We start from the raw sequence: 57,196 nt of genomic DNA on the forward strand, positions 1-57,196 counted from the left end.
GTGTGTGTGTGTGTGTGTGTGTGTGTGTGTGTGTGTGTGTGTGAATACAAAGAGATAAATCCCTGCCTTTAAGGAGCTTTACTGGGGAGGGAGCATTTCTAGCTTTCTAGCTATTTCCCAGTTTAGCTGTATTTCCAGTCTAGCTTTATGTTCGGTTTTCTAGCTAGATTTGAAGTTTCAAAGCCAGATTTTTACAGAGTCTCAGTTGGAAAGGAGCTCAGAAGCCATCTGTCCAACCCAAACCTGCATAAAAATTTCCTCTGCATCGTAAGTAATGAGTGGTCATCCAGCCTTTGCCTGAAGACCTCCAGTAAAAGGCATCCATTATTTCCCGAGGCTCCCACTCCACTTTCAGACAGCTCGGAGTGTTAGGAAGCTTTTCCTGATATCAAGCCAAAAGTTACTTTTTCCTGTTACTGTGTCTTGCTCTGTCCTCTGGGACCAAGCAGACAAATGGACTCCTTTTTTCCATATGGCAGCCCTTCAAATTCCCGAGGACCTCTATCAAACTCTACCTGCTATTTAAGGATTCTCCAGGCATGACCTTTGGCATAGGGCCTAGAGCACTGGGTCTGGAGTCACGAAGACCTGAGTTCACATCTAACCTCAGACATTGAGTGACCCTGGGCAAATCACTTAACCTTTGTCTTCCACAGTTTCCTCATCTGTAAAATGGGGATAATAATAGCACCTATCTCCCAAGGCTGTTGTGAAGCTCAGATGAGATAATATTTGTAAAAGATCACTTAGCACAGTGCCTGACACACAGTAGGTGCTGCATAAATGCTCACTCCCTTCTCTTCTCTGGGCTAAACACCAGTTCCTTCAGCCAATCCTTACACGACAAATACATTCTTACCAGCCCCCAGCCCTCATTAAGTATACTCCACTACTGGCCAAGAGCCAGTCATTCCTAATTTAAACTGAAGTCCAGAAGTCCAGTCAGTTCAATTCTCTGTGGTACCAAGAATGACAAAATACTGGGGATCCACTCCCATTGAGTATGGAGAGCAGGAGAACTTTGCAGTGACCTGTACAGGATACGCCTGTTTATATTCTGGTCACCGCCTAGAAGAGCCGCTGACATGGCCTGGAGCACGTCCTTCCAGTTCTCTCTTCCCTCCTTACTTTTTTTTTCTTGCTACATCACTCCGCAGGTCGTCAGGAAGAACGAAGTGTTCTTTTAAAAATGCACGAAGGTCTTTGCAGAGGTGGGGGGCTATGGGTGTGGAACACTGCACATACCACATTGGTTTTGCTGAACTCTGTCCCCCTTCCAACCATCCACACACATTTTTGTTCTTTAGGGGTGACTCCTTGGGAGGGAAGGAGGAAAGTTAGGAAACAAGCATTTATTAAACTCCTTCTGTATGCCAGGCCCTGTGCTTACCTTTTATAATTATTTTCTTATTTAATCTTCACAATAGCCCTGGGAGGTAAGTGCTGTTATTATACCCATTTTATAGGTGAGGAAACCGAAGCAGACAATCTAAGTGACTTAGAAGAAAAAAATGGCTTTTAGAAGCACCTTTTCACAGGAAACAAGAATCCATCAACAAACCACTATGGGTTGCTTTTAAAAATGGTAGGACTCAAAAAATTTCAGGTGTCCTGCTGTGATTGATTATAGGTTTCACACACCCCTTCTTGAGGTATCTGTTAGGCATCCCTTCCTACGATGGTTTGAGCCAATTCTTGGTTTTGGGTTTTTTTAGGCACTTGGGGTTAGGTGATTGAGCCAATTTTTTTTTTCAGTTAAACAGTATGTATAAAATGGATTTACTTTTTTTGTATAATTTTTTAATACAAGACAACTAAGTCTTAGATAAACAGTGAGTTGATCCTATAGGGAACAAAATATGGCACAGATTCCAGATACAATATCATATCTAACTTTCTTTTTTCGCATTCACATGCTTTCCACTCTATGCAATGATTACCGATTTGCCAAAAATAATTTAACAGTCAGGTAGAGACTGGAGAAAAACAGACTTGAGAAACACTTTTTATTTCTCTTAAAAGAAGTGAAAATAAGTAAATGATTCTTACAGTTCTCTTCACTTGTAAGATCTTTAAACTCTTAAAAAAAGCAGTTTCCTCAAAGCACACACCATCTTAAAAAAATCTCAGCAGTGCATATGTGCACTCAAACAAAAACATGCAGCTCCACTGTCTCTTGAAAAAATTTTGCATAAAAAATTCAAGACTTTTTGCAAAACTGCTCCCCTTGTGTCATTCCAGGACCCCAAACCACAGATAAGCAGATTAAGCCAATTCTTAAAGGTGTCTCCACCACTGCATCCCACCCAGACCCATCTAACTCTAGTGTTGTTTCACGGCTCCCTGTGTGACTCTTTCTTGAGTCTTTGCTCCTGTTTTTCTCACCTTCCTCCTCCTCCTCCTCTCCCTCTTTTTTCTTTTCCTCCTCCTCCTTCTCCACTTTTTCTTTCTCTCCCTCCTCCTCCTCCTCCTATCCTTCCTCCTCCTCCTATCCTCTCTCCTCCTCCTATCCTCTGTCTCCTCTTCCTCCTTCTCCACTTTTTCTTTCTCCTCTTTCTCTTCCTCCTCCCCCTCTATCCAAATCTATCTGTCCCATCTCCAGGACTCTCTCCTCCATGAAGCCCTCCCAGACTCCATCAGCCCACCCTGGATGGCTACCTCATGTTTAGAATGCACAGGAGGTTGCAGGGCTTGGATCATTGTCTCCTGTGCCGTAGTCTTCCCCATCCAACAAGACTGATGCTTCCTTGAGAGTGAGGTCTAAGGGCTAGTCTTGCATTTCACACTTGGCACAAATTCAGAAGCAAACCTTCAGACTGAACTCCATTCACCTCTTTCTTTAGCCTACTCTCTGGGACTGCAGAGTCAGCGTGGGAAGGATGGCTAAACATTCATACATGGAGAACTTGAAAAGAGTTCATCTAGTCCAATCCCCCCACTCTATGGATGAGGAAACTGAGGCCTCTAGAGATTACATGACATGCCCAAGGTGACTCAAGTAGTGTGGGGGAAGGGTTTGAACCCAGACCCTCTGCCTAAGAGCCAGCACCTTCTGCCCCTCACCAGAAACCTCTCATAGAAGGAGTCTTGGACTTTGTCTCCTGTTTTAGTTTTCTTTGTTTACTTCTAATCTCCTCTATTAAACTCTGAGCTCCCTCAGGGCAGAGGCCAACTCTTAGTCACCTTTCTGGGCCTCTTGTCAAAGAACCCTGCACAGAACAGAAGCTTAGGAAATATTTGCTGAATTGAACTGGTGCTAGCTGGGTTCCCATTCCAAGACCCATGGCTGACACTGATAGGGCCCTTTAAGGTTTGCAAAGTGCTTGACATACATTCTCTCATTTAATTCTCTCTCTTTTAAAATTTTTTTTAAAGGCAATTGGGGTTAAGTGACATGCCCAGGGTCACATAGCTAGTGTCAAGTGTTTGGTCTGAGGCCAGATTTGAACTCAGCTCCTCTTGACTTCAGGGCTGGTGCTCTATCCACTGCGCCACCTAGCTGCCCCATTCTCTCTCTTTTTTGTGTGAGGTAATCAGGGTTAAGTGACTTGCCCACTGTCACACAGCTAGTAAGTTCCATGTGTCTGAAGGTGGATTTGAACTGAGGTCCTCCTGACTCCAGGGCTGGGGCTCTCCACTCTGCCACCTAGCTGCCTCTCCCCATTTAATTCTCAAACAGCCTTGTGAGACAGGCAGTACAAGTATTATCATCTCCATTGTACAGATGGGGAAACTGAGGCTCAGAGATTGAATGTGTGTCTATGGACGCAGAACCAGTTAAGTGTTGGTGGGAAAATAGGAAAAGAAAAAAGTCTTTCCGATGCCAAGTCTAGATCTCTTTCCACTTCTGTATGCTTCCTTTCTACTCATCTCTAACTTTTGGGTGTTCAAATGGCGCAGGGCCAATACCTGACTTTGGGACCTCTAAGGACATTGAGTCCATCCCTGACCTCTGGGAGCTCTTTGGAAGGTCACAGTCTGTCCAGGGAGATCATGTTGGGAATATTTTGGGAAAGCTAAGTAACAAAAAATCAAAAGGATCAGGTGACCCTGAGATGAAACTCTCTCTCTCTCTCTCTCTCTCCCTTCCTTCCACCTTCTCCTCCATAAACTGCCCTTCAAGATGGAACAGAGCAGCTTTCATTACTACCAAACACAGCTGAATATTATAAAGAGAAAAATCAAGATGGAGCCCCAAATTTGCATAATACATGAATCCAGGTGAGTGGACAGAGATTTAATAATTAAACTTAGTTGTTTCTACACCACAGAGAGGGTGGCAGCACTTGTGTGACCCTGGACAAGTCACCTCCTCTCCTCTGAGCCTCAGTTTCCTCACCTGTAAAATCAAGGGACTGAATATGATGATCTTTGAAGTCTCTCCCAGCTCTGATTATTTTATGTTCTTGTAACCAGCATTTTAGTCCTGGCTTTGTCAATAAAAGGCCATGTGGTCCTAGGGCCTCAGTTTACCTTCTAACAGGATTCCTGGCGTTCAGTCTCTTCTATTGTTCATCCCTCATTTAGCTGCAGACAGAGTGGGTCCACTCTGGGTTTTAAAAGCATCCTGGGCTCCCTACTGTCTACCAAGGAGCCTTCAACATCCTGGTAACTGTCTACCTGGTGTGCGTACACTAGTTTGCAAAGTTCCCAAATAGCTTCTCTATACGTGGAGGCTGAACTACTCAATGCTTGCTATAAGAGCCTCCTCAGTTCGGACATCTTCGGCAATGTCATGGTGAACGACTGATTTCAGTTACCTTCTACCAGGCTACACTTTGGAGTGTGTGTCTATGCGGTCACATAGCAGAGGGCCAGGTTTTCAATGCAAGCCTTCAGAGTCCAAATCCGTTCCACTAGGCTGCTGTAAAGAGAGGGCCTTCACTGAAGTTGCTATCTACTCTGACTCAGTGAGATGGTGAAAAATGGACAAGGGTCCTCAATAGGAAAATCTCCCATGCTATTACAGAACTGAAAGCAGCCTCCCACCCCTGCTGATTCCCTAACTGGTGTCTCCACTAAACCCGCTCAGGCTCACCCCCATCTATCTCAAGAGGTCAGAGCAGCCAAATAACTTCCAAGCCAACCCAAGGGGGATGGAGGCATGTGGACTTTCACTTTTGCCTGGCCCTTAGTAGACACAAATACTTGGTGAATTGAATTGAACTGCACTGAGGACCTGTCAGAACCTGTACCATGCATGGCCTAGAGTAGTTCTGACCTTTCCATCCAGGGCCTCCATTGGAAGGCTGTGTGGCCACCAAACTGGGCTACGCCAGGGATGGAGATATGAGCACAGAACTAGTGGCTAGGCCTAGAATATAGAATTCCTTAGCCTGGCGTGGAAGCTTTCCTTGCTTGGTCCCAATGACCTGTGTCGAGCCTTATTTCACATGACAACCATGCTAGCCTATTTTCTACCACCTGGACATTCCATGTCCTATTTGGGCATTCACCCAAGCTGGCTCCCTTGTAATGTATCCCTTCCTTCCACCTACCCTTCAGAATTCTTCTGCTCCTTCAAGTGAGAGCTCAGGTGTAAGAATTCTCTGGGAAGCCTGAGAAGTGACTGTTTTCTTCATACTCAAATTTTCCAAAGTATTTTGTCTGTACCTACCCTATACCCCATCACACCTCACGTATATGATTTTACTCATCTGTGTTTAGGTCCTACATCCCTAGCAGGAGGTAAACCAGAAGGTAGTGATTGGGTCATTTTTTTGTCTTTTTTATTTGTACTTACCATAGTATCTTGTAGGTAATAATTCTTTAAGAGTCCGTCTTGCACTATTTTTTTCTCCCATAATTGGGAACCAGTTTAGAGATTTTTCTTAATGCCTCGGTTTCCTTACCACCACCACATCCCCCATTATAGTGCCTTACATACAGCAGGTGCTTAACAAATGCTCATTCATCCAAGTCTTTCCTTTCCTAGCTGCTTTTGGTCTCCTTGGGAAACAGAGGACGGAGTGCTATAGAATAGAGCTCACATCCTCTTCCTCTGCTGAATTATTGCTGGCTAGGGCTCTGGTCAGGTCACAAGCTGCTTCAAGGATATTGCAGGCTCTGGCTCAGAAGGACATCCTTTCCTTCTCTCGCCTGAGCTATCTTCAGCTTTCACCCTTCATTTTAGTCCCTCCTTTCAGATCTCTCTGGGATGGCCCTCCTGGTCATCAGGCTTCTACTAACCCACAGGCTGTGCTTGTGCTGCCATCTTGTGGCCATGAGCAGAACTGAGTGTTCTCTGGGGAAGGCTCGAGAATCCCTGGAAAGACTATTTCAGAGTGAAGACGTTCTCAGAGGACATCTGCTCCACCTCTGCCTGACCAAGAATCCTCTCTATAAGTGATTAGCCACTCTGTGACTGAAGACCTCTGGAGAGAGGGAACCCAGTATAACCCAAGGCAGGCATTCCACTTTTGGACAGCTCTGGTATGGATGGAGAGATAGGGGTGTGTGTGTGTGTGTGTGTGTGTGTGTGTGTGTGTGTGTGTGTGTGTGTGTGTGTGTGTGTGCACACACATATTTGCACATGCATGTATATGTATATGTGTGCATATGTATCTGTGGGTGGTAATAGCTAACGTTTATACAGCACTTGCTACGTGCTAGGTACTCATCAAGCCTAAGGAGCAGGTGCTGTCATTTTCCCTGTTTTACAGGTGAGGAAACGGGCAAAAAGAGGTTCCCAGAGTCACACAGCTAAGCAAGTGTCTGAGGCTAGATTTGAACTCCGGTCTTCCTAACTCCAGGCATTGTGCCACCTCAATGGCTCTGTTTTACTAACTTTTCCTGGATCTTTTCCACTTAGTCTTATGGCATCCCATATAAAAGTGACAATAAAGACAGAAGATATAAAGCGTTCTTTTGGATTGGATAGAGGATCCCAATGGACAATCACTTTTTTTTTCTCCTAAGGCAATCAGGGTTAAGTGACTTGCCCAGGGTCACCTAGTTAGTCTGAGATCACATTTGAACTCAGGTCCTCCTAACTCCAAGGCTGGAGCTCTATCCACCGCACCACCTAGCTGCTCCTTCCAAACACTTTAAAAAGAACATTTGAACCTCCTACCTGGACTGAGTGAGGACTGTTCATACCTGGCTTATGTCTGGTCTGTTTGGAGTTAGCCAAGGGAGGCATGGGTGATATGACAGACCTGCATCTCTGGTTTCTCTTGACTCAGAAAACCCCTCTGGAATATGGCTCTGACTTAATACAACCTATTCAAAATGCTGGCAGAGGCCTGCAGACAGTGAGATAGGGCTTGGTAGCTGAATACCACGGCAATCTATGCCTTCTTTGAGGACTTACAAGAAAATGGAGATCACACTCACAGTGACCAAAGGACCATTGAGCCTTTCAGGGGTATATCCAGAGGTGCTCAATTTCAGGGTCCCCCTGGTACCTAAAGAATGAAAGGTCTGAGAGGGCCTGAGAAAGACATTCAACAAAAGGGCACTACGTCTTAAGTTCAAAATGCTCTGGGCTGTTTTCTTGGGAAGACGATGCTTCTCAGCGTTTCCTGGATTCTCCTCAAATGTAGGTTCTAGCTTGGTTTAGATCATGTGACCTAAAACAATACTTTTTGCCAGACCAAATGGAGTACATTAACTCAAAGGAAAGATCTTTAATTTAATAGAACAGCAAAATATGAAGGCCAATCCCCCCATGCAACAGGGCACACCCTCCCAGCACTGGTGGGAGCTGGCTCCTGTTCTCATGGCAACACGCCTTCCCTCCCTCCACCTCCTAACCTCCCTGTCCCAACCTAGAACACCTGTCACATATCTGCTTCTGAAGATGCCACTGCTACCTCCCTGGAGACCTCCTTCCTCTGCTCTGTCTACTGACCAACACGACTTCAAGTACTCACTAAAATCTCTTCTTTTACTGGAAGCCTTCATCCCCTCTTAATTCCAGTGCCTTCCCTCTGTTAATTATTTCCTATTTATCTTGCATATAGCTTGCTTTGTATATATTTGTTTGCATGTTGTCTCCTCCATTAGACTGTTAAGTCCTGGAGGGCAGGCCTGTCTTTTGCCTCTTTCTGTATCCCCAGTGCTTAGCATAGTGCCTGGTACATAGTAGACACTTAATAAATATTTATTGGGGGTAGCTAGGTGGCACAGTGATAAGAGTGCTAGGCCCCGAGTCAGGAAGCCTCACCTACCTGAGCTCAAATCTGGCTTCAGACACTAGCTTTGTGACCCTGGGCAAACGGCCTCTGCCTCAGTTTCCTCACCTGTAAAATGAGCAGGAGAAGGAAATGGCAAACCACTCCAGCGGTTTCTGGAGTGGTTCTACCAAGAGAACCCCAAATGGGGTCACAGAGAGTTGGACATAACTGAATAACAACAAAAAAATATTTACTGACATCTGTTGGGATGCTTTCCCCCATTGCTTGACTGATTTCCCCCGCTCAGTTACCTGCTCTGCTTTGCTACTATCTGCTAATTCTTCTCTCCTAGTCATCTTGGCTGGGGGGGGTACCCAGGGCAGATTAACTCTTTGCTCTTCTATTTATGATTTTTCTTAATCATCTTTCTTGAAAATCTTACTTGGGCCCCACAGCATCTCATCGGTGGGTACTAATCCCAAGAAGATAAAAAGTCTTCTTCGCTGGCCAGGTCTGAAGAAGGATCAGCAGTTGAAGACATTTCTGGGGTTCAATGTGAAGAGTTGTGCTGAACCATCATTGCAGAGGACTCGTCAGCTGCCTCACACATATGCCAATGTTGGTTTTTGTCAACCTAAGTGTGACACTGTTGTGCACCACTAGTTCACTTGGCTATAGAGCCTACCTAGGACCTAGGATTTCCCAGTCACCTGATGAATCAAGACCAGCTTGATTTTCTACCTTGAATGCGCACTGATGAGGCGGGAGGCAGGATGGAAACAACTCTGTTTATTTTTAGCAAAGCACTTACTTACATAGTAAAATAACAGGAACTCTTTCTCCTTACAATGACGCATAGCCCATGCTGTGCTCAAGGATAGTGCATGCACGTCCTGTGCACTTATCTGACTCCAATCCCAGAATAGACTGCTAATGACCATACAATAACAAGGGCAGTTAAAGACTGTTAAAGATCCATACAATGGAGCACTGAACCAGGCGACCTTTGCTCAAAGATCAGCACCCGAGAGGGGCCTTCGCCAGTCAGTGAGACCTCATGAACAGCCCGTGGCCCTTTACATCCTTACAGATCCCCAACATGCCACTCATGCCAATATAGATAGGGTTTTTTTTGAGGGGGGAGGGTGCAATTTTCATGCCAGCAGAGGAATGACCTATATGTTTGCTAATAAGAATGCTCACCAGCAGTGGTCTTTATTACACTGTCTGCAAACTGGGGGTCTTGGTTTTGAAGTGAGCTGCAATTGATAAGTTCCCAGACAAGGCAGGTAGAGATCAATTCCAAGGATGGCTGGACAACAATCCCCTGTCCTATATCCTGACACCCTCTACCATGGACGTCACTAATCGGAGATGGATAACTGCTCTGGTCTACTATGAGTAGGGTGTATTACTCTCCGGGAGGACCAAGGTAGATGTATACGTCCTGTGTCATAGGCTCCTGTATCTGAAACTATGGCGATCTCCAGGAGTGGAAGAAGGGAACAGGGTGAGGCTGAGAGTCTTGCACAGTCTCCAGAGAGGGAGCTATCAGTAGAAGCCAAGGTTATTGCACTGGACCAATATTCCAAGGCCCAGTTATCCATGGGTAATTGACTATAAACTCTGGTGCATCATGCAAGTGTACAAGAAGTGATATAGGGCCATGGCCCTTGGGGGGATCAAGCCCAGCTTCTCTGAGGACTCTCTACTGTTGAGAGAGTAGCAGAAGTTGGAACTATGTCACAGAGGAGGGATCAGACTACAACTCATCCTAAAGGCAGTACCACCCAAAGGCATGTCTACAAAAACTCTCTGTGATGATTTCAGACATCTGAACTATGAGAAAACGGACCTGGTACAACATGGGTTCTTGCGGCCCTGGATGCCAGCAGATATATTCACAGGCAGGACCTGTGCTCAGTGTGATGAGAAGAAAGTGCCTCCGACTCAAACAGCTTACCTGGAGAGCAAAATGGAATAGCTGGGGCTGGTGTGACGGCACGTGTTGGCTCTGGAAAGGGATAGGAAAGATAATGGCCACACAATGACCAAGGGTACACACAACTCAGCAGGAAAGGGGATATGTGACTGCCCTTTACCCTTTCGGGTTAATTATAATACATATTTTAACTTGGGATCTACTTTGGTTTTCTGTTTTCTCATCTACAAAAAGGGGATGATAATCCTTGTGATACCTATTTCACAGCGAAACTCAAATGAGATAAAGCATGAAAAAGATTTTGTGAACTTTAAAATGCCACATAAATGCCCCTTATGATCATTATTGTTATTACATATGGCATCTAGGTGCTACCCATGCATAGAAACACAAATGTATATGCGCAAACATATATGTACACATGCACGCACACGCATTCCAATACAGATGTGAGTGTGTTTTCTCCCTAGTGATGGCTGCTTGGCCCGGTGGATTCTGTAGTGCTGGTTAGTTGGCCGGATGACTGGTGGATTCTAGAATCGTGGGGGTGGTCGGTTGGGCTGGGCTCTGCAGAGGGGGGAGGAGGCTGCTCGTTCTAGCAAGTCCTGTGAGCCAGAGTGGCGGGAGAAGGTTGTTATCCTAGGGGCACTGCAGACTACAGCTGGGGGGTTGTGGGCTTGGGTTTGCTCAGGGACTTTCACAGGCTGGAGCAGGGAGAAAAATGCCCTAAGTTGTAGCCTGTGAGGTGAAAAGGCGAGCTTGCTGTGCAGAGGAGAGGAGCATTGGAGGGGCAATGGACATGGACATTTAGGGCTAGATTTAGGATATAGGGAACCTTGGCTTAGGCCCAGCTCAGGGGCAGTTCCCAACCCTCAAGGCTTGGGGTTGGGAAGAGTTTGAGCTCATGCCAGACTCAGTGTCACAGGGCTCCACAGCTCTGGTTGGGTGAGGGCAAAGGGGATCACTTTAGTCAGGTCAGGCTCTGAGGTGGGGGACCAGAGATCTCTCAAGTTAGACTAGATGTACAGATGGGAGGAGGAGGTTCCTTGAAGGTTCAGGTCAGTCTGGGGGAGAGCAGATAAGAGCTCCCCCAGACTTTGGTTAGACATGGGTGAGGGGGGAAGAGTTCTCCCAAACTTGGTAGAAGACCAGCTAACAGCTCTGGTTGAGTCAGGGTAGGGGCAAGCAGCAGTGGCCTCAAGGTTGGGTTGGGATGCAAGGGGGTCAGAAGCATTCCTCCAAAGCTCTTGTTGGGCACTGGGCTGGGGGAACCAGGGATTTCCCATGGCTCTTCACAGCTGGGTAAAAAGACTTTGGTGACTCAAAGGCCTGGCAGGTTTGGCACATGTAGGAAAGGGGTGTGTGTGGGGGAATCCATAGGATGGCCTTGGGTCTCACATTTGGGAACTGAACATTGCAGTGGCTGCGCAGGCAGGAATAATTACTCTTCAGGGGGCTCAGGAACTGATGGCCAGTGTGAGGCGCAGCCACACAGGACAGGGGAAGACCACTGAGCAGCTCATGCCTACCTACAACTTAAATAAGCAGGGAGCTGGAGATGATGAACAGCCCTTCCTGGGTTACATCCTGCCAGGATGGGAGCAGAGGCAATATAGGCTCCAGGCCTGGAGCAGCCCTTATAGCAATCAACTGGTCCCTTCACCAGGTCAGCTTCAATTGTTTTCCTTCTCCTCTCTTTTTTTTTTTCCCTTGGAGTTCAGGGGAGAGTGGGATGTGAAGGGAGCACTTTCTCTACTGCTGAAGGGACTTGGAGAGTGTGTTTCAGAGGCAAAGTATCTGGCCTATAGCAATTAATACTTATTGACCAGCCCTCCCTTCCCCTCTTCCAGACACCAAGCCAAAAGGGACCGGATCTGTAATTGGATTGGTAGAACGCAGGGTGGCACCTTCTGTTTACCTTTTAAAGAGCTGCTGGGCTCAGTGCCTAGGACACTGAGAGATTAGGTCACCTGCTTGGGGTCACACAGCCAACACGTACCAGAGGCAAGACTTGAACTCAGGCCTTCCTGACTCCAAGCCAGTTCTTGATCCATGATGCCATGGCTACCTCAGAGACCTACTAGAAACTTAGAGGGCTGCTCACTCAGAAAAAGATGCATGAGAATGACCCGGAATGTAAGCATACCAGGAAGTGCCTGTGGAATTGACCTTTCAGGAACTTCCTAAGAAGGAACATGTCAAATTATTCAGTGTAATTCTATGTTAACGGGGCCCAGCAGCGGACAGCACACCAAGGCCTCAAGTCAGAAAGATGTGAGTTCAATTCCAGCCGCTGTGTGACCCTGGAGAAGTCATTTCACCTCTGCCTTGCCTCACTCAGTTTTCTCACCTGTAAAATGGGTAACACCTACTTCCAGGGTTGTGAGAATATATTGGGGAAGTTATGTAAATGGGAGGAGTTATGCAGTTAAGCCAATGGGATTTTTCTTTCCAACAGAGAAACACAGTCTTGGATTGCCAGATCCCTAGCAAGAAGCTTGGCTACTGAGATAAGCGGAAAGGCTGAATCAGAGCGCAGCATTTGGGCTGACTGCAGCTGGAGAGCATCCGGAAGTGGGCTCGTGCCCGCTGGGAAAGGGCTCATTGGCTCCCCTGCTTTTCCAAGCTCACCTTTGCACAGAATCTCAGGCTTGGAAGGGACCTCGGAGACTACCGAGTCCCACCGTCCTGGAACAAGAATCCCCTCCACCACAATCCCCAATTTGGCCTTGGCTTCAAAGACTTCCAAGGAAGAGGAAACCACTTTCTCTTGAGGCACTCCTTTCCGTTCTGGGACTGCCCTCCACGGAGCTCAAAGTGGTCATTCTGCAACCTCCACTCACTGCTCCTAATTTTGCCACCTCACCCCTCAACATCAAGCAGTCCCTCTCATTCCACCCACATGAGTCCTTCCAATACCCAAGACAGCTACCATGTTTCCAAGTCTTCTCTTTGCTGGGCGAAATATCCCCAGGTTCCTTCAAATGATCCTCTTATGGCACGGTCTCAAGGCCTCTCACCATAATAGTGACCCCTCCTACGTCACCCTCTAGCTTATCAATATCCTTCTTAAAATGTGGTGGCTATTTGCTGTTCACAATGATGTGGGCTGTGCCTTCACCTCCCTAGTTCTGGACACTGCCAGTATTATGCTTCCAGTCTTAGTTCACTTGGGGCTTTAGTGGTCATGTGGCATTTGCTTTCCTGACAATCTGAGCACCCTCTAACGCAGTTGATGGGACTTTGGCTTCTTCTTGTGGTCAATTGTCTCACTGGACTGGGAACTGCTTCCTGGTGCCCTGGCAGGTGAAGGAGCCAGGGCAGGGGGCTCTAGAAAAGGCTGGCTTCTCAAAGTTATTGTCACTCGGGCTCTGTTTCGTTGGCCGCGTCTCCCTCTTGTGTAGCACTTCTGGGCATATGAACTGAAGAAGGCGGTAGTGACAGACACAGAACCATAATGGTTCCTGAACATCTTGCTGTTTTCTTCCAAGTTCTCCCCAGAACAGATTGGAAAATGGGCAAATTGTCCCTGAGTTCATGAATTGGGCTTGTGGGCTTGGGAGGTGGAGCCATGATGGGTCTTCTCAGGCTGCCCTCCTTGGGACCTGCGGGGGACTGCTGACGTGATGGGGGGGTGGCAGACTGGGCGTGGCTCTAGGTCCAATTCCACTGTCTACTGAGTCATGTCTGGGGCAACAAGGATGGTGCTCAGTGTTTGGCTTTCCCGATTCCCCGGGTTTATTCACTGTAGCACTGCGCAGCTGGTGGGTTAGGTATGGGGAAGGGAATAACCTGGCCCAGCAGTTTTCCTATGCCCTATGAACCTCAGGGACAAGTGCGAGCTCAGCTTCTATTAACAACCCTCTCACTCAGCCTGACAACAAAATCCTCTGGAATCCTGTTGGTGACCAAGGCCTAAACAAACACTATTAATGGCTATTGCATCAAAGCAATCAGGGTGTTTTCCCACTCCCCTAGCTCCCTGAGCTCTAATGAGGAAAGCTCTGAACCTGAAGGTCCCTTTTATCCCTGTTGGGACCTTATCAAGCTCTTGAAGGCTTTCTGGTGCTATGCAAAACCCTCTAAGACCTGGCTGCAAAGGCTGCAGCCTTATAAGGGGAAGCTATGGCTGGGCGGTATCTGTGAACCCCACTAGAGCTACTTTTCAGTGCTTTGGGGAAATTCAGCCCCTATAACATCCTTGGAGTTCTGCTGGGAAAACTGTTATATTGGAAAGCAATCTTAGTTTTTCTGAGGGAACCAGTGATACTTAGCAAGAGCTACCAGGGAAAGAGCACTATGGCACAAAGTGGCTCTTGGAAGGAGTACCAGTGTGGAGAAGCAAACCGCAGATTTCCCCATTTGCTGGATTCCCACCCAGGGCAGTACTGTAAGTCACAGAAATTACTCAGATCTCTGGAGGGTGAGGTGCCTACTGGGGGTGTATTGACTCTCTTCAGGCTTGGGTGCAAGCTTTGTGCATGCCTTAATTGCAAATAAAACTGATATCTTGAGTCTTGTGAGCCTGAACACTTTTAAGTGGATCTGGGGGCTGAGGAAAAGTACTTAATTTAACCCTGATGTTCTCAGGCTATCTAGCTGAAAGCACTGAGTCAAAGTCAAAGGTTCTTGGTGTCTCAAAGTTACTGCCACATGGATTACATTATATTCACTTTTCTCTCAATTCCTTAGAATAGCTGTTTTTTAAAACTCTAACCTTGCCTCTATAGAGAATTAAAGAATATTTGGGAAACTGGATTTGGAGGGCCTAGGAATGCTCTGAGCTCCTTGGAGTCTGAAGACCAGATCCTAAATAGGCACCCAGAGGGAGACAGTGAAAGAAGAAAACGGGAGCTTTGGCATTTGAGGACCACCTGTACCAATCCAACCAAGCCACGTCTTTACAAGGTCTAAAAGGAGCCTAACACTAGGCATGGGGGCAGGAATGAGGGAATCAAGTTATTCTACTGAATGGTTAAATGAATGGATTCTATCACCACCACCACCACCACCTGATAGTTCTTTTCTTCCTTTGTTTAGTGAACTCATTCTCCAGACAAGGTTCAATGGAGGAATCCACCCTTCAGCTTACATGGGGCTACTGGACCTGCAACCACTTCCCTCAGACCCTCAGGATATGAAGGATGCACCTGCCAGTCCCATGCATGCAGGGAAAGTTTTTCAATCCCAACCCACAACTTCTAGGGTCTGTGTGTCTGCCATGAGAGGACTGCCTCTCATGGGACTGTCTGTGGGGCTGCTGCTCTGGGTGTCATGGAAATTCCCTCCAGCATCTATACAGGAGATATTAGAAAGAAACACAGACTCAATGACTATTTTGTATTTGTAGCCTCACTCCACTGCACACAATAGATGATTAATAAATGCTTATGGAACTGTTGAATGTAAGCGCTAAAATAACAGACACATGATTTTGGACAGTATAGCTTGAAAAATGCTCCAAATCACTAATAAAAGAAGAAATAGATAAAACTATGGGATTTCCACTACACACCTGTCCGACTGAAAAAGATGACAAAAGAGGAAAATGGCAACTGTTAGAGGGACAGTGGGAGGGCAGGCGGCACACTGATATGTTCTTGGTAAAGCTGTGAATTGGTCCAACAATCAGCAAAGAAATGGAGAACTATGCCCCCAAAGTCACTAGTGTGTGTATTCTTTGAATTCAACAATATCACTACTTGGTGTACACACCAGAGAGTTCAAAAACAGAGGAGAGGATCCCTATACACAAAAACATATCAGCACTTTATGCTGTGCCAAAGAGTTGGAAACAAGATTATTGCCTCTGAAATGGACTAAACAAACCGGTGTACAGGCAAACACAGTGGAATGTAATAATGACACAAGAAATGACAAACATGATAGATTCACTGAATGCAGGAACTGATCCATGGTGAAATAAGAAGAAACAGAACCATTTACACAATGACCACAACCATACAGAGGAAAACAACTTTAAGGACATAAGAGCTCTGGTCAATTCAGTGACTATGACTTGATTTTAGAACACTGATGATGAAACATGTCCTATGTCTTGGCAGAGAGAGACGATGAACTGCAGGTGAAGAACTGGGAGACACGGTCTTAGATAACGACCAATATGTCGATTTATTTTGCTTAACTAATTTGTCAAGTGGGAGAGGAAAGGATGAGGTAGTGGGTAGTGATACAGTAGGGGGAAAAAGCATCATTAAACATTAAAAACAAGAAAAATTCAGAAGGGGATACAAAGCAATTTTATTACAATCCTGTTTAACAACCTACACTTTAAAAATTGCACAAGATAAATTTTTTGATTCATATGTAATCCTCTTTTCTATTTTGAATACTGACACACTTGTGTTAATGATTTCTAAATTCATAATAAAAAAAGAAGAGTTAGTTTTAAAAGGGCCCAGATGAAAAGCAATGATATTCACTTCTATTTTGTGTTGATCAGACCACGTTTGCAGTGTTGTGTTCTTTTCTGGGCACATTTTAAGAGGAAATTTGGCAAGCTGGGGGATGACCATCACAGGGAGAGAAATAACCAAGTCATCACATAGGCACACTAATTCACTACTGGCAGAGCTGTGGATTGGTCCAACCATTCTAGCAATCAATCTGAAACCATGTGAAAAAAAAATTACTAAACTGATTATACCCCTTTATGTGGCAATTCCACTAGATTTCTATACATAGCAAAACATTCACAGTAGAACTTTTTGTAGCAGCAAAATAATGCATGCATGCAAAATAAGTACCCACTGAACAAGGAATGGCTGAATAAACTGTGATTTGTGTATGTAACAGTATTATTGTACCAGAAGAAATGAGTATGAGGAATTCAGAGAAACATGGGAAGACCTGCATGAACAGATGAAGTAAAGCAGAAAGAACAATACAGACAGCCAGTGCAACGATCTAGCAGAAGATACCACGAAAATAATCCAGAACAAATGAAATAATCAAGACTGTTTCCCAATGAGTGAAGTTGGAACCCATCTCTCTGCCTTTGGTGGGGCAGTGGCGGACTAGCATTAAACCATAAAGACTTGCAGATCTATTTCTCTAGCTCTGACCTCTCTCCTAACCCCAGTCTTGAATCCCCAGCTGTACTGGACATCTGAAACCTGATGTGTCCAAAACAGAACTCAGTATCTTTCCCCTCCAAACCTCCCCTTGTCCTAACTTTGGAGGCTGCCACCATTCTTTCAGTCATGCAGGTTCCCAAATCAGGTGTCCACCACAACTCCCCTCTCTCTCTCTCACATCCCACCTCCCATCTAATTAGCTGCCAAATCCTGCAAATTCTACCTTCCTAGCATTTTTCCTACACACCCCCTTTTCAATTTTTTGGTTCTTGCTTTCTCTTGTGGGTGGGTGACCCTCAAAGGTTACACAATATACACATACATTAAACTTATGTAATACCCTCATTTACATATACACACAATATCATACTTATATAATATATAAGATGCTGTGTGCGTGTGTAAAGTCTGGCACATGTTACCAAGACAGAAAGCCTTCTTGTATGGGCACAGCAAATGGACTCTGTGCCTGTTATCTGAGGACCTGCCTAGTTTGAAAAGGTTCATTACAACCCTCTTTGAATGCTGCAATATCCACACACATTTATTTATTTTGGTCATATCACGCCATGAGGGCCACCTGCTAAGTGTGAAGAGATTGTGCTCATCATCATGGAAGGGCTGATTACTTCTAATGAAAGGCATGGGCATTTTAACAAGATAGAGCTGGAACAAGCTCTATCTAAACACAATGGAGGTGTTCCGACCAGGGCTTGGACTCAATGAGCACAGGAACCCAAGGACAAAGGGAACGTCTAAAGAAAACGGTCAGTTTGTCCAAGTTATTCCCTCCACAGTCCCCTCTCCTACCCCTCCTGCCCTGAACATGGAAAGTTCACACCCTTTAGTGGATCAGCACTGGGTAAATAAATACTCTAGTATTTATTATGCGGCCTGACCAGATGATCTCTACAATGCCTTTGCGTTTGAACAGTCTGTAAGTTAGTCAGGCAGCATTTGTTAAGCACTTACAGCCCCTTCTACCACCCTCCAGCCCACCTTTGTGGCTCATGGACACTCTTCCTCCCCCAGGCTGTGTTGGTCCAGCCTGCAGGAGGACTCGTCTCCTCTTTCCTTTAGAATCTCCTTTGGGATCCGGCATTTCTTCCCTGCCTCTTCTCTAAAGCACCTGCAGAGGATCAGCCTTCCTCCAGGTCTAGATCTTGCTGATTCCACCTGACAATCACATCGTGCCTCGGTGTACTGGGCTAGGCACCAGGAATCCAAAGACCAGATAAATAGCCCCTGCCTTCAAACAGCTGAGAGGTTTTTCTTAGTGATGAAGAGATTCATTTCCTAAGACTTATCTCTGCCACACTAGGTACCCTCTGACATCATTTTGCCAAGTTCAGAATGACTTTATCCATGTGTCACTTCTAAAGTCCTTTTGGGGTATGAAACCTGGGTTCTCCCTCATAAGCCTGCATGAGGCAGCAGAATGGTATAGTTCCTAAACTGCAAGAGCCCCACATCCCTGAAGCAAAGATGGACTGTTTTACCAGCCACAAACAGAACCAAAGCCAGGGGTCAACGCACCTGAGGCAGCCTCAGAAGCCAGAGGCCACCCCTTCTTTCCTGGGATGCACGTGTCATCCCATCCAGCCCTTTCCCCAAAGGTCTCCCTTTATAATAAATCTCTCCTCTCCAACGGAAGGCTCATTTAGCCTCAAGGCTACCATAGTATATTCTGCAATCTTTGCTTCTCTCTTTAAAGCTTATTCCTCTTTATCTCACATCAGTAACTTTACTTCTTGCTAACCCTTTTCCAAACTGGCTTCTCTTACATCCTCCAGGCCAGCCCACTCCAGGCCCAGATAACCAGCAATGAGTCCCTGGAATACTGGTGCCACATTTCCTGCTATGAAAAGTTTGGGCACAGAATAGAACCATAATCCTCACAGCTTTCCTTAAGTGACTGGGTTTGTTACTGGACCTCACACCCTTGCACTCTAAGCCAACCTTCCAGCTCGGTTAACTCCCCATGGCTCCCAGAGTTCTATACCACAAACATCCCTGCCTGATATGCCCTAACATCACCCTTCCTCTTGCCCTGGACTTCACTGAAAATAGGGAGGTAATTTGCTTTCCTTCAACCTAGGGCTACAATTAGTTTGTGGTAAGAGCCTTCTCAATACTCCATTAAGAATGACCTTGGCCAACGAGTCAAATGTTACACTGAGTACCCCTTCAGCAAAGTAAATTTTATTTTGGTACTTTAAAAAAATACCAAAATATTAATAACAGCTAGTTGTAATAAAGGTATAAAAGAGATGTTTATTAGCAGACAAGGATATTTGTTCTGGAAACTGCTTCATTCCTACAAACAGCAATCCTGACTCCTCTGCCAGAGGTAACCTCATGTCTCTAACCCTCACTGCTCACAAGGCAACTCTCAATGGCGGGAACACCAAAGATGTGGCTTATGGTACAGAGAATATGTTTCAAAGGACCAGGAAACCTGAGCCTGACACACCACTGGTTCTACCTTGGAACTGTGGAAACGGCTCCTCATCGATCAGTCCTCCTGGGCAAAGTCAAAGGGTTGGAAATGCTTTCGGAACAAGCGAGCGAGAGCTTCTTCCTCTTCTCGGCTACGAGGGCACTGCCTCCAGTCAGACTTGTCGGGAATGTTGAGGATGGCCTCACTTGCCAAAACCTCCCTGTAAAGAACAAGGCATGTCAGAGCAGCCTCAGCTGAGAGGCCCAGGGGCCATTACTCCAATTACTCACCAATGTAAACTTTCTCCCTCCACCCACACTGGCTTCATGTTTGCCTACAATAACCATTTCATCAACACAAAGGACTATTTCTAAGGCCCTGGGCTGGGTTCCAAGGAGAGGGCAGAGACAAATCAGACCTGCTCCCTAGCCCTGAAAGGGGCTCCTGGTCTGCTACGGGAGATAAGAGATGTATAAAAATGACCACAGCAGAACACAGAATGTGATAAGTGCGTTCAAGAGGTATAAACAAGGTCCTGTGAGGATGCACAGAAGGGAGAAGTCACCTCCTGCTGAGGGGATAGATTTCATGGGGAACATTTGGGCTAGGCTGAAAGTGGAAGAAATGATAAGGCTGAATGAATAAGAAGAATGAGGAGAGTGGGATGTGATCTGATAGGAAAAACACAGGACTGAGAGTCAAGAGACCTATGTTCCAGTCCAGGCTCTGCTTGACCTTTTTGCACCTCACTTTTATTTATCTGTACAATGCAGGGGCTGGACTAGGTTACCTCTAGGGTCCCTTGCAGCTCAAATACTCTATGGCTTTGTTGGTGGCATTGGGAGGGTCTGGCAAATAAAGAGCAGGTTTGGGAGGAAAAAGAATGAATCCAGTTTTCCATAGTGATGGTGAGGTAAAGGCAAGAAAACCAGTTGAAAAAAGTGAAGAAGCCAGCTGGAAAATAGGGCCCGAGTTGAGGCCAGTGGAGCTATCTGGGGAAGATATCTGCAGAGGATTAAATGGAAGGGTAAAGAATCTAAACGCACTAGTAGAGGGGAGGGGGGCTGATGCTTTCTTGATCAAACATTCCCTAACTTCTAGCTAGAAATGGCAATTCTCTGATGTTTGGATAGCACTTAAAGATGCACCATCATCTACAGCCAGGGAAGGTATAATCCATCTTGTCAGGAGCAGAGAGCAATGAAAAAATACTGAGGTTAAGCCCGGGTAGCCTAGGTGTCTGATGCCCTGCATGAACGAATGGACTTAACAAGTTAAGGATCCGAGGGCCCACTGTAATCTGATCACTGTTTCCTCTTCATTCACTTCGTGTGTGCCACTGCATGTGGCTAGGCTGATCCTTCTGGAGAGACCAGCTTTCACTGAAGAGCCACAGCAAAAATCCAGGGCCTGATGGCCTTCTCAAGGAGAGCGGGGTTACTAACTGACATTTCGTCAAGTTCCCACGATTATACTTCTTCCTTCTTCACCTTTGCCCTTTATCTGAGTCAGGGCCAAGTTGTGCTGATTCTACCTCAGTAACTTCTCTCGCCCTGTCATCCCAGTGCCACTACCTTAGCTCTCCAGCACCCCCTCTCACCTGCTCCGCTCCAACAGCCTCCCAACTGGTATCTAGCTGTCAATCTCTCCTTCACAGACCTACTGAGATAACCCACCTCGGTACCCTAACACCCAGGCATGTCATTGCCTGCTCGAGGATCTCTCCTGCCTCACAGGAGAAAATACAATCTCCTCTGACTTTTAAACAAAGTCCTTCACAATCTGACTCTGACCACCTCTCCAGCACATATGTCCCCTTCCCCTATGCATCTGATGTTCCAGCTCCAGCGGCCACGTTGTGGTTCCTTGTACATGATGTCCAACTATGACTTTCAGGCACTGACACAAACTGTCTCTCATGCCTGAAATGCTCTCTCTTTATCTCTGCCTCTGGGGATCCCTAATTCCTCCAAAGCAAGGAGAGAACTCCAAGCCTAAAATCAAGAAGACCTGAGTTCAAATCCAGCCTCAGACAGTTGCTAGCGGTGTGACTCCAGGCAAGTTAACTTCACCTCTGTCTCAGTTTCCTCACCTGTAAAATGGGGACAATAACAGCACCTATGTCCCAAATTGTTGTGAGGATCAATGAGATAATCTTAGCATAGCCCCCTGGCATGCAGCAGGTACATAATAAATACTTATTCCTTTCTCTTTCCCCTTTTCTAATAAGAACACATCTTTGGTGTTCATGCTCTTTCTTTCCTTGCGCATTAACTCACCTGTTTATGTGCTATGTCCCCAGCCAAATGTAAGGGACTATTGTCCATCTTGCCTCTGTATGTCAGAGGCTTATTTAGCACAGGGCCTTACTCTTAATAAATGCTAAGGAATGGAAGTTAATGATTACTCTCCTTTGATGTCTGTAGAGCAGTATCATCATCATCATCACTAACATTTACATATGGTGCTTTAAAGGTTCTGCAAAGTGGCTCGTAGACTATATCATTTGACCCTCACAACCACCATGCACATTTCCTCCATTTTACAGATGAGTAAACTGAGGACAAGACATCTGACTCCTGGTCCTGTTCTCCATGCACTAGCCCATGCTGCCCGTCTTCTAGCAGAAATCTTCAAATCTTCAAACCTACAGTCTCTCTTTCTCTGAACACTTATTATATACTCACTGCCTCTACTGCACAATTTAGCATATTAGATAGGAGGACAAGTTATTTACATGCCCCAAATTGAAGTTATTCATTCTCTTTCCCTCCAGACTTCCTTACTGGGGTCAAGGGCACTCCCATCCACTCTGACATCAAGACCTACAACTTCAATGTCATCCTCAACTCCTCCGTCTCTCCTGAGCCACTGCCAAATCTTGTCATTTCTACTTTCAAAAAATCTCTCCTGTATGTCTTCTTTTCTCCACTCCTATGGCCACAGCCTCAGATCAGGCCCTCATTACCATTTATAAATATTCAGTTGTATTTCATTTTCAGTTCCAGATCCTGTCCTCCAGTCACCCTTGTTCCCTCATTTTCTCTCACCTGGACTACTGCAATAACCTCCTAATGGTCTCCCCTGCCATAAGTCTCTCCCTACCTGAACCCATTCTCCACTTGGCTGCCTGGCTGGTATTTCTGATGATCTTACCACAATCCGCTTCTGCTGTGGATTACAGCTACTGCCTTACATATGGTCTCTCCTACTGAAATGGAAACCACCTGAAGAAAGGGATTCTGCCCTGTTCATTTCTGTATCCCTGAAGTGAGTGCTTAACACATAAATGTGCCCAATGAAGTGGTGGTGAAAAATGAAAATAAATGAAAAAAAGACAAACCTTCCAAAATGTAAAGGAAAACTCTTCTTAATTCTGTGGAAAAGTTTCTCTCCTGTGTCCAACTCCACGTAAAAATATGGTGCTCCAGGCTGTGCAATCTATGACAAAGAGAGTTCTTGAAGTAAGTGCAACAACGGCAGAGACAAACCGGCCCAGAGCTCTTGGAAGCTGAATTCTGCTATTCAACAAGGACAATCATTCCCCTGGTTATTGCAAAGCAACACTGTAAGACTGGTGACAGAGCTGGGGTCCCCACTTCTCACATGCTCCCTCAGAGAGTCCAGTTCCAGCGTGAGGACCAGGCCTTTGCTCTGAACTCATCTCTTGCAACAGCCCCAATCTTCCTCCAGAAACACAGGCCTGCACTACCCATCTGCCCGTTGAACATATTTATACAGACGTCCTAGTGTCAGTTGGTCAGACAGTCAAAAAGCACTTATCAAGCACCTACTATGTGCTAAGCACCGGGGATACAAAAAAAAGGGACTAAACAGTCCCACCCCCAGGGAGCTTGTGGTCTAGTAAGGGAGAAGACAAGCCACCAGGTACAGCCGAACAAGATACAGACAGGACCCCGTCTGGGTAACTTCAGAGGGAAGGCACTGAGTTCAAGGAGGCCTGGGAAAGGCTTCTTGCAGGAAGCAGGACTTAAGCTGAGACCTCTTGTGTAGGCCACAGTCAGGAGGCCAGCGTCACTGCTGCTGCTGGTTGCAGTTGTGTCTGACTCCCCGGGACCACATTTGGGGTTTTCTTGGCAGAGACACTGCAGTGGTTTGCCATCTCCTCCAGCTCGTTTTATAGATGAGGAAACTGAGGCAAACAGGATGAAATGATTTGTCCAGGGTCACACAGCTAGTAAGTGCCTGAGGCCAACGTGAACTCAGAAAGATGAGTCTTCCTGACTCCAGCCTGGTGCTCTGTGCACTATGGCGCCCCCTAGCTGCTGTTACCAGTGTCACTAGACAGAATATGTGGGAGGGTCTGGTGCAAAGAGTAAGAGGACTGCAAAGGTAAGTAGGGCCAGATGATAAAGGGCTTTAAGAGTCAAACAGAACATTTCATATATGATCTCGGAAATGACATTTAGCCACTAGAGTTTACTGAATGGGGGTGGGTGTGTGGGTGATATAGTCAGACACGCTTTTTTGGAAGATCAATCTGACAGCTGAATATCACTTCAAAATCTAAATTAATTGGCCAGTTCCCTGTTTATGCATATCAGCCTCTTCAGACAATTCTCCTATTTCCTTCTTGTGTTAGGACCTCTAGCACTTCTTGCTTGTAGCCTGAACTCTGGGCATGTAAGAGGAATCTGGTGAGAGAAGACTGGGGCAGTGAAGTGGAACCAGACTGTAAGTCTTAAATGCTGAGCTTGGGTTCCAACTTGATTAAGCATCAGGACCACAGGATGGCTGACCAGCAGAGCTCTCCTTCTGTGATACTGATCTGGCACCTGTGTGAAGGACACATCGGTGTGGACTGAGGATGGAGATGGAGACCAGCTAGTTAGGGATATACTGCAATAGTCCAGGCAAAAGGAGAGAGGAAGGCCTGGATTAGGGGATGCAGAAGGGACGGGCACAACAGATACCTTGGAAATGGAACAGATAGGACTTGGAAACTAACTGGATGCAGAGCTGTGAAAGAGAAACAGATCAAAGGCGATACAAAGGCTGCAGTAAGAGTGGTGATATTTTAAAAAGAAAGGGACAGAAGACGGAAACAAGGGTGAGCCACAGAGGATGAATATAAAACCATGACCTAGTCCTATAAATATAGTGTCAATAGTGGTAAAGCTGAGGCTGCCTAGGGAAATGACGAACAACAAAAGTTTTTTTTTTAAAGCCACATTGAGAAAAAGGAAGAGGATCATGGCAGGCACAGGATTACTGCTTACAGTGACCAGGACACAATAACTGACAACAGAGAGAAGGCAGAGCAGCTAACCTCTTGTTTTCATTCTCTCTACACGTAGAATGATCTTTGCATTAGAAATGGCAGGACAAAAATGGCCAATAGGGAGTTGACAGATAAGGTATGAGAAAATATTCCATTCATTCATTCATTCATTTATTTATTTACTGTGAGGCAATGGGGTTAAGTGACTTGCCTAGGGTCATACGACTAGTGAGTAACATGTGTCTGAGGCCACATTTGAACTCAGGTTCTTTTGACTCCAAGCCTTTATCCACTGTGCCACCTAGCTGCCCCAAGAGAAAATACTCTTAATGAATTCAGGTCACCCAGCCCAGACGAACCATATCGTTGGGTATTAAATGAATGAGCACATGTGACTGGTGAGGTATCACCAATATTTGAATGATGATGGATGGAAGAGGAACCACAGACCTGGAGAAGGGCATAATGTGGTCCCAATTTTCAAAAAAGTAAAGAGAACTAAGCCTGCAAATTTAACATTAGTATGACTTTGATTCCTTGAAAAATTCTAGAATGGATCATTAAAAGGATGGTTGATGAACATCTTGAAAAAGATGCTATTATAAAGAGCCAGCATGTCTTTTATAAAGGATAGATTATGCCAGACAAACTTCATTTCCTTCTGACAGTTATGAAACTAGCCCATCAGGGGAATGCTGCATATAGTTTTCCTAGATTTTAGCAAAACATTTAAGAAAATATCTCATGCTATTCTTGTGGAAAAGATGGAGAGATGTGGACTAGACAACAGGACAATTAGACGAATTTAGAACTGGATGAACTGCCAGATTCAGAAAAGAGTTATTAACGGTTCGGATGTCTACTCAGTACCTGGGCCTAGTAGAGCATCCCAGAATCAATCTGCGCTCCTCTACGAGGTTTCACATTTCTATCGATTACTTGGATAAAGGCTAAGATGGCACTTTCATTAAGTTTGTGGATGACACAGAGCTGGGGAGGTACAGCTAACATATTAGATGACACAATCAGGATACAAAAAGGTATTAAAAGGCCAAGTACTAAACTGAACCTGAGAAAGATAAGTGTAAAGTCTGACAGTGGATTCAATAAACTAATTTCACAAGTACATGATGGAGCAGTCACAATTAGACTGAAGTCCATCTGAAAAAAACTAGGGGTTCTAGTGGAATACATTAAGAAAGGCTGAAATTCTGCCCCGATAAGGCCAAATCTGGACTACTGTGGACAGTTCCGGGCACCAGATTAAGAAGGAAAGTGGACAGCATCCAGAGGATGCTACTTAGCTCGGAGAAGAAAAGATTTTGGGGCATGGGAGGGATTAGAACAAGACATCTGGGAGAGTTGTTAAAAAAAAAATTAAAGGCATGCCATGTGGCAGAGGCAGTATATTTGGTCTGTCTGGTCCCACAGGGCAGAAGCAGGAGCAATGGGTGAAAGTCCTCAGAAGTAACTTGAGGCTTGACAACAGAAAACACTTTCTAACACTGAGAGCTGTTCACAAGCGGGATGGGTTGTCTTGGGAAAAGGTGAGCTTCCATTCCTCGGAGGCTGTAAGATCACTTGCTGGGTATGTTCTAATAAAGATTCCTTTGGGCCATGGGTGGGCCTCGATGCCCCTGTGGTCCCTTCTAACTTCTGAAATTCTGTGACACATTCTGCTTCCACCACTCCCCGAACAGATCCTGTAAGTTTTTCTGTCTCCTATGCCGGGCATGCCCTCTTTGCTATCTCTGTCACTAACACTCCTGGCCACCCTTCAAAGCCAGATCAAAGCCAGCCTCCACGAAGACCTTCTCGGCTCCCCCAAAACAGAAGCGGCCCCTCCTTCTTCTGCACGCTGTACTTCTCACACACCTCCAGCTCCTTTGTATCAGAGCTATCTGTGTATATGCCATCTCTAAGGAGGTGTTGCTGGATTTGGACTCTGAGCTCTTGGTTTGCTTCTTGCTATCTGCATGACTTTGGGCAAGTCACTGAGTCTCTCTGGGCCTCCGCTTCTTCCTCTGCAAAAAGAGGGTTGCACCACATGACTGCTGAGATCCCTTCCAGTTTTAAATTTATAATCCTATGCTTCTTATTAGATAGAAACGTCCTTGAGGGAAGGAACTGGGACTGATTTTCGTATTCCCTGACTCAGTGGCTCGCTCAAAAGCAGTAAGAGTTTGTGAATATGAAGGGAATGTGGCTTACAAGCTTTCTCACCCACAGACCTTCCTCTCCATTCCCACGGATGCTGCATCTGGTCAGGCCCCGCCTGGACTGGTGTTGCGTCCTCTACCTGGTCTCCCAGACAGCCGTCTCTCCTACCCCCTGCCACCTGACCGACCTTCCTCACATCACGGCTCATTAACAAGCTAAGCGGGCTCAGTCACCCAAGTTGTGAGCTGCCGTCGGATGACTTGTCGCCTTCCTACTTGGCTCACACCGGTCCCCACATAAATGACTGCTCTCCCCTGACACAATCTTAGCTGTTCTTCTCCACACTCAGCTCAAGCTCCGCCTCCTCAGAGTCTCTCTGACCATTCCAGTTCATACGGAGCTCAACTTTTCTGAAGACTTCCCACAATACTTTTATCGGCTATATTATTCTATATTTAGCAGTCAGCACATATCATTTTATGACTAGTTACTTCACAACTGTTCACTTTTATACATGTGATCATGTCTCCCAAGAGGGCAGACTGTTTGTTTTCCTCATGTTATTCCCCTGCTCAGGAGCTTTCAGTGAGTCCCTAGTACATACAGGATAAAATCCAAACTCTACACAAGCTGTCTCCTGTCTTTTGAACCCTATCTGTTATCCTCAGCTACAGCGAGATTCCTAACCATCCCACAAACACGCCTTATGAAACTCGTCTTCTAAAGTATCCAACAAATAACACCATGAATATCTAAACTTCCACAACTCTGCTTCTACCCTGCCCTGCCTGGAGGTCCTTTCCACTCCTTCATCTGAACTCTACTCATCTATCAAGGCCCTTTTCTAGGAAGTGCATCACATTGCACCTCTAGGAAGCCTCCTCCGACTCCAGCGCACTCTTCTCCTTTGGCTCTTATCCTATATGGTCCAGTATTGTGAACTATGTTCTTTATGTCCCCAGAGTGCCTAGGACATTACCCTGCACGTAGCGGGCCTTGACATATTTTTTTTGACTACTGGCTTCTCTGCTGTCTTCCCTATCTATCCCACACTACCACTCCAAGGCAAAGTTGAGACAATGACAAAAGTAAATCAACAATCACCAGAGACCCAGCTGGGAGACACTGTGTTGCTGCCCCATCTAAGCACATCCAGGTTGCAGCCACACCCTGAGCCTGGCACAATCAGTGTCCCCTCTTCACCGTATTAAGACCACTTCTTAGAGCACTATCAGACCTGCTTGTGTGCTCTTCCTGCTTCTCAAAGTATATTCAGAGCAAAAGGGTGCCCGTGCACAGGGTAGCCCCCGGCCACATAAAGGGAGAGGGGCCTAGGGCCTCACCTGTTGGATATCTGAGTGTTCTGGGATTTCCAGCAGCTCGATCTGCTGCTCCTGGGCCTGGACGACGAAGGCCTCCTTGATGTCATCAGTGGTGCAGCAGCTGAGGGCACAGGAACAAGCTGGGGGGGAGAGCAGATGCCACCGGCTTTGGCCCCAGAAAGGAGGCCAGCAACAAACACATCACAGGGGTGAAGAAACACCCCTCAGTACAGCTTCTCCTCATCCCAGAGAGTGCACACTCCGTGGACTCTCTGTTAAGACTTAAACTCATGAGCTGAAGCACTGCATGTGGGAGCTACAGTAATCTCTGAAGTGGGGAGAGGCTCAGACATGGCCTGCCCATGCCCAAGACTGCTCGCTCCTGTGTTATCTATGTGGCAGAGTCAGGCCTATTTGACACTTAACAAACTGGCCAGAAAGAAAACTACCACACTGCTACAAGCACCTTATTTCCCTGAGCAGACTGTGACAAGGGCAGAGTCCATGCCTTTAGCCTGTATCCCCCTCAACGCCTTGCCTTACTCAGTAACAGCTGTTCAGCATTACCTTGGTTAGGTCCACAGCCCGTCAACAAGCTGAGCTGGCTTAGTTACCCACGCTCTGAGCTCCTGCTGGATGGCTTCTCGCCTTCCTACTTGGCTTACACTGGTCCCCACATAAATTCCTGCCCTCTCCTAGCCCCATCGTAACAAGTCTTCTCCATGCTCAGCTCACGCCCTACTTCCTTTTCAAAGTCTCTCTGACTACTCCAGTCCACACTGATACCATCTTTTTCTGAAGTCTTCCCATAATACTTTTATTGGCTGTATTAGTCTGTATTTAGCATTTAACACACACCCTTTTATGACATTTCTCCTACTGTTACTTCATGACTACTGACTTTTTAATTCATGTGATCCTTGTGTCCCCCAAAAGAGTGTCAGTCAAGAGGGCAGACCGTCTCTTTTCTTTCTCCACTAATGCTCCGGGGGTTTCTCTGGAACTATCACAGACCCAACAAAATGCTGCCAACAGAGCAGAAGCCCAGAAAGCACGGACTACGTCTTACAGAGCGGCCACCCCAGGGCTAAATGAACGCACGTATGAATCTGGGTCCCTCCAGGGATATCTGGGGTTCCCTTTCAGTGTTGGACCATACTTCCCCACCTGTAGCTGGAGGTGATGACTCTTATAATTCCTCTCAAACAGAACACATCGCTTCCCTTTGCTCTTAAAGAGCTGTCGCACTGCACACTTGTACTTTTCCACTTCTTCCACCACCTCTCTTGAAAGATCTACCACTGACTGGTAGTGGCCGATGGGCAAGATCAGAACATGATCATCACATAATCCACCTTTGGCCAGGGCAAGGTAGCACTGGAAAGGAAGGGCAAAAGCAGAAGAGTTAGGAATCCTTGTTCTTCTACAGAAGCCATTGAAGAGACTAGTTGGAAGGACTATCACCAAGGAAATAAGCAGGCCAGCCATCTCTCAGAGACTCCTCAGTAAGAGCTCACAAGAATTTAGAATTCTGACTGTGGGCATCTGTTCTGGATCATAAACCATAGCCACTCCTCGAAGTGCTAAAAAAACTGAAGAGGAGTTTGGCAGAAATTAGGGTTAGATTAAGACCTTGCACAATATACCCTAACGAACTCAAAATAGATGTGGGCTATGAATATAATGGAAATAGTGAGCATTTATATGTTTTAAGATTTGCCAAGTGCTTGCATACGTTCTATTATTTGGTCAAAATGACTATACAGGGTCATCTCATAAAATGATTAGAAAAGACTATCTATGATGGGATAGAAATAACAGAAACAAAGAAGGTCGTAAAAGACAGACAAATCTGACCATGTAAAACAGAAAAGAACATTGTGAAATATAACTTCACAAAACTCTACAGCGTCTATAAAAGGCTGAAGGGAGAAGGGACTCACATGTGTGCCAATGCTGACCACCAAATGCTTTTCCACTTCAGGACTGGCAAGACAGAACCAGCAGGGACCCAGGGGCTGAGCTTCATGTTGGGGAAAAAAACAAACAAACAAACAACAAACTGAAACACAAATAAGTGTTATGATGGCCCAAACACTAGAGTAACTCATTATCCTGTAGAGGGCAGTCCAGTCTGATCTCAGGTTACCCCACTGTGGCCTGCATGAAGCATGAAGCCCAGGCCTTCATTTTCCAAAGGCTTTGTTGCCAGAGTAGGCTGCTATTCAAAGAGAAGGCAACACTGTCACTGCCTGCCTCAGTTTCCTTATATCTAAATGTAAAACAAAGGGGCTGGACCAGAAGAACTGGAAGATCCCTTCCACCTTTGGTAATGACTTTCCTTTTCCATCTTCATATAACTGTTGTATAACACTGATTCCCTTATGTATCACAGATATAAGCTACTGTCTTATTACCCAGTTGTATGATACTTACATGGTTTCCGAGGTTGCTTGGGGGAAACACCCTTGCTGTCTCCCCCAGTGGACTGACGTTTCTTTCCCTGCTTTTTGCTTAAATCAAAGAAAAACTGACAAGCTGGTTCTTCCTGTGAAGTCCAAAAAACATGCAAACAGACATTTACTCAGCAGAGCGCTAGAACTAAAGTTGGCTCTGACATTTGTAAAGATATTGCTGCCTTCCTTCTCTTTTCTCCTGCCCTCTCTGCTTATTCTAGCGACAACAGTTGTTTGCCTTTCCATGCTCCTTCTATTCACACCTTTCCAGATTCCTGCAACCTCAATCCTCTGGCCACAAACAGCTACCAGTTCGACTCCTCTATCCCACTTTGGTGCCTTTGTCACATGCTTCCATATGCGTGAAATCTCCCTTTATCACTCCACTCCCTAAATCTCTACCTACTGAAACCCTACCTGAAATCTGCCATTCTCTCTTCCTTCAGCCCTGTCTCAAATAGTGAGGTGGTCCATCTTCTTGCTAAGCCAAGCCTGTCTATATATGCACAGGTGATCCTGTTCTACCCCCTCTTCTCCAGAAGATTACCTACTCTATCATCCCATTCTATCACGTCTCTTCAATCACTCCCTGTCTGGCTGTTTTCTTATTGCCTACAAACATTTCCATTTCTCCCCCATCCTCAAAAAATCCTTCACTTGATCCCCACTAGCTTTTGTCCCATTATCTCTCCTTCCTTTGGTGGTTCCTTGGGAAGACTATCTATAATCCTCTCCCTCTCTTTAATTCTCTGCAGCCTGGCTTCTGACCTCATAATTCAACTAAAAGAGCTATCTCCAAAGTTATTAATAATCTCTTAATTGCCAAATCTAATGGCCTTTTTTCAATCCTCATTTTTCTAGACTTCTCTGCAACCTAATCACTCTCCTGTGGCTCACCATCACCTCTAAGACCAAATAACTTCCATTTGGCACCCAAAGTGCTTCAAAATCTGGTTCTCTCCTCCCTTTCTAGTCTTCTTACAACTTACTTTCCCCAGCCTCCATGACACTATTCTACCACAACCTTCCAGATCCAGTGATCCTGGGTTTTCCTTGTACAAGACACCCCATTTCCTGACTGTGCATTTCCATTCATTCCCCCATGCTTGGAGTGCTCTTCCTTCTCATTTCTTCTTTCAAGCCCCAGCTAAAATACCCACTTCTACAAAAAGGCTTTCCCAATTCCCTATAATGTTAGTGTCTTCCTCCCCAAAAGTATCTCCAATCTGTCTTGTCTATATCTTGTTTGCACGTCGTCTCTCCTATCAGACTATGAGTTCCCTGCAAGCAGGCCCTGTCTTCTGTCTGGTACTAAGCACAGTGTCTACACAGAGTAGGTGCTTTAATAGATGTTTCTTGACTATTCACCCTCCACAGCCTCACTCAGATGACATGAAACATTCCCTGATCCTCCTCTCTAGTCCCAAACCTGAAAGTACCATCTCTCCCATGAAATCTATCAAGTGTTGAAACATCTCTAGAGAGCTGTTACAGTCTAAGTTCCCTAAAGGCAAGGACACATCTTATTCATGTTTCTATTTCTTTCACAACCAAAGAGTTGAATGTCTCCATGAACATAAATAACAGGGTCTGGCTCAGGGAAAGCCAGAGATGGACTCAGTATTGGGCTGGATAATTCCACACATCTCAGCACCAAATCACAATTAAGCTGAATATGAACTTAATTTGAATTGCCCAAACTATTGGGACTGACTGATGATCAAAAACGTTCCTAGAAAGTGAGATCTGGATTACATAGATTTTGTCTGCATCTGGCCTTGCCCTGACCTCTCAGCCCAAAGTCTCTCCTAGAAAGCAAGTACCCATGGGAGACAGTTCTCCCCTCCTGAGCATGTTACCCAAAGGAGAATACCTGTGGAGCCAGGCCCTGTTTGCCTGACAATGCTTCCTTCCCAGATTTTCTGTATGGGTTTTCAGTGACATCTGGCGGCTGCTTCACAAGCTCTGCCACATTCATCAGATTAAGTGGGAGGATACTGAATGCATAGAGGTACTTTGGAAAAAAACAATAACAAAACAGCTTCAAAGAACTTAATATTTATCCTAATCTAACACACTGTAATTTCTTTATGAAGACTGTCATGAGAAAGCGTAGTATTAATTTTTAAAATGAAAACAGCAAGGACAACAAATCATCAAAGCTAAACACTGCAAACATGTTATTTGTGGAAGGAGAAAAAAAGAAGGGAAAGAAGAAAGGTGGAAAGCACTCTACTCAGAATGTCAACTCTGGTTGTTACACTTTTCGCCAGTTTTTGTTTCTTCTTTTTTCCCCCAGAGTGCTGACTAACCTGCCTGTCATTAACTCTGCAAAACTTCACCAAAGTATGAGGAAACACAGCTGTCCTTCAGAATTTGCAAGGTGCTTCACATAGATTATCTTGGCTGATCATGTGGAGGGGGCTGGATGGAAGCTAAGTGACATTTCAGCAAAGTGAGATTGTTTCTACTAATTTTCCTACAGAACTTTCAGTCTCAGTTCCAAATATAAAAAAAAAATAAAACCCTGCACATAGTCTACAGGCATTAAATATGACTTTTTTTTTGCTTTTAGGCAATTGGGGTTAAGTGACTTGCCCAGGGTCACACAGCTAGTAAGTGTCAAGTGTTTGGTCTGAGGCTAGATTTGAACTCAGGTCCTCCTGACTTCAGGGCCGGTGCTCTATCCACTGCGCCACCTAGCTGCCCCTGAAATAGGACTTTTTTAACATTAATTTTAGTAGAAAATCAATTTACCCTTAAGTCCATGATTTTTAGAAGATTACATTCTAAAGCATGGTATTACTACTTCAAGAGATCTGTCATTCACCCCTTCCAAGAATATACATTACAACCTCTTCACCCCTTAGATGCTGTGGTTAAAAATTCAACATCTGGTGGTCAATCTTCAGTGGGTAACCTATTATTACTAATAACATAAGAGCAGGCCATTCCTTGGCCTGGAACGCACTTCCTCCTCAAACCTGCCTTGGAGGCAGGCTCTCTACATTCCTCAAGGGCTCAGCTCCAGCACCACCTCCTCCTTGAGGATCTTCTGGATCCCCCCGACCCTTGAAGCCACTTCCTTGCTATGTCCTATATTGACTTACCTGTGCACACTCTGTTTTGCCCAGGAGAACAGGAGAAAGTTCCCCAGGGGCAGGAGCTGTTTCATTTTTGTTTCTACATCCTCAGCATCTGGCACCTAATAGGTGCTTAATAAACATTTGTCAATTGATTGACTTTCCCAGTGTAAAAAGCAGCCACTGACTGACACTGGAAAAACGAAATGAAGAACCCACACTGCTCAGATGAAGACATGTGGTTGGTGTTAGTTGGCCCCTACACATATCTTGGAAAGGCACTGCAGAAGAACAATGAACTGGGCCCAGAACTGAAGAGGAGAGACTGGGTCAGACCACACTTGAGAATGATCCTAAATGGCTCCCAAAATGATTCCAAATGGCTACAAAAGCCCATCTTTTTTAAAAAAACTATTCCTTTTTAAAGAAATAGTTTATACAGTATTAGAATTATTCCCCACCCCCAACCTTAACAGTATTTTATTTTTTCCAATTACACGTAAAGACAGTTTTCAACATTCACTTTTATAAGATTTTGAGATCCAAATTTTTTTCTCCCTGTCTTCCTCTTCTCCTCCCTCCCCAAGACGGCAAGTAATCTGATATAGGCTATACATATATGATCATATTAAACATATTTACACATTAGTCATGTTATGAAAGAAGAATCAGAACAAAGGGGGAAAACCACAAGAAAGAAAAAAGAGAGAAAATGGTACGCTTCGATCTGTATTCAGACTCCACGGTTCTTTTTCTGGATGTGAATGGCATTTTCCATCATGTGTCTTTTGAAATTGTCTTAGATCATTGTATTGCTGAGAAGAACTAAATCTAAAAAGCCCATCTTTTTAATACCAACATTTTTCCAGTCTGCAAGACTGCAAATCATGCAATATCATCTTTTCAGAAGAATCAAAGTCATGGATGATCCAAAGAACAATGGAAAAACATACGAGTATGAAAAGTTGGCCACACAGGAGAACACTGTACACAGAAACAGCAACACTGTGTCATAATCAACTCATGATAGACTTAGCTCTTCTCAGCAATACCATGATGCAAGACAATTCCAAAATGGAAAATGCCATCCACATCCTGAGAAAGTACTATGGCGTCTGAATGCAGATCGAAGCATACTATTTTCTCTCTTTTTTTTCTTTCTTGTGTTTTTTCCCTTTTGTTCTGATTCTTCTTTCACAACATGACTAATGTGTGAATATGTTTTAAATGACTGTACATGTATCAGATTGCACGCTGTCTTGGGGAGGGGAGAGGGAGGGAGAAAAAAATTTGGAACTCAAAATCTTATAAAAGTGAATGGTGAAAACCATCTTTACATGTAATTGGAAAAAATAAAATACTATTAGGTGGAAAAAAATAAAAATAAAAAAACAATAACAAAAAGAGTATCAGTGAAATAATTAAAGACACCAAAGAACAGTTCTAGGACAAGAAGCCAGTCTTCTCGGAAAGATTTATAAAATGGGTGCCTTTGCTTCATTTGGCCACTTTTCCCCAAATCCTTCCCTACTATCTTTTTCTTTATATGTGTATGCATTAGACGCAGAATCTCAAACCAGAGACGCTATGTCTAATGCATATAAAAGATGGCACGAGCACAGGACAACAGCAGTAGTAATGACAGTCTAACAAATGAATTTGGGAAGCAAAGCTGGGCCCTCTGAAGGGCAGAGTCCTTCTGGCTTTTACATTCTTATTTTTCACTCCAGGCACTTAGTCAGGACTCTCTGAGGCTTCTGGGAACCTTGCTGACCAAGACAATGCTACTGGTGAGAACAGACGATCGACTTGTAGCACTTCTCAAAGGACAGCATCTGGATGCTGCTGTCCTGCACGTGGGCGTCTGTCTGGAGGATAATCTACTGGGCACAATACCAGTGATTCCATATTTACCTTCCTCTTCTCTGTGTTTCCAACATTTGCCAGAGCTATGAATCGGGTAACATGCTGAGCAGTTTCCTGGAGGACTGTGTGGTTTCTATAACAGATTTGAAAGAAAAAAAGATACAAACAACTTTTATATTCCACTTACCAGTATTCTGTAAATGGTTTCTATCAGTGAGAGTTCTCTTTTCCTCTTATGGCATAGCGGCCTCAGATCTGACTTCTTTAAAGGTATAGGAATAATAAGAGCTAATATTTATATAATGCTTTCAAGGTTTGCAAAGTTCTTAGCACAGGTTCACCTGCAAGGTGCTCTTATTATCCCCATTTTACATATAAGATTAAGTGATCTGCACAGGCTAGTACGTGTTGAAGCAGGATTTAAAACTAGGATATACTGACTACAAGTTCAGGACTCTCTTCACTATGGTACCTAGCTGCTACTATCATTATGCTTGCTATTAAAATTGCATCGTCCACAGGACATGAAAGCAGGACCTCCTTCTAAAGACATGACATGAAATCCTTTATTACTTCCAATGTGCCCCAAGACAAGAAGGAAGCAGCCCCTGCTGCTATCCAGCCCAACTCTACATGCTATCTTTCCTCCCAATACCCCCAGTGTGTTCTACATGATCTGACCATGCTCTGGCTGTGAGCTGATATATAAGATTAGTTTGGAATAACTGCCATTCCCCCAGAAAGCCCTCTTTTTCAAATCCTTCCCTAAAATCTTCTCTGGGTTTCAGACCTTCTCTAAGGTCTCTTTCCAAACCAGGAGTTGGCTGATTCTGGCCCCTCACCTGTTTTTGTACAACAGAGAGCTAAGAAGAATGATTTTCACACTTTAAAACACAATAAAACCTTATTTTAAAATGTAAAAATCATTCTTAGCTCCTGGGCTTTACAAAAACAGGCAGAGTAGTTTGCTGATCCCTGTTCTTCCCTATTTCTAGGGAAGTCAGGACACCCAAAGGCACTTTGAACCAAACCTGGGCTCTTCCCTGCGCAGCGGTTAGTCAGGAGGCTCAACTGTCAGCAGAACTAACTCCTCTCATTTCAATTCACTGCCTGTTTCTGATCTTACTTTCTAGCATAACTTTTTCCTTCCCACAGATAATGCCTATGCTTGGATAAAGACTGAAAAGCAACTTTCTTGAAGGAGGAAGCATCTGAAAAAAGGCAATTTTAGCGTGGGACAATGGAAAGTTGGAAATAATACAGCCAATTCTTACTTCTCTGCTAATGGACCATAGCTCTGATGTTCTGGGAGGGGGAAGCAATTCCAACCTAGAGCAAATCTTACATTGAGCTAAAAGATTCATATCCATTGGACATGGAAGAGGGAAAGCAGGGAACAGATTATCTAACCAGGCAGTCTCCTAGTGATCCTAAAACAAGTTTTCACCATGTAGCTTTATTATCTGAAGTGAAAATACATGTATATTGAACAAAATTCAAAGCCAAGTAAAATGCAGATTATCCAAACCAGCTTCTTCATTAGTTACACATGAATATTTCACATAGAAGGTATTGGTACTGTCCTTCCCTGGCTGTCTTCCATACCGAAATCCTCAGATATGCTTCTGAAGCAACTACTAATGATGGGAGTTTCCAAGTCTATACAAAAGGGCCACAGCCTGAATTCCCAGGAAATTTTTGGAAAACTTTGTCTTAAGAGTAAGTAAATGTAGTTATAAATGTTATAAAAGTTATAAAAGCTGTAACTGTGTATGGCTTTGCTCCAAACTCTAGAGCAGGGGTTCTTAACTGGAGCTCACAAATCACCAAGAGCTCTTGGGATAAATTCTGGGGGTGGGGTGGGGTGGTGGTGGTCCATGAATGTGGACAGGAAACAAATTACATCTCTATTTTCACTCAGCTCTAAACGAAATTTAGCTTTTCCTTCAATTAAGGAGGTAACATTATCCTAAGATGGGTCTACAGGCTTTACCTAACTGCCAAATGGGCCTACGACATGCAAAAAAATCAGAAATCTCTGTTGTAGAAGCTTAATTCCTTAGGCAGAAACTATGAAATTATATACCCCTAGTGGAACACTGCATATATTGTTAGACTCAGTTGATGTGCTGTTTAATTTTATGGTTGAACTACTTTCTCCCTTCCCACCTTTAAAAAAATTCTTTGTTACAAGGGATGGTTCACTGGGCAGCGGAAGAGGGTAAGATATATTCAGAAATGAAGGTGATGTAAAAACAAAACATACTAATTTTTTAAAAAGAAAAATGATACCTACCGATAAGGAAGCCTCTCATAATAAGTCTTTTCCAAGGCAGCAAAGTGATACCTGGGCTTCAAGTCCATGGCAAGATGGGAGATCAAAGAGGAACCCTTTTTCTTGGTATCCACATCTCCCTGTAAAAGAAAAATAGTGTCCTCTGTGACTGATCTTAATGATCATGCAGGCAGGCACAATATAAGCATATTGTGTTAAGTGTCCATACTTGCAGTAATCATACAAGTTTGAATAACAAAAAGAGAACTAGGTCATATGTGGATCACAAATGAGGAGTTGGAGGTGGCCCCCTCTCAACCTTTGCACACAAAATAAATCATTAAAAACAAAGCTGGAAAGTAAATTAGCTCTTGCTAATTAATGTGGCATGCTATTGTAATTTTCTTTGTAGAAGGCCAAGCACAGACCTCCTTACAAGGGTGACATTAGGAGATGATTTGGTCAACACAAAATCAAGTCAAATCCTCAGGTGCCAGATGTTTTTGGAATAGTTTGTATGAAATACTCACAGAAGCATTCATAAGACTGGGAAGGAGGGGAGAAAAAAAAGATAGCACTGAATTGGTGGGTGTGATGGCAAGTGGGGAGGTTTGGGGGTGAGAGAGGGTTGGAGAGGTCTAAAGACCCGAGTCCAAGTCTATAATGTGCCACTTGGTGGTCTGGACAAAGCATTTAACCCCTTTGTGTCAGTTTTCTTCTCTTTATAAGATATGGGTAAATACTTGTAATGATCAAGTGATATAATGTGGAAATGCTTTAAAATTAATTCAGTGCTACAAAAATTGAACACGGTAGTACGAGTGGACCTCAAAGGTCAGAATGTCCCTTAAATAACCTTTTCTGGGAACAATTATCTACACGCTTTCAATAATCCTTATTGAACCTATGTGATTGCAGTTTATTCCACTTGTTAGCACACAGAAGTCTGTGCCATTCTACATAAAGTCTTTCCTAAAACATGCCTTTTTCAAGCATTAAGGGTGAGGCTCTTAGTTTTAATATTCCAAGATTTTGTGAACAAATCCATTTTATGTTCATGACCACGCTGCATGATTTTATCCACCTTCTTAATATTTCCTGTCTTCCCCTTTGCAGGCTGAAGAAATCTCACTTTTGGCATTTGTTCTTATATATGAGTACCCTCTCTTCCCCTCTGATCATTTTTGATACCTTCACTGGCTCTTCACCAGCTTCAAGTCATTCCCCAGGATGTGCAGAGACCAGTTTCAATGTAGAAAGGCTTTCAGGTTTGGTGATACCATGGGTTTGTACAAGGGGGAGAGAAAGCATTGGCTTGTTTACAGTTTATGATGGTGAGGAAGTCAGGCTCATCGCAGCCTACTGCTGATATATTCAGGGCCCAGTCTACAGAAATTGTATAAGGCTATCACTGATAGCCCTGAATCCCCTGAAGGTACTCCCATGCCCACTACTCAAGGTTTCCTGATGCCTCACTGTGGTACAGAGCTGGGCTCTTAATGACTCTGTCATCCAAGCAGAAGCTCAGGGTAAAAAGGTTTCAAATACAGGTTCAGGCATTCTTGTCTATCACCCAAAGTTCAGGCTACCTAAGATCAGCGATGCATCATCAGATGGCTGGCTGAAAGGAGAAGAATTTTTCAGCCTCAGAAGTTCATCAAGACTGTCATCTAGAGTATACAGAGGGGCTGCAATTTGTATCAGTGGAAGGAGCGCCCATATTGAAAAAATTACAGATCCTTGAGTTGCTGACGCACCTTACACTTCCTCATACTGAAGCTCATTGGACAGCTTTCTGACCAAACAGAGTCAAATTCTTTCCTGTTGATTTGGCATCCCATTCCTTGTAAGGTCTGCCATTGGCACACTGGGGATTTCATTTGTATGCCCTCTTAGAGATCATTTATGATAATATTAAATGAGAATTGTCCAACTAGAGACCTCTAGGAACTCCACAAATAAGAGAGTGACATTCCTTGTGGTTCCTGAAAAAGTCCAGGGAGGGTCTGAGTTAACTAAAATATGTTAAAACCTGGAACATGCAACACAGATCACACAAAACCAATTGCAGGACAATTTGCTTCCAGAAATCTCAATTAGACAAAAAAAAGCTGTACGTTGGGAGGGTCAAAGTTTCATATTCAGTCTTTTTTCCGTTCTTCTTTGTAGAGGGGAAATATTTACATTTGTTGATGTTTATCAATATGACACATCATCATAATAAGGAAGTTGTTAAAAAATCCCAAATGGAAAAGAATTACTACTCACAGAAGCATTCCCGAAGTTCCCCACACCCCTGGGCCATGGGGATGTCAGCAAGACATCAACACCTTTAAACTGCGATGCGGACTGCAAAGCTGCCTTCAACGAGCTTACATCCTTGGAGGTAAAGCTGTAAGGTGGAGCAGGCTCAGCCAATGACTCTGTCCCACTGAGGTATGCAATCTGTAGGCCTGAGGCACCAGTGAAAACACCTTTTCTACCTACATGGAGAAAAAACTGTTAAGTTTTAGCTACAGTGTTAGAACAAAAGCAGGACTGTCATGGTGAATGGCCCACATACCTCAAGCACTTGTGAGTGGCTGTGAATTCTGTGTCAGGGCTGGGTTATATATATAATAAATATATATGAAATGCTAGGTTAATAATTTTTTAAGAAGTAAGAAAGGGAGGCCTCTCCTCCTCCAGAAAATATTAGATAAATTGAGTCTGACAGAATAACAGATCTAAGAGGACCCCAAGAGAACTGGTGAAAAGCATTAAATAAAAAAATTTAACAATGGGTGAAACCAGGGACTGTTAAAGATGTACCACTCAATTAGGCGGAGAAAAGAATCCAAGCCAGAAGAGGAATAGATGCAGAACAGAATGAGAAAAAAACTATACTTCTCTGGGAACTAGGGCACAATCTAGGTTGGGAAGGGACTGGCCTTGGACAGATGAAGAGAGACAGTAAGGCTTCTCTCTCTTTTAAAAAACTATTTTTAAGGTGTATCTCTTACAGTAGATTTTAAATACAGTCTATGGACCTATAATCATATAAAAAGACAGGTTTGAATGCTTTGCTATCACCGGCTAACTAAAAAGAAAGGGGTACGGAGAAAAGAGAGGTCTATGTTGACAAAGCTACAATCCTAAGTCCTTCACAGACAGTGGGAAAAAGGCAGAAAGTGACCTATGCCATCACAATTACACAATGAACTACTGTGAGTTTATAGCCATAAATTTCCCATCAAACAATATGGTTATTTGCATATTTCACTATCACTTCCTCAGGCACTCTGAAAAAAATTCAGATTGCTGTGTTACTAGCCCTGAGTCTTATGCAGATTAGAAGACAGTCAGACCTCCCAAGCTGTCCTTGGATCTCTGTCCAAATCTAGAAAAGACAGACAGACCAGAAGACACTGATAAGATGCAATAAACATAGATGTTACGACTCAAGGTAACAACAATGTAAATGGAAAGAGCAATAAAACAAACGAAAATGAATCCTGTGAAAATTATAATAGCCAAGGTTGGCCCCCAAGAAGAGCTATGAGAAGAGATTTCCTTCTCTTCTTTAAGAAAAGTGGAGAATTATGGCTGTGGAACTTTAGAGACAATGTTAACTTTTTCAATGTTTTGGCTCCTTTGGCTGAATAGTTTTAAAAATATTTTCTATTCTTTGTTATAGAAGACAAAAAGAGGGAGGACACACTGGGAAACGAAAGGGGTGAAAAATAAAGTTTATTACAAACACTATGAAAGTTGAAGGTCATATACTAGATGTGGCTTTTCTTTACTTACAATGACAAATCACGTCATTTCATTTCATGGATCTAGGTTCTTGCCGATGGAACTCTGCCATAGTGCTCGTTTCAGGCTATCTAGGCCTTCACATCTTGAGTGACTCTTACTTGTTTTCTCAACAATTCTTAACCTTTTTTTCTAAAGTTCAGTAAAACTTTATTTTTTTTTAAATTTAGATTTGTAGTAACTACAAACAATGTCTAGGTACTATGTAGGTCGTTTCTTCCATTGTTCCCCAAATGGGTGATGCAGATACAATTAATAAACTCAGTGCCCAATTGACTGCTTTCTGGAGCTATGCTCTTCCTGCCTCTAGTTTCCAGATGAAACACGAGTCAGAACTTGAAAAACGATATTTCAACAGAGATGGGCACCAGAGAGAAGGGACAAAGGGAAAGCCCCCTCTAGGACTGGGAGATAAGAGCTGAATAAAGCATAGAGATGGGAGAGGGCAAGATGAGAACAGGAGTAGCTCAGATGAAGGACAGCAAGCCAGAGAAGAAGATAAGGCCAGAAAGCTGGGCTGAAGGCAGACTGTGAAGGGCCTAGAATGCCGGGATCAAGAATTTGCACTGTATTTTCTGTTGCTGCCCTCGAGCTGTTCCAGTCATGTTTTCTTGGCAGAGACACTACAGTGGTTTGTCACTTCCTTCTCCAGCTCATTTTACTGATGAGGAAACTGAAGCAAACAGGGTGAAGTGACTTGCTCCAGGTCACATAGCTAGCATGTGTTTGAGGCTGGACCTGAACTCGGGTCTTCCTGCCTCCAGGCCCAGTGCTCTACCCACTATGCCAACTAGCTGCTCTGTTTTATTCCGTAGGCAAAGGGAAATGCTACTGAAGGTTTCCTGACAACACTGTGTTAGGAAGACTACTTGGGCACTGCTGCGAAGGACAGATTGAATGTGTGCAAATCGTTTAGGAACCTACAACAATAGGTCGGTGAGAAGAAATGACAGTGTGAAGAAAGGGGGACACAGTGGGAGTTGAGAAGTCAGGACGGATACCAGAAAGAGCAGTGAAGCAGCATCAATAGGACTTGGCAGCTGTTTGGAGGTGCGGGGTGAGGGAGAGGAAGCAGACAAAGATAAAATCATGAGCTTAGGTTCCCTAGGAGGGTAGTAAGGCCATCAAGAGAGACAGCTCTCTTTAGAGGGAAGGCGAGGCTGTGGGAGTAAGAGCACTTAGTGAAGTTTTTGGCCCTTGGTTCACAAAAGTTATGATGCCAACTCTGGCAGATCCTACTGAGCTAAAAAGGCTTACGTTTGGACCGAGCAACAAACTGTGGGACTGTTATCCTATAGACCAGGCTACTCAGGGCAGAGACACTCCTCCCCCAGGCCTTGGCCACCAAGTAATCAACAGCCAAATCAGGAAGCTGTCAACTATGGCATGGAAGGGGCTGTGATTTGCTTTTGTGGAAGGAGCGTACACACGGACGGAGTCACAGATACTTGGTATCTTGAAAAAAATCTGATTATTTCATGTTTGGCAATGACTTCTAAGCGTTCTTCATGGTTATCTCACTTAATGCTCAATTCATGTATCATTCACTTATTCTTCTGTTTAAAAGCCTCATTCAAAAACTCTATTCCACTATTACTCTCAAGTCCTTCACCTTTCATTAGAACCATTTAAGAGTTCCAACTGCTCTGTCACACCTGCCATGACTCTGTTCCTGAGAACAATTTTACCATGTGGGACTGGGCTGTCATTCTCGGTTAGATTGTAGTGACCAGGCTGAAAACTGCTCTACAACTGCCTTAAACTATGAAACTGTATGAAAGAAGGAGGGATTAAAATGAGACCTGTATGACAGGGACTAAAGAAAGGATTCCATACGATGGTGCTGGCCCCCCCACCTTCCCAAAGAACATACATGAACTGACAGTGATACTGTTAGGCTGGGGGCATGAGTTACCATACTATAATAACTGGATTTTACATACACATGGCTTCTGCATGACCAGATAAACAGAAATGAGTCCCAGAGGGTGATTCTTAGGGAAATATATGGACTGGAGGAAATTCCAAAACTTCATAGCAAAGCTAAAGATCAGTAAAAAGAAAGTGGATCAGACTGAAAAAGCAGAAGTTCAAAAGAGCACAGGAAACTGGAAAAGGAAATCTGATAAAAAGGGAATATTAGCAGAGAAAGGGAAAAAAAGGAGGAAGGCTATGGCCCCACAGTCATGGTTTTTGGCAAAGAAATTGCTCTTACTTTCCTGTGTAACAGAGGGGGCTGCCAGAGGCCCATTTTATCAAACCACATTGTGAGCCCACTACAGCAACCTTTTCTGATCCATACCTAGGTAAGTAATGTTTTCAGCTAGTTCACATCCATCAACATCTGGGAAGTACTTGACAGCTTCCTGGTCATTAGCACCGAGCACATACGTCTGAATAGGTGCTTTGCAGAGGAAAAGAGATAACAAGAAACATCATATAATTACTGGATGTACTTCTGCGCATGAGAAAATTTTTCTATGCATGTGTAACATTTTTAACAAAAGCAAAAAAAATTTGTATTACCACTCCATTAACAGCTCTATGTGATACACAAACTCCCTTCCAGGGTATGTCCTGTGCCCAACGTTCACCAGCTGTGCTTGGCATAAAGGCACTTAATAAATGCTTGTGGACTGGCTGCTAAGTATTGTTGGACAATAGAGGTAACCAATTTATGTAATAAAAATGGATGCTGCAAATGACATAATAAAAAGGACCAAAACTGGAAGAATGAAGAGTCCCAGAAGACTTGATCTGTCAAATTGATGGTATACATCTTATACAATGTACATACAGAGAGGTTCACACTATAAAATCCACACTCAATCTGTGACTTGAGCATTTTCCGTCTCAATGTGCAGGATGTAGTAGAACATAAGCACCTTGAGGGGAGGGGCTGTTCCATTTTGTCTGTGTATGTGGCCAGCACATAGTAGGCTCTTAATGAACGCTTGTTGAGTTGAGCTGGCACAAGGAGGAAATCCTTAAGCGACAATACATAGGTAAAACACACCAGGACCACAAATCCTTGGTACTCTGGTACTTATGTTTCAAAGTAGTAATTTCTGTACCTTTCTTGACTCCTGTCCTGTATTCCTCCCATTCAGTACTTGGTGCAGAACCGAAGAAGTCACCTACACACAACAGCAGCTAAAATGAGATTTTAAAGCAGACAAATATAACAAAAATGCGGTCAATATACAGTCTTCATGGTTAACATCTCCAAATGGTCAAAACCAATCTGCATAAGTTGAGCAACAATTCTGTGATGGGGCTCTAACTCTGTGAATGTTTTGTGCAATCTAAACCACAAATATAAACTATTCAGATCCTTAGTAAGCACAAATCTATGTCGCCTTTCATTGCCAGAGTAGCTACTAATTCAAATTGGGAGAAGATAACAACATATTCTCCAGGTATCAGTCCTATTGCCCTTTATGGTACTCACTATCTCTGCTCTCTCTCTCTCTCTCTCTCTCTCTCCCCTTAAAGACACAGTCACAGAAAGAAACACATCACAAAGAGCAGGTCATCAACATTCAAATTTCCAGTACTAGTCTCTAAACCTTTTTGCTGACTGACTATCCAAATGGTTCTGTTCTACCTGGTTGTATGGATTGGAACACCCAAGTCACGAATAATTGCAAAGCAATAAGTGCTAAGGAAAGTTTCCTGAAGCATCTTTCTGGGCAATCTAGATTTTCCTACATCTAGCTCACCCTCAATAGCAACTGATCTATCCAGTAACTTTTCTGTATTGGTTCTCAAAGTGGTTATAAAACATTTAATCCAGATCACAGAGAAGAGGTGACTGACACTATCAAAGGCTGCAGAGAGTTTGAGAAGGATGACGATTGAGAATAGGCCATGAGATTTGACAATTAAAGAGATCATCACTGGTAACTGGAAAATGTCATTTCAGCTGAAATGATGAGGCTGGAAGCTAAACAGTAGAAATTTTAGAAGCGAAAGGAGAAAAATAGAAGTACTCATTGTAGACAGCTTCATAAATGACTTTAGCTAGGAAAGGGAGAAGAGCTATAGGAGAATAGCCAGCAAGGACAAACAGATCAAGTGAGGACTTTTTAAAGATGGGGAGATGTGCGGGTGACAAGGCAGCCAAGAAGCAGCTAGGAGACTATGCTACTGGACACTACCTACTAAAGTGTCAACTCCTTGAAAGCAGGCAACAACACATCTTGTTAATTTCTGTATCCCTCCACAGTACTCTGCATAGAAAGGCACTCAACGTTTGTTAAATGTAACTGAAGTAATGTGTCAGAATGAAGACATCATTTGTTAAAAGAAAAAAAAAGACATCATTTGTTTTTCCCCAATGGTCTTTTGTCTAGTTGAGTCAATATACTTGCTATCTCTGAATATAGTTCATTACTCAGTCAAGCCTAGGTTATTAATGCATCTTCCTCTCCACTAACCCTTGTGTATTAACTATTTTTTTTCAAGTGCCTACCGTTGCAACGTACTTGGCTCAGTGATGAGATACAACAACAAAACAAAATGGTGCCTGGCCTCAAGGCACCTCAAGAAGGTTACAACATGTAGACAGATAAGTAACTACAAAGTATATACAACATGATTTCAAGAAAGACATAGCATAAAAACTAGGGCAATCAAGAATGACTTCATGTAGGAGGTACCACCTGAGGTGTGATTTCAAACGAGCTATAAGGTAGAGTTGAGAAAGGAGGCATTCCTGATACGTGAAAACACTCACTAAAGGAATGGAGGTGGGAAATGAGGAAATGTCCTCAACAATTAACAAACTAGTCTGACTAGAAAGGAGAGTTTGATAGGAATTAACATGGAAAAAAAAAAGACTAAAAAGTAGGTGAGAGTCAGACTATGGATGGATTTAAATGCCAGGCTAAGGACTTTATATTTTATCTAAAAGGCAATAGGAAAACAATGAAGATTGTTTAGTAGTCGGACGACATGGCCAGATCTGTATTTTAAGAATACTAGTTTGGCAGATGTGAGGAAGATGGATTGTAGAGAGATTAGAATTTGGAAACAATGCATAGTCCTGGAGAGAGGTGATGAGAGCCTGAAGTAAGATGGTAGGAATGGATGTGAATGGAAGGAAAGGGATGGACATGAGAGACGTTCTGGAAACAGAACGAACAAAACTTGGGAATACATTCAATAAGAAAAGTCAGAGAGAAGGAAGAGCAGAAGAATGGCCTTGAGGTTCTGAAGGTACACTAGAAGGATGATAATGTCCTCAACAGAAACAGGGGAAGTTTATGAGGTGGGGAAAGAATTGAATTTGATATTCAAGGGAACATTCAAGGAAAGGTAGCCAAGAGGCAGTTGGTGATAGGACTGGAGCTTAGGAGACATAGACATTTGAGAGGTTGTTTGTAAAGAGGTGATAACTGAAACCAGCAAAATTGAGCATAATCCTTAAGGGGGGAAAATGGGTATTCAGTGAAATAGAGGACTTTCAAGCATTCCTGATGAAAAGACCAGAGCTGAATAGAAAATTTGACTTTCAGATACAAGACTCAAGAGAAACATGAGGAGGTAAACAGGAAAGAGAAATCATAAGAGACTTATTAAGGTTGAACTGTTTACATTCTGCATGGAAAGATGATATTTGTAACTCATGAGACCTTTCTCAGTATTAGGGTAGTGGGAGGAAAAAAAATTGTATGTGTGTATATATATATATATATATATATATAGATAGATAGATAGATAGATAGATAGATAGATAGATATAGATAGATAGGTAGATAGATATATAGATATAGACATAGATAGATAGTAGATAAATTGAGGGCACAGAGTGAGTTGAAGATGAAGGGGTGATATCTGGAGAATAAAATTAAGGGGTGAGAGAGGACTATATGGAGAGAAGGAGAAAGGGAGAGGTAGAATGGGGTAAATTATCTCACATAAAACGGACAAGAAAAGGCTCTTACAGTGGAGGGGAAATGGGGGAAGGTGAGAGGGAATGAGTGAATCTCATTCTCATTGGATTTAGCTTAAGAAGAGAATAACATACACATTCAATTGGGTATGGAAATGTATCTTACCCTACAGGAAAATGGGGGGGGGGAAGGGGACAAGAGAGCAGGAGGATGATAGAGGGGAGGGCAGATTGGGGGAGGGGGTAATCAAAAGAGAGAATAAAATAAATGGGGATGGGATAAGATAAAGGGAAATATATTTAGTTTTTCACAACATGACTACTATGTAAGTGTTTGCATGACTACACATGCATAACGTATCAAGATGTTTGCCTTCTCCATGAGGGTGGGTGGGGAGGGAGGAAGGGAGAAAATTTGGAACCCAAAGTTTTAAAAACAAAAGTTAAAAAAAATTGTTTTCACATGCAACTGGGAAATAAGATATACAGGAAATGGGGTACAGAAATCTATCCTGCCCTATAGGGAAACTGAAGGGGAAGGGGATAAGAGAAGGAGGGGAGAGATAGAAGGGAGGACAGATTAGAGGAAGGGGTATACAGAATGCATGCTATCTTGGGGTGGGGGTAGGGACAAGATGGGGAGAAAATTTGGAACTTAAAATCTTGCGGAAGTGAATGTTGAAAACTAAAAATAAATAAATTTTTTAAAAAGTTTAAAAACAAAGAGAGATGATAATTGAATCAATAGAAGCTGATGAGATCATCAAGGGAAAATGTAGAGAGAGAAGAGGAGCCAGGATAGAACCTTAATGGTCCTTCAAAACCCAGCTCAAAAATCACCTTCTCTAAGATAATGATTTTTGCTAATTGTACTCCATTCTAATTTATCTTCTACTATGGCAGCCAGGTGGTACAGTGGATAGATGACTGTCTCAAAGTCAAGAAGTCAGGCCTCAGATACTTACTGGCTGTGTGATCCTAGGTAAATCACTTAATCTCCACGTGCTTTCAGTTTCCTCATCTATATAAAACGGGAATAATAATAGCCTCTGTCTCTCAGGGATGTTGTGAAGATCATGCGAGATAATATTTTAAAGTGCTTTGCAAGCTTTAAAACACTGTAGAAATGCTAGCTATTATTATGGCCCCTCATTACTATGTGCACTAGTCACTTACATGGCATGTGACTATCTTGAAGGGGCTTATATTCCAACTTAATTGGCCTACTTGTTGTTTCCCACACGTGATAGTCTATTTTCTTGCCTTATACCTTTGTACAAGTTGTCTCCTATCCCTGGATTGCCTGGCCTCCTCACTGACACTCTTGGAATGCTTATTTCCCTCCAAAACTCAGCTTAAGTACCACCTCGAAGAGACCCTTCCTGATTCCCCCAGCCATAGCACTACTCTCCTCCTCTCAAACTACTCTGTTTCATCTTGTAAATCTTTCACAATAACTTATCTGTGTACGGGTTACGTTCTGTCCTCTTCCTTCCCCTCCTATCCCCCAGTGCGGGCTCCTTGAGGACAGGGACCAAGTCATTTTTGTCTTTGTATCTCCCCTGCCTAGCTCAGTGCCAGGCACAGAGCAGACAATAAATTTTGTTTAGCTGAATCAATGAAACACACAGGGAGTGTCTATGTTCTCAGCCCTATCAAACAATCCAACCATAATAAAACATATTACACTTAAACCCCAAACTGTACTCTTCTCTCCTGGAGTCACCTTCAATTCCATCCCCTAACCCCTAGTCAAAAATTGCCAAAGGGGACTAAGGAAGCCTATGGCTGTGCCACAGAGCAAGGAGATAGTTGAGAAATGCTGACCTAGACACCAGGTTATCTGTTTTGGACATTTTTTTCAATCTCCATCTAGAACAGTTCTGGGCTTACAACAGATATTCACCCTGACCACAAAACAGATTTATTAAATTAGGAACCCAAGAAATTTGTCTCTGCAAGTTTTCCTGGGGCAATGGCATTAATTTTCAATATGAAAAGAAACATCTTACATCAAAGTTCCCATTTTCTTCTGAATTGTTCCGACTCTATTGAATAAAACATCAAACCTTCCTTCTACATCGCCACAAGCCAGCCTGTAGGCAAGAGAGAAACGTTCAGTTAACACTAACACCTGTAGAACTTAGTGCAAACAGCTCTTACTGCACTCGTGTGGATTTCTGATCTTTTTAGTTAGGGTTATCTCTGAGCTGAGTTCCGTAACTCCATCTGCCTGTGAGACATTGGTATCTGAGTGTCCCGCTGTCACCTCAAACTCAACATCTCTAAAACCAAAATGGCCTTCCTCTGAAAAAGTGTTTCTCCCTTTGCACTTCCCTGTTTTTATCATCATACTGTTCTTCCTGTCACCTAGGCTTAAAATCCCAGGATCACTTTGAATCCTTCTTGGACTCCTCCCCCACATTGCCCCTAAGTGGCATGGAGGGTCCTTTTCTCTGCATCCTTTCCATCTCTGTCATTTCTCCCTGATCCTTTCCACTGTGAACCTCTCATGTCACTGTTGGGTCTTTCCTATTAAGGATGAAGCAGCTCAGGTCTCAAGACACTAGTTGTGTGACCCTGGGCAAGTCACCTAACCTTTGTCTGCCTCAGTTTTCCCAACGATGAAATGAGAATAACAGCACCTACCGAACAGGGCCGCTTGTGAGAAACACATATGAGTAACATTTGAAAAGCACACTGCAAACCTGAAAGTCCTGCATAAATGATAGCTGTTATTAATCACTGCCTCCCTCCAAATTCATTTTCCCTCAACAACACTACATCCCCCCATACGTGCTACTAAATTATCCCCGCCTCCCGTTTAACTACTGCGGGAAGGAGGGGATCCTGAGGTGGCGGGTCTCCTAACAAGATGGGCCTGAGGAAAGAAGGGGGAGCCTGCCTGGAAAGTGGACTAGAACAGAGGGGGAGCAGAGGGAAACTCAACGGCCGTGGGAGGGCAGGAGGGGCAAAAGGGCAAGAAGGGAGCCCTGGGGGTAGGTCCCCGGGGGGCGGAAATGAGGAGGGGTCTGAGTTGCGGTGGGTCCCGGGGGGCGGACATGAGGGGAGTCCCGGAAAGGTCTGAATGGGGGTGGGGAGGGAAATGGGTCTGGGGGCTGGCACATGGACCGAATGGCGCGAGGCGAACACTGGGGTGCGTGTTTGGGTGGAGGCCCAGGGGAGGCGGGCAGCAGCCGACCCCGGAGCGGGAGATGAATCCAAGCACGGCGGGCGCTGCCTAGTTCTCCCACCCTTAGGTGCCCGACCCCGATTCCCACTCCCCCAGCTGCCCTCCGCAAGGGTTTCCGGTTCCGGGTCACTCACAGGCGCAGGGGCTTCTGAGCCATTCGGCCCGGCCGGCTGGAGCAGACGAGCGACCTGCGCAACCACGGAGCCCGGCACTCGCGCCTCGGCCCAGTGCGCAAGCGCCTAGAGTGGAAGTCCCAGACCCTCCCTCCTGAAAGCTTGCGCACTTGACGTGGTACGGGAAGCAAGGCAGAACAAAAGCCTTCGCCTTCGGCCGGAGAAGAGCGCCCACCCCGCCGCTTTTCCCTTCGCTTCGCAAGATCGTGAGCTAAGGGTGGAGCTAGACAGCTGTGGGCGGCTCCTTTACTGAAAATGCGTCCACCTCATTCTCCGCCCCCACCCCAGCCTGGCGTCTAGCCCACCGCTGGCAGAAGGATTCAACACAGAGGGTCATAAGTCGGCATTTATTATTTAAGTTGAGGGACAGGTTATGAATGGAGTGGGGGGGGGAGGCCTAGGGGAGAGGGAAGAAGGGAGGAGGCAGGGAGACGAGAGCCTCTCCTTTGTGTCTGCTCCCGACCGGGTTGATCCTGATTTCTGAGCCTTGGTCCAGGGTACACAATGAAGCACACGATAAGATGAGGTTCCAGGGGCTACAGGTTTAGGAAACATCAAGGGGTGGTCAAAGTTAAACATCCAACCAGAGGTAAGGGCTGGGATTCTCCTTGGATCAGCAGCACCGCTTCCTTTTAGAAACTGAAGTACAGTGATAGGTTCCATCCCACTTATTTCAGCTCTTAGGAAACATTCTTGTAAAGTCTTTGTGCTAATGAATTTTTTCATCGCCTCTCTAACTTCTTGTACTTTGCTTCTGCAGGAAAAAAAAACTTTGACAAATATTTTTGGAAGACAGATTTTAAGCAAATGTAAAAAAAATGTATCAGCACTGGTTTGAAATATAATCAAATCATTTATATGCAGTTTAAAGTGAGGGACCATCTATCTATAGGTGCAAGTTTAGAGGCCATTATGAGATTTTTAGGCCTCCCCCCCACCCGCCTTATCTTGGCTAGGCTCCTGCAGCTCTTTGCCAGCAGACCTGTGCTCCACCTCAGGCATGGACAGACACTTTGAGAGGGCCTTGAAAAACTTTTGTCATTAACAGGCTGGAGCTTCAGCACAGTAGGAAGAACCATTTGGCCCCACATTCCCAAACCTCACTACAAGGAACCATGTTCAGGTCTAACTGAAAAAGTAGCTTTTTAGGGTTACAAGGTTCAATCTATTGTGGTCCTCTTTTATCTTTAAAACTCCTACACAAGTGATATCCCTCTTTGGATTCCAACCTTTCTCTAGTCCTTAGCCTTTGATTATAGTTACAGACTCTTGTGGCTCAGATACAAAACTAGCCCAGTACAGGACTCTGATTCTCCCTGCCACACCTGAATAGATGGCTCCATTTCAGGCAGTTAAAGGCAACTCAAGAAGGTATTCAATGTTAGTTCTTAGTGAAAATGAAGATATAGAGTAAGCACTCTGTAACCACTATTAACTGTGGTTAACAAATGTATTAGCTTCCTGCTTGAAAGAAACATACAATTAGAAAACTGGAATAACTGAATATGCTTTTGTTTAAAATAGTTCTGGTAAGACTCACTAATGTTGCTAAGTCCCCAAACCCCTCAAAGTAAACCTTCTCAGCAATCTGTTTTACTAATAAATTACACTTGAGGCATCCTCCAGGGACGACCAGGGACACACCATCTGCCCAATCACCCCTCTTATTCCATGCCAGTCACCAACCAGTCCAGGTCTAAAGAGCTAAAGAAAGTCTATTCAACACTTAAGTGAGTGCTGGGGCAAAGCTGACCCGCATGATTGTTATAAAACGAGCCATGCCCTAGAAGGTTCAGTTACCTAACAGCAACCTTTAAACATCAAGAAGACACTCTTGTCGTCTGTCTTGTTCCTTCCTCACTTTTCTTTCTTCAGAATCTTGACCCTATAGTTAACCATTTCAGCTTTACCCTTTCTAGCCCAAGTCCCTTAATATTCCTACCCCATTCTATCACTATGGCTCATCCTTTCCCAAACCCCAATCCTAGATTATTTCTTCCATCCAATCTTCTCTGTTTCTAAATCCAAGCTGCTGCACATCAATAAAAAGGTCATAAAATTTGAATCCATAACAAATTTATTTCATATAATTTCAACCATGGCCCTCACTACTCTATGTTAATTCTTTTATTCTTCCCTGATTGCCTCTTATCCCAACTTCCCTTGGCAACTGTTTGAACGTTCTTTCTTCTCATGCCACCTACACCAATAACCCTCTTCTTATCAGCAGAGGATTGAACTAAATACTTCATTAAAAGAATGGTAGCAGTTTCCTCATCTCCTCAACTTTACATTCCAGATCACCTCAAAATCTTTAAAGATGAGACAGACCTTTTCTTTGCAGGTATCAGTCTCTCTTCAAAGACTTCAGGAGCTTATCCCTGTGATCATTCCATTGCCTTCCCAAATGTTAAATCTCTCCTTATCCACTGTCTCCTTAACTATTTAAAAATAGGTCTATTTCTATCCTTAAAAACTGAATATCCCATTCCCTCAAACTATCGTCTTGTCTCTCCCCTCAATTTCATGCCAAACTCCCAGGGAAAAACAAAAACAAAAATTATTTACACCTGTTGCCCTCCACTTAACTCTGCAATTGGACTTCCAACCTTAACACCGCTCTCCAAAGCCACTGATCTCTGAGATAACCAGATCTGATGGCCTTTTCCCAGTGCTGACAGCTCCACAGCATTTGATCCCTTGACTCTCTCCTCCCTCCCCTTTCCTCCTAGATGCTTCCTGTCCTGGGGTTTTTCCCCACTGCTCTCTCCTGCCTCTGTGATAGTTCCTTATCAGTCTCCTTTACAGGTCCATCACCCTTGTCCTATTTATGTGTGGTGTAAGTGAGGGCTCGATCTGGACACCTTTCTCTTGATGGTCTCAATCACGTTCCAAGGGCTTAACTATCACCTTTATGCAGACAACCCCAGACCTATATCTACCTCCATACCACCTATATCTCCAAATCAATGTCCTATATGCATTTCAAACTCTACATGTCTCAAAACAAAATTCAATACTTTTTCTTCTTTGCATGCCCCTCAACCCACCTTCTTCTGAGCTTCCTTCCTTCAGGTACGGTTATCACCATCCTTCTAGTCACCTAGATTCGCAACCATGGAGTCATCCTTGACTGTGCTTTCATGATACCTCTCACACCCATTTCACTCTGTTCATTCACACAGCTGTCACCCAAGCTCAAGTCTGTAAATCTAATGTAAAAGTCTAAGTGATGAAAACTGATCTCCCTGACTCTGTCAGGGAGTTGCCAAATGGCCATTCCTAATGACACAGGTTGACTATATTATTCCCTTGATCCAAGAAGCTCCAATGGTTCCCTCTTTCCTGCAAGACAGACTATAACCTGCTCTGTTTTTATAATTAGGGTCCAACTTCCCTTTCTAGGTTTATTGCATATCACTCTACTTCACAACCTTACATTTAAGCCAAACCGGCCTCTTTATTTTTTTACATAAGGCATCTTATTTCCCACAGCTGTACCCTTCGACAGGTTGTACCCCGTGTCTGGTATGCGCTCCTTTCCTCTGACTCATAAAATATCTACCTTCCTTCAAAGTTCAATTCAAGTTCTACTTCCTATAGGAAGACTGTCCTGATGTTCTCAGCTGCTAATTTTCCTCTTTCTCAATTATTTTGAATACATTTTGTTTTTAATAGTCTGCATATATATTCTTTCATCCCAACAGAATCTAAGCTTCCTACAGGGTAAGAACTATCTTCATTTTGTCTCTGTATTCCCAGTGCCTAGCAGAACATCTGCCCCCAAGTGCGTACTTGACATATGCTTAAATATTAGCATGTGCTCTCTCTCCAAGCAAATTATTCAATGGAATAATTACCCAGTTTCTTTGAATATGCATCCAACTTGTAAGCTGCCTGCTCCAGAGCTGCTACTTGCTCCTCAATTAAAGTGATCTGATCCAGATGAGGCTGAAGGGCTGCATCTAAAACCAAAAACAAACCAGATCTTTTAGCCTAGGGAGACATAAACATCATCCTCAATAAAGACACATCTCCACAAGTATGTCCAGACTGATCTCTTCTTGCCACCTAACAGCTGTGAGGGCATCTCTTTACGTAGGTATAAGGAATTCACCGAGAGTTAAAAAAAGGGATGCCACCCAGGACGCTGATTGTAAGTGGGAATCCTACAGAGACTAGTAGGAAAGAGAGAGAGAGTACCGGATTTGCAGTTAGAAGGTTTGGGTTAAGGCCTTTACCACTAATTAGCCACAAGACCACAGTTTCATCATCAGCAAAACACAGAAAACAATACCTGGCCTAGGACCATTCCTGTCCATCAGTAATAACGTCACAATGTCTCTATAGCCTTCTTTGTAAGGCAGAAAGACACCACTGGAAAGAGAATCTAAATGCTAGAAAGAATATGTTCTAGATGGTAAGCTATGATAAGTCATCGAGCTCTGCCTTGGCCTTGATGAAACATGCCATATACTGGAAGAGGAACCGAAACTGGAGTCAAGACCCAGGTTTAGCTCCCAATTCTGTTATTTACTTTGTGTGACCAGGGCATTCACTTAACCTGAGTGCAAATTTCTACGCAGGAAAAATGTGAAAAGAGCATTCCTAATCCTCCACCCAGCACTATCCCCAATCCCCTAACTCAGTTTGTTTTCGTAACTAAGCCATGCGCTCCAGAACGGGGAGTGGCATAGAGTAAGCCCCAATAGCTTTCCAGTGAGAAGATAAAAGTAAATACTTACATTTCTGGTTTAAGTCCTTTAGGTTTCTGCTTATGTTTACTGCAATATCTTTCATTTCTAGATACTTCAAGCTAGTCAGTTTGTTCATATTTTCCAGAAGTTTATAGTCTTCACTGGTGGCTTTAAAACAAAGAAAAAATGGTGAAAGCTTGGATATCATACTTTAGGAAAGAGCTTCTCCCTCCAGTCCAGACCCCTCCCTGCTAGCAAAGCCAGTGGGGGAAGGGCTGCTTACGGACGGAGGGACTGGGGGTGGGGTCCTCTGATAGAGGCCTCGGAAGGCCGAGTCCAGACACCCTGCAGGGGGCCCCCCCGCTCCATGTCTGTCTTTGGCTACCCAGCGCCTTGCACACCGCAGGCCCTGGATAAACGCCCCGCCTCACCCGTCAGCTCGCCGGTTAGGTACGTGGCCATTTTGGAAACATGTCCTGGCACAGCCCCGCGATGTCCGCCTCGGCGGGCTCCGTGGCCTCCTCGGCCGTCTCCACCACGGCATCGTCTAGGCCGGGAAGGGAAGAAGGAGAAAGGACGGGGATGGGGGAGGGGAGGGGAAGGGATGGAAAGGGAGAAAAAGGGATAGGTGAAGAGTCGGAGAAGCCGGTAAGGGGAGGGGGGCGGCGGATGGCCCTCGGGCAGGGCCCGCCCCTCCCGCTCGCCCCGCCCCGTCCTGCCCCAGGCCTCCTCTAACACCTCACCCCGCTCCTTCACAAACATCCCGGGGCGAGGGTCGCCCCTTCCCCAAAGCCCACCCTTCTTTTACCTCGTCCCAGACCCTCCCGCTGGGCTGCAGGGACGCCCTCGGCTGTGGCCGCCATGCCGGAGCCTTCTCAGGCCCCGCCAGTGGGCCACAGGCCTTCCGGGAATACGCGCATGCACCGGAGCGGAGCGGCACCTCCCGCTTACCCCCCGCGCAGCCCAGGCTCTACTCCGTAGTCTCTAGGAGCCACCCTTCCCTTTCTGGCCCCACCTCTCGGAGCAGGAGCTCTTCCTAGCCCCGTCCCTCACAGCCACTCTCTCCCAGGCCCCCCGTTTCCGCTGTTGGCCCCGCCCCATAAGGATCTCTTTCCGGTTCCCTTCCATTGCCTCGATCTAGAAGTCTTCCTTCTTGCGGTACCCTTTCTTCTTCTCCTGCTTTCTCGTTGTCTCTCTTTACGTCTCTCCCACGTCACCACTCCCCAGTTCCTCCTCAGTGCTAGTTGATTGACTGGTTGATTGCCTCTCCTGAATTGCCTCCGCAATTAATGAACTTTCTTCCTTTGGCCTCAAGCACTTTGCATTTTCCTGTTTCTGGCCAGGTCGATAAGTGCCAGGTGCTTTGCTGAGCGCAGTGTGTGCAAGGAAGGCAAAAATAGTCCCTGCTCTGAAGGAGCTCAATATAATGGGGGAGAAAG

General features: G+C 44.4%; 2 protein-coding genes and 1 non-coding gene across 3 annotated transcripts; all 3 read right to left on the reverse strand.

The window, feature by feature from the left end:
* Positions 1–16,296: 16,296 nt before the first annotated feature.
* CWF19L1 (CWF19 like cell cycle control factor 1) lies at positions 16,297–51,132 on the reverse strand. Its single transcript, XM_078150785.1, is given in 15 exon segments — positions 16,297–19,816; positions 22,940–23,037; positions 28,342–28,445; positions 28,448–28,460; positions 29,488–29,697; positions 30,264–30,343; positions 30,757–30,868; positions 32,650–32,790; positions 35,774–35,858; positions 38,022–38,140; positions 40,269–40,483; positions 44,101–44,202; positions 44,873–44,951; positions 49,700–49,790; positions 51,022–51,132. Coding segments are annotated over 15 exon segments (1,617 nt in total). The 5' UTR covers positions 51,045–51,132; the 3' UTR covers positions 16,297–19,671.
* On the reverse strand, positions 28,626–28,776 carry LOC144456434 (small nucleolar RNA SNORA12). The gene has a single exon (XR_013485527.1). It is a non-coding gene; the product is annotated as a small nucleolar RNA SNORA12 (small nucleolar RNA).
* A 638-nt stretch (positions 51,133–51,770) lies between the features above and the next one.
* Positions 51,771–56,701, reverse strand: BLOC1S2 (biogenesis of lysosomal organelles complex 1 subunit 2). The gene is given in 6 exon segments (XM_020994555.2): positions 51,771–51,814; positions 54,921–55,025; positions 55,806–55,925; positions 56,189–56,224; positions 56,227–56,304; positions 56,566–56,701. Coding segments are annotated over 6 exon segments (426 nt in total). The 5' UTR covers positions 56,621–56,701; the 3' UTR covers positions 51,771–51,782.
* Between the last annotated feature and the right edge of the window lie 495 nt (positions 56,702–57,196).

The sequence above is a fragment of the Phascolarctos cinereus genome, unplaced genomic scaffold (assembly GCF_003287225.1).
Source record: "Phascolarctos cinereus isolate Bilbo 61053 unplaced genomic scaffold, phaCin_HiC Scaffold_3;HRSCAF=262, whole genome shotgun sequence".
NCBI classification, from domain to species: Eukaryota; Metazoa; Chordata; class Mammalia; order Diprotodontia; family Phascolarctidae; genus Phascolarctos; species Phascolarctos cinereus.